The sequence below is a fragment of the Triticum urartu genome, chromosome 7, assembly GCF_003073215.2.
Source record: "Triticum urartu cultivar G1812 chromosome 7, Tu2.1, whole genome shotgun sequence".
Lineage (NCBI taxonomy): Eukaryota > Viridiplantae > Streptophyta > Magnoliopsida > Poales > Poaceae > Triticum > Triticum urartu.
This window is the reverse complement of record NC_053028.1, coordinates 687,979,878-688,051,966: the sequence shown is the minus strand read 5'-3', so window position 1 is coordinate 688,051,966 and position 72,089 is coordinate 687,979,878. Positions and strand designations below refer to the sequence as shown.

At 47.5% G+C, this 72,089-nt stretch overlaps 2 protein-coding genes across 2 annotated transcripts; one reads left to right on the top strand and one right to left on the bottom strand.

The window, feature by feature from the left end:
• The first annotated feature begins 4,082 nt into the window (after positions 1-4,082).
• LOC125520802 lies at positions 4,083-4,567 on the top strand. Its single transcript, XM_048685827.1, has one exon. It carries the CDS (start codon positions 4,094-4,096, stop codon positions 4,262-4,264), a length of 171 nt encoding a protein of 56 aa, XP_048541784.1. The 5' UTR covers positions 4,083-4,093; the 3' UTR covers positions 4,265-4,567.
• Positions 4,568-23,000: 18,433 nt separating this feature from the next.
• On the bottom strand, positions 23,001-53,758 carry LOC125519422 (putative FBD-associated F-box protein At5g56560). Its single transcript, XM_048684233.1, has 3 exons — positions 53,466-53,758; positions 43,544-43,560; positions 23,001-23,389 (listed from the first exon to the last, which is right to left on the bottom strand). Exons 1-3 carry the CDS (start codon positions 53,756-53,758, stop codon positions 23,001-23,003), a joined length of 699 nt encoding a protein of 232 aa, XP_048540190.1.
• Between the last annotated feature and the right edge of the window lie 18,331 nt (positions 53,759-72,089).

Here is a 72,089-nt window from a genome sequence, read left to right as displayed (position 1 = left end):
TTTTTTTTCTCAGTGCAAAATGTACTTTTTTAAGTGCACACGTGAAACATTTTTGATACACTTTGGACATTTATTAAATATGTGGTATACATTTTTTTAAATAGATGTTTTGAACATTTTTTGAATACATAGTAACACTATCCCAATACACAATGTACATTTTTTTACATTCTATAAACATTTCAAAATTTTCATGGACATTTTTTGGAAACACAATATTTCTTTGAAAACATAATATACATATTAATGGAAATAAACATTTATTAGATTAATGAACGTTTTTTTAACATTGTAAAAACATTTTTTAAATGTGCTGAACATTTTTTGAATCACCGGAATTTTTATTTAAATTGTCAGATACATTTTTAATGATACAAAACATCTTTTTAGATCACGCAACCAGTTTTGTACAATATATGCAATTTTACTGAAAATAGCATAATACATTTTTAATACAATGTGCAATTTTTCTAATTATGCAACTATTTTTTTACTTGGATATACATTTTTTAATTTTCACGTACATTTTTTTAAAAACATGATATTTTTAAATGTCACAAATAATCCCTACACATTATTAAAAAAAATTATATATATTTATATATTTTTAAAAATTTTAAATTAATATTTTTTAAAATATATAATTTTCAAATATATATTTATATTGAATATTTCAAAATATAAACAATACAAAAATAAAGCAAATACAAAAACAAAAATGTGAAGAAAAAAATGAAAAAACAAGGGTGACGTCAGCATGTGCGGGGTTACTGGGTTGGCCAAGCAGCAGCTCCCTACAGGCGACCGTGTGATAGGAGTGCCTCTGGGTGGTACATATCTGCATCTGGGAAGCAACATCTTTCGGGTTTGTGTGTGTGGGGTGGGGGGGGGGGGTGGCCGGGAGAGGGAGAATAGCTCTAAGATACATGCCCGTGTTTTCTTTTTCTTTCAAATAAGGCCCAAGGTCATATATTCAATAAAACTAATCCTTACAAAAAAAACTTCTATATAAGAATATGAAACTTCTTAAACAATCCATCACTGTCTCACCATGAGTAAAGTTCCTTCTTGCCTTTGGCATCGTCTTACCGGAGCAACATTGTTGAAACCTAGAATTTTGTAGGAGCAATGACCATCGATGTAAACCAGATGACACCGCGACGGTGATCTGGATAGATCGTCGTTCCAAGGAAGCTGGCACCAAGAAGGGCCAGAAGACAATCCCAGCTCTGGCCACACAGAGGAGGGGCAGAAAAACCTCATGCGTTCCCCGACTGAGCTTCTGGATGGTGATGAAACCGGAGAACAAACACATCACACACCGCCATCTCTCCTACACAGGACATCGTCACAGGGGATACATGCTAATCACGCCAAACCAAATGCCAGACTATTGACACTATCCACCGACTCGTGGACGCAACTTTGATGAAGCACATTAGTGTGGGGAAAGCCGATGAACTATTATTCCCGTTGTTGCCACTAACCCAACCTTACCGGCGACGAAGAACTCGAAGACCCTACGGGAGACGGCCCAAGCAGATTGATCCGAGGTTCCCCAATCTCCCCTTGTAGCAGCCGGCGGAGGGCATGAGAATAGGTGGCACCACCGATAGGTGGAGAGAAAGTGCATGCCGACAAATTCTATGAAACCCAATTCCCCTCCGTGTGTTCTGTTCCCTTTGCAATTTTTATTTTATTTTAGCAACTCCAAACCACCATGATGGTGCTTGAATCTGAGGATTTCCTAGCTTGCTGAGCCCCAAGAAACGATTTACTAAGGGGAATGGGTTCTGGGGTAGCCGAATCCGCCGCAGGTGAATCCAGGCAGCGAGGTTGACTTTCCAAAAAAAATGAAGGTTAGTGACTTTGTAGGTTTTGATGTTGCATAAGTTATTTCAAAACCCAGGCAACATGCTATGACGATCATGGGTGCATGTGTGCCAGAAATGTTGTGTTCATGATGCAATTTTTGTCCTGTATGTTGCAACACATGATGTTTTCTTCTACGCAATTTTACTGCATCCATTTGGGATCTGTTGTATGCACACACAAAAGTACTGCACAGGGTGTTTCAAATACTGCGATATTTTTTGTTTCCGTATGTGCACACCCATGTAAAATATTGTGTCGATGTTGCGAAAGCATAAGCCCTCCATTGCACACGGGGAGATTTTTACTACAATGGTTGATAACCTGTATTTTAGTTTTGACTTAGAATCTAAAGGCCCGCAGTACTGCAGATCCAGCGATTCCATCGCCTCGGGCCAACTATTTTTCTTCGCAGCTTTCATAAAACAACATAAGATGCCATAAATCATGAACATTCATCCTTCCTATCTGGTGGATGCACTGAAACATTAGGGCCAAACTGGTATTTCTCTTCTTTCTTTCTTTCTTTCTTTCTTTCTTTCTTTCTTTTTCGAGGCAATCATCAAGAGGAGAGAATTCCTGCCTGAATAATAATTACTCAAAAACATAGAAATACAAAGGCATGCAAACATAATTAGAAATGTAACTGTGTCAAGACATAGCAATTTCCTCTTTTTTGTGTATTAATTTCTCCTTCATTGAATCAGAAGCATGCGGTTGATGGTAGGCATGCATGTCTAAATCATGAAAAATTCAAGGAAATCACATAACCAAGCATCACTCATTTTCCTGATAAATAAGAAAGCTGCAATTCACCTTTGTATGAACTAAAGTTGAGATGATGAGCAAACAAACCACTTACAGTCCACCAAGTCTTATCACCTGGCCATGATCTGTTCTTTACTAGTACGTAGCATACAATAGCATATCCCTCATGAGGAAAAAGGCAGACAAAAGATGCAAGTTGAAAGCGGTTAGTGGTGATAGGATCATTGCAACCAGACAAAACTATCGATTAGTGGAAAGCCTCGCTTTCAGATTCAGATTAACAGATAGAGTTCGGTTTAAGCTCAGAATGGCAGGTATGTGGAATGTGATTGAATCTTCATAACGTCTGAAAACGCCACCTCCGCGGTTTTTTAGCACGCGCCACGCCCCGCATTGGACGATGGTGGATACCCCAATCAGAGGTTCAAAGATCCATAAATAAACAATCAGATCCCGGCTGATTTCCTGTTTCCTTTTCCAGCTTGGGGCTTCCTAGCAGGGACGTGCTCAACTGACTGATCACAAACGGACCATGGTGCTTTCCAAAAGCGTGCCACTCTTTCTAACTTTGCTTTGCTTTATGTTGCTGTACTGCACTTGATGAATCATGCAGAGACCATATAAGGAGCCGTCTGCTTTCTTCCTTCTTCCATACATAAAATAATATCTGGATCTTCTGGGGCCGTGATATGACCATTGTTCTCAGTTTCAGGTGGATTATTTGCCATGCTCATGTGAAATCCTCTCATGGCCGAGAAAACTTGTTAGCAGACAAGATGTTAGGTGAATTTATCTGCAAGGGAAAAGATAACAAATTATTTCTCTCTACTACTTTCAATTTTGACAAACTGACAAGCCATAATATTACTGTGAGACTGCAGCTGGAGACAGAAAATCACTTGCAGCCTACAACTGAAGGTGATTCATTGACATTCGTCTCAAAAGAAGTACGAATGTGCTGTTATTGATGGACAAGTGTCCACTGATTGTACCTGAGAGGATATGCAATAGCCAGACAAGGCCACCACTCACATAATGCCTAATTGGAGTCTACCTAGCTCCCCTACGCTTAAGAAAGTGATAAGGCCATAATGACCACCCATAAAAAGTAACCAAAGCACGAGAATCCAATGGCTTAAAGATAAGTGGGTGCAGATATGCTAGAATCCTCAGCATGGCCAAAGAAGAGAATTCCCCACTAGAAATTAACAATTCCCTAACAGACCAATCACTAACAGAGACCTGGGTGATGTAGTTGATACGAAAACGCCTATATAAGTGGGCGGCAGGGCAAGGGAAAATCAATATTGCTCTGGCTTCCTACTAACTAAACAGTAAACAGAGAGCTCGCTCTCCGTGAATGATGTCGAGGAAGAAGAGGAAGAAGAAGAAGCAGTGTGGAGCACGCTGCTGCTACCTGGTCATGCTCTCAGCAGTGTGAATCTCCAGAAGCATGCTTGCCGTGCCTTCTTCCGGGTGCACCGGAGGCTGGCATGTGAGCAGGGGTGCTTCAGTGATGCAGAAGAAAAAAGGCAAGTCTTATCGGCAAGGGAAGGCTACGCCTTTCTTCCAGGTCTCCCTCTCTCCATCTAAATCTGTGTTTGGAGGAGGGGGCTACGGTTAGTTCACCCACCGGTTTACTGTGTCCTTGTGAGTTGTGATCATTATCATGCACTCATCAGTTGCTTGACATGTATGGTGTCGTTCTTGAATTTTCAGCTACATATAATGGTCGGTTGTGTGAGTGAATGGGAGTGTGTTCATGTGTCGGTCTGTGTGTCGACTGTCACTGTGAGTCAATTAGCTAAAAGAAGTATGATGTGTGGGTTCAGCGAGGGAGTAACAGTCACTGAATAAGAATGTAAGTGTCCTATCATATATGTATGTCTAAAATAGTAACATGTAACATGTGTTGCTCTTTCTTTCACCTTGGGCTTTGGTACAAATCAGTATTTCAAGTTAAACTCTATCCAGCTAACTTACAAAATCTTACATATGCGAAAAGAAGGGTGTCAATATTAAATAAGATAGCAAAACGCAAAAGTAAGCCCGCGTAAAAATATTGAAACTTTCTTATCACCCATTCTACCATTTAGCATCTATTTCTATAAAAATATGAGGATGTTGGATCATAATTTTGGCAGAAATATAGCATTTTGACTTAGCTAATAATTGGGATACAGGCACAAACTCTATAATTGGCATGCCAATGCCACATATTCAACAAATCTTTCAAGGATTAACAATTATAACTCTGTTCCAAGTATGAGCACGCTAATCATACATGCCAAACATATACTCACCAGAGCTATGATAAACACGACATTCCACCGAAGAATACGCCCCGAACATGTTGTATATCTTTGCGCACACATCATTATTTGTGGAGGCCTCGCGTGACAACTTCACAATCATTCTATTAAGCAATGGGGCACATCTGACTATCAGTTTCAAAAAAATCAAAGTCATGATCCTCTCCTTCGAAGCCATTGATCTCCACTTCTTCGAGAGCAGTCAAGGAGATAGTTTGGGATCTCCAATCTGTGGCCTGGCAAGGACAATAATCTGGTAGGCATCCTTCCTCGATCTAAAACCAAAAATAAATGTCAATTACTACACAATGTATTGTTGAGATAAGTAATCAGAGATGAGAATTACCTTTCTTGATAGGACAACCTTAAGCCTCCACACATCAGTACGAATTCGATCTATCCCAAAGAGCTCAAATACCAATGACCCAAAAACATGCCCCTCTGTCGTGAGATTTAGTTCCAAAACAGAGAAGGCAGCAACCAAATGCTTCTCTATCTCCTGCTTAAAGTTATCTGCCTCATCCTGATAAACAGAAAAGTCCTGAAAAACAATTTGGCAGGAGATATATATCACTCACGAAATTTTGTTTACTCAAAGCTTGCGATAAATTGAGCAGGAGAGGGGACGCACGCAGTGGGCACGAACATGCAGCGAGGGGAGCTGTCCTTGTCTCTCTGCCGTCTGTAGCGTCACCTGCTCAAGTAGCCAAAGACCATATGTAAGGGCATCTTCAGCCGTTGGTCCCTCAGGAGGGGCAAAAAATCGCCCTCTGGGGGCGCACCGGCGCTAAACCGCGCACTGGGGGCGTAATGCCTCCCAGTCGCGGCCCCCCACGGGTTTTTAAAATGTTCAAATTCGGCGCAAACACAACGCAAACACGGGCGAGTTTGTTCAAATTTAAACATATTTTACAAAAAAAAGAAAAAAAAACTACCGCGGGCTACCCCGCCGTCTCCCTCGCCGCCCGCCCACGCGGTTCTACATGCCGAGGAGGCTGTAGAACCGCGTGTAGTCACCGCCATCGTCGTCGTCATCGTCGTCGTCGTCACCGCCTACGCCTCCGCCGTCCCTGCTGCATCTCTCCCCCGGTTGGCTCGGCGGGTTGGACAGTCCGGGGGCGTCGTCGTCGTCGCTATCGAGGACGACGACACCGTCCTCGTCCTCGTGCCCACGTTTGCGGGCGGCGATCTCCTCCAGGGCCCGGCGCTGCCGGATCATCTCCTCGCGCAGGTAGTCGTCGCGCGACCACCGCATGGCGTCCTCGTCGGAGAAGCCGCGCCGGGCTATCTCTTCGTACTCCGGGGGGAGGCTGGACTCCACCTTGGGCTCGACGAGGGCGCCGGAGCGGCGGGTACGCGCGCTGACAGGCGTGTCCTGGGGCTCCGGCTTGACGGGGCGGAGGTGGAGGCAGGGAGAGCCGCCGGACGAGGAGGAGGACACCCCAGTCTCCATGCGCCTCGGCGTCCAGGAGCTTCCCCGGCGGCGTGAGAAGGACGGGGGAGCGGGGTACTCAAGGCGCGGCGTGTTGCCGCCCTCGATGTACTCGAGGATGGACTCCAACGTGCGCCCGGGCACGCCCCACCACCGACGCCGGCCGGCGGCGTTGAACTTGCCGGAGGGCACGACGTCGTTGGTGTCCTCGAGCTGCTCGTCGTGCCGGCGGCGGAAGTACGGCTTCCAGATTGGGATGTCGGGGACGTACCGGGACCCCTCCCTCGCCGCACGCGGCAGGGACGAGCGGATGCGTGCGATCTCCGCACGCCGCGCCGCGCCGGTGGGTACTGGGGGCACCGGCACGCCGCCGGCGCTGATCCTCCACGCCCCGGGCACCCACATGTCCGGCGGGACCGGGTACTCGGCCTCGAAAAGGAGGCGAGCCTCGTCCTCGTGCAGATGACGGCACCCGAATCCGTTCGCCGCCGCGCCGTTGCCTGGGAAACACTCGGCCATGCTTTCTCAACTGGTGACGGCGAGAGGAGGAAAGGGGGAGAAATGAGCGCGTTGTCGGTGGATGATCGGGGTAAGTCTCTCCGGCGCGCTTGCAGTCAGCTTTTATAGGCGGAGACGCCGCGCGGTAGGCTTGGCCAACGCGTTACGCGTGACGGCCGAGGGACGCATCGCCCAGCCTTCACTGCACCGCCCGTGAGGCATCAATGAAGACTGATCGGCGCGGCAGCGCGCGGCAGCTTTGGCATTGATTTGCCGCGGGAAACGAGGCGATGAGGACGACGAAGGAGCAAGAAGAGAGTAGAGTCGCTGACACGGCGGGCCCGCGGCTCTTCGCGCCAAAAACGATTCGCCCGGCGCCCCCGAGCGACCCCCAGCGTGCGGGTTTCGGGTTGGGTCTGCCGGCGCCAATTTCGGCCCGAGCCGGCGAAAACTGGACTCTTGGGAACGCGACTGGGCCGATATTTTGACGCCGACGGACGAAAAAACGCTTGGGGGGCCTTCTTGAGGGCGCGGCTGAAGATGCCCTAATAGACCCATTCATATAGCAGCATTTCCAAGAGACCTTCTCCATCATTGATGCCAAGATGGAGATGCTGCTGAGCTTCGAGGCGTTGAAGGACATGGTCAACTGCTTAAGCAGGGGGGCAATAATGTTGACATTGCGTGTCAATCTGCTGTCCACGACAAGCTCTAGTAATGACGCCGAGTTGACCCTCAGGTAGTCTCCCTTCAACTCAGTGCTGCTGAGATAGAGCGTGCGCAGGCGCGGGCAGCTGGAGAGCATGGGGTCGAGGGCGTCAATGCGGCACGCCAGGTACAGCGTCTCCAGCGCCGGAAACTCGACGCCGGCCGGCACGCGTATGGCGGACAAAAGGCAGAGCTGGATGGAAGTGGCCCGGTTGAAGCAGGGCAGATCGACGACTGGGGAATCGCAGATGAAGGCCGACGAGAGACTGAAGATGAGCTCCTCCGGCTCCACCCTTGCGGCGGCGCGCAGCAGTGAGTTCACGCGGGTAGTGTCGACCCGGTCAGTCGACCAGCGGCGAGTTGACGCGCGGGCGTGGATTTCCAGGAGGGAAACCACGGGAGAAACGCGGTCGAACGCCGGTTCGATCGAGTCGAATGGGATACCACGGAAGATGATCCGGCGAAGATGGGGCCAGAGGTCGCGCCACCGGCGGGAGAGGACCCCGGTGTGCGCGGCGGCGCCGGTGCAGGGGAGGCGGGCGAGGACGAGGAGGAGCAGGTCGTCGGGGAGGGCGCTGATGAGGTCCGGGCCGCCGCCGCCGTCGCCGCCTGGTTGACCTAGCCGCTGCCGCGAGGAATGGAGGCGACGCCCCGATCTCAACTCCATGGGAACTTTGCAAAGCGAGACGGTGCGGTGGCTGATGGGCTCGAGCCAGGCGACTATTCATTCCCCTTCTCGTCCTATTAATTTCTTTCTTTTTATTCAGCATTTTTCAAATAATCTCACATTTAACATTTTTTCTAGAACGCATTACAATCACATGTGCTCATATATACGTGAGTACACTCATGTCCCGCAGTTGATGAAAACGTCTCCTCTTAGTGAACGCGCATCGCCGAAAATCCTAAAATAAATCAATGAAAATGCGAGCACCAGGATTTGAACTACTGTCCTCCCAACCATCCAACAATATATGTGCTTCGCCTCACATTTAACGTTTTGAGGCGTAAAACATCGCCATTATTAATCCTCTCCAAACAAAATAATCTAGTGTAAAAGAGTAATGCTACACCTACGTAACAAAACTTACGTGTTTTACGTAATGTGCTAGGTGGACTAATAAAATTAGAGGTAGGAGGATGAAGCGCCCCACCCTCCTGAAAATCAAGGGGGGGGGGGGGGGGCGAAGTTAGTTAGTTAGGAAAGTTACGTTAGTCTTGGTAGACCTTACGTAGGTGTAGGATTATCAAGTGTAAAAAGGGAGAAAAACATGACCAACAAACTTAAAATCAAGCCAGCAAAATTAACCCTTCACAGGATTGTCGCGGGATCTAGAGGGTGAAACAAGCTGAGAAACATCAAAACCGGACTTTGTGCTCTAAGTTTTTGGTGTTCTTATAACATTTTCATGTTGTTGTTGACTGTTTCGAGATGACCCTGACCAAACTTACACGAGTTTCCGTAAGACCCCTCTTTCCTATGGGTGATCTGAGTTTATCAATTTTCGGATGTCGTCCCTCGTTTTCAAAGATTTAAACTAGCAACGGTTGTATAGTACACTAGCAAAACAACACACATAACGGAATTGGTCAGCATGAAAAGGATCTTGTCGATGCACACCAATAATCCACCGTCTCCAGGAATTCGGGGGCCCGGTGTAGAATGCAAAAAATTAGGCCTAAATTTTTTACAAGTCATATACTAAATAACCAATATAACTAAAACATTCTCCTAGTTAATTATATATACAGTATATAACTGAAGTATGCATTATTGCGTATAGTATTCAGAAGTATATATCAAATATTAATACCAGAAGAATAAATGGTACTACTAAACTGCATCGATAGTGACTCACTTACCAGATCGTCTAGGGTCAAATTCATGGAAGAACTCGGTCTGTAGGAGATGGAGGCAACGTGATTGCTTATTTTTCAAGTACCCATGCCCTTCAGAAACAAGAGGTAAATAAAAAATTGGACACATTAGACGCACATCAAATTTAACTCGCAAGTTCGTCCATCTCTCGCATTACCTTCGTCTCCTTCCCTTCAACCTGCAGCAGGACAAAAAGCTCCACCCATAAATACCAATCGACACATTGGAACGAGAGAAGCGAGCGGAATCAAGAATCCCCAAACCTTTTTGTTGTTTTCTTGCACTCCTCGATCAGGCCTGCCCTCAATCAATCAGAGCTAGAAGTAGCAGTGACCAAGGGGATCCAATCAAGATGAAAGAGGTCGAAGAGGTTTCCTATCAACGCGGAAGCAGCACATCCCCTGATCCCCTCGCAAACATGATCGATCGAACCGGTCTCGGGGTTCTGGATAATGACCAAGCGTACAGGCCCAGTTCGGGAGAGCGACGGAGCCCAGTTAACTGTTGGCTCCAACCATTGACGAATAATGAAAACGGCCCAAACTCAAAATATATACATTAACCATATGGCCCAAATCGGAGCCCCTGAAATTTGGGGGCCGTGTGCGGTCGCACCGCCCGCACAGGCCCCTCAACGGTTATCCTATGATGCATGGATGATAATCATGTCGATGGTCAACTTTGACCGGTGTGCATCAATCCTACAGCAGAGGCAAATTGAAAAGCTTCAGTCAATATTGCAAGTTTGATTGCAACGAAAATGTAGTTATCATATGTGTCACAACAGAGAATTAGTTCCCGTTGATGTCCATATATAGGATGTTCTTAAACCTCTGCATAGCACTAGGAATTCTGTTGAGATATTATTCACAACAAGCTCCTCTAGTGACGGTGAGTTCACGCTTAGGTCGCAAGTCTCGAATAAAATGTCATTGAGGCGGAGCGCGCAAGCGCGGGTAACATGAAAGAAAAAGGGTCGAGGTCGGGTATTATAGTGCTAAAGGGAGAACGTCTCGAGCGCATGGAACTCAACGCTAATTGGCATAAAGCGGATGACGTAAAGAATAGTCCAAAAATAACCGACGTGGGGGCGGCAACCAACGACCCTCCCACCCCCGCGTCACCTCCTCTGGCGACTCGGGGGCAACCCTAATCCCGCCGCCGTCGGGCCACCTCACATCCCCTCCCTCCCGCTTCGCCGCCGCCGGAGAGGACGTCGGCGAAGCTGTGCGCGCCCCAGGGATGGCGGCGGCGGGGCTCTTTGCGACGGTGCTCGTGAGCTGGTGGAGGTTCCCTCGCGGAGGCGCTACGAACTGGCGCAGCAGGGGCCTACGGCGGCGTCGGCGAGTGGATCCGGGTTTGGCCATCCCGGATCTGATGCATGGTGTGGCGGCGGTTGCGGGCACACGGGGGCCTCCCTGCTGGCCGCGTCATGGGCGGGCGGCGTTCCTGCGTGGCCGTCTCGAGGCCTCGGTGGTCGGCGCGTTGGGGCTCTGCAGTGCACGATGCGTGGAGGCGGGGAGGGGCGATGCTGACCGCTGGTGGTGGTGTGTCGCAGCGGAGTGCGTAGGCCGGTGGCGGTTTGGTACTCTTCACTGTGGTGGCTCAAGCCAGTTCGTCCGTGTTGTCCGGAGATGAGGGCTGAGGGCCGGCGCATGGTAGGTGGGTTGGTGGTGCGACGGCTTGCCGGATCTGGCAGCGGAGATGTGGCACATTCTGGTGGCGGCGGCACCGGCTGGAGGCAGCGGCGGGTTCCCACGGCAGGTCGGTGACGGCACTGCGATGGCTCGACCAAGTTGGAGTCTTGCAAGCAGCTAGTGGTCGTCATCTCTGTGTAGCGTGGCGAGCGGCGGTGCTCTCCTGGTGGTGCTGGCCTGGGTTTCTCGCGTGGAGAGGCAGGTCCGGTTGTCACAAGGCCGTCCCTTGGAATGGGCAACAAGCGTTGCAGGCAGTCTTGGACCTGGCCGGAGGTGCTGGTTGGCTGCAGTTCCTCATGTAGGTGGGAGTGGATGGTGTGGTTTCCCTACCTGGCGTTCGGTCCTTGGTGCTCGTCTTTGCAGCTACATCGGGAAGTGTTGTGGTGGTGGCGGTGTGAGGCTTCTTGGACGTGCTATCAATTCCTTGGAGGCGGGGTGATGGGCGACGCGTGGATGAAAATCTTGCACGGCTTCTACCGGGTCGGCGGCGATGGCACCTGTGGATGTCATTCCCCTTCTTGGAGGCGACGCCGGGCGTGTTCGCCTTGTTCTTCGTGCTCCTGGAGTTGGTGGATGTCTCCGGGCGAAAGCCACGATTCGATGGATCGGCATGATGGCGGCATCCTTGACATCGTTCCTTTGTTGGGAGCATGGTGTTTGGAGACAAGGCTGACTCCTCGTTGCTCTCCTCCGGTGTTCGCTGTGGTCCTTTTTTTGATCCTCAGCGGCGCTATGCACGTCCGCTGTCGGTGTGTCCAAGATGATGTCTTCCCGGGGCGGATCGAGTCCCGCCATTCGTCTGCCACTTCCTCTCAGGCGCGAAGGATGGATGGTGCATCGATAAGAGAATCTCTGCGGAAGTTGTTGGTCTTCGGGCGTGTCGGGCGTCGGTCAAGATGCGGTGCTTTGTGTCACTTTAGGATAGGCTCTTTTGCGTTGTAGCTTGTTCGGCGGTGTTGTTTGTCTTTGTTTTGGTTGGTTGTGGTGTTCGTGCTACGCTCGCTGTTCGCATTGAGTGGTAGCTTTCTTGTAACTGAAATTCTACCAACAACTTACTCCCACAAGGTGCAACCTTCGCATACCCCGACAAAGTTGCTAGTCGTCGAGAAGTCCGAGCCAAGCAGGAATCCATGCATGCTATACCAGCACCAACTACAACAACGCCACCAAGATCGACGAGGCACGACGGCGAGGGTGGGCGTGGCTAATGAAAAAGCCACATTTACAGTGGTGCATGTACCGACATGGACATAGGTTCTGCAACTGCCCACACACACCACCATTATCATGCATGGAGAACGCAAAATGAAGACGACAAAAGCGACAAGGATGACCCTAAGGCTCAATCGAAGTTATCCAATGAAGCAACCTGCGAGAGTAATTAATCTGGAACCTTCCAAGGCCCCGAGAACCAGCAGATCACACAAACCCACAGTCAGGCTGGGCGCTAGTAGGCCACAGAGCACAATTATTTTGGGATCTTGTAACCGTATTCCAATGATATTAATTAAATACATTTCCCTACCATATTCCTTTGTGCACTACGATACACTACACTCACGCATGAAAAAAATACACTCCCCTATTCTCTTCTCCATGGAGTTAGATTTTTCTCATGTCAAACAGATGTTTCAACATTTTGTAATAAAATCATGCTTGCTTGCATATGCTAAAAGGCTTCAAATTCCTTTTCAAAAAAAAATCCTAACCATACCAGGCTTTACCTAGTCACCACCTAGTAATAGAATGAACACTAATGCATCATCAAAAAATTACTTTCGGATGTTCGTAGGATAAGTAGCTTAGAAAACATGCCCAAAAGCACACAATTTGAAGAATCAAATGGCTCGTACCCAAAGTCAAGCAGCATCAATCACATATGCATTAGTATACATAAATCAATTTGTTGTTTGACAATGAAGCGAACAAAATTAATACAAGTGCTATTTTGCAAAGGCCACAATGTCGTGGCTTGTGGCAAAGACCGCCATGAGGGAACTGCAAAACAATACTGTATGGAGTGGCATGACGACAAGGCAAATGCCATACCAACAAATTTCTATCGTTTTCTTTTTCAGATGAATTTCCAAAATTTTCTATATACGTTCTTCAGTTAATTAGCTTTATATCTTAATTGTTTTAATTATCCTTTGTCTAATTAGCAAAGAATAGATATGTACTCAAGATCTAATAATGTAATACTCCTGTTGTAAATTGAGATGTGTACATAAAATCAAGATCAAAAGATGAAGGTTAAAGAGTTGTCTTTAGTGTGCCGAGTCATTAGTGTGTTTGATGATAATATATACATATATCCAAACCAAATAATAGCAAATTAAGTACAATTGGATGCATGTGTTTGTTCAGTGCAGGCATGGCAGAAACTTGTGAGGACAATCATTCCAATGGCTTTACAAAGTGATAAGCAAGATGCATCTTTTGTTCATGCCTTAGTTAGAAAAGAGAGGAAATGGAAGATAATTTGCACTTTAAGACGCTGAGCTAACACACAACTCATTTGGTTAATCTAACTAGAGATATAAGCATAAAGAGCCACAAGGCGAAAATTCATTGCTTCTCAATCCAAACATGCGTCGCGTCATCAAAATGAAACACCACAAACAACAACTGAGACTACAGTCTTAGCAAAATCACTAGCTTTGAAAATTTACTGGTATAAGTTGAGTGCATTAACTTCTTTAATTTAGCGAAAGATATACCATTCAAAATTTAACTGAGTATCATATATATGTAGTAACAATAGTACACACTGGCAAAACAATGCAGATGTGATCAGTTGAAAGCAACCAAGTGAAGTCTTGAGACCAGGTACTAGAGTTGGATATCAAGCAAAATGATGATCTTGTCGGTGGACACCAAGAATCCACGTAGAAAAGGATGAAATTCATGTTTACGGGCAGTCTTGGCTATGATGCACTAACCCTGCAACAGAGGCAATTGAAACTCTATGGTCAGTATCACAAGTGTGCAAATGTAATCATCGTATGTGTATGGATTGTTCTCAGTTGCAAATAAAATACAACACCTGCTAAGAGCAGAAGTTAAGAAATAAGTACATGCCCATTTTTTTAACTGGCATTAATAATTAGTGCCAACCCCCCCAAGGCCATTGAATTTCGGTAAGATAGCTTTGGCTAACCAAGAAAGTAAAACACTACCAATCAAGACCAACACTTGGAGCCTTGGCGCGGGTCGGCGGGTATTGCAAACATTTTATCATACTCTAGCTAGCCAACTGGTTGACGCCTACTTCTTGCTAACCTATAAACTAGAATACAAATGCAAAGCACAAGGGTGTGATCAGCATAGAAGATTGCAAAATGCAAAAGAGCGACAAATGTAAGAAAACCCGCATAAAGATAATGAACTTTTGGTTCTGAACCATTCCAACATAGAATTTCTATTTACACAAACATATGAGGGTGTGGGCACACAAATTCCAAAGGAACGTAACATGATTAATTAGCCAATTATTGGGATACATGCACAACTAAACTATATAATCAGGATGTCAACACCACATTTTAAGAACCGTAAACATATATAAAGCGATGAAAGCTTGACAGTCCAAACTTACAAGAAGTAACACTGATATCTCTATTTAGTGTAGGAGCATTCTAATCATGCATGACAGACGGAATACTCACCAGAGCTAAGATAAAGATAGCATTTCACTGAAGAGTTGACCCTGGAGATGTCGTATATTGTGGTGCATCCATTTTCACTTGGTAAGACCTCATGTGACAATCTCAGAATAATTCTTTTAAGCATTGGTGCACATATGAGTATTAGTTCCAATAAATCAAACTCATGATCCTCTCCGTTGAAGCCATTAATTTCGACTTCTTCTAGAGCGGTTAAGGAGATAGTTTGGGTTCTCCAATTCATGGGCACACAAGGACAATCCATTGGACATTCTTCTTTCACCTACAACAAAACACTAAATGAAAACTACTACACCATATATTTTGGTAATATAGTCAAAGTGGAGAATTAATTACCACCGATCTCAACAGAACGATCTTCAGCCTCTTCATAGAACTAGCAATTCGATTAATCGTAAGGAGATAAAACACGAGTGCTCCAAAAATATGTCCTCCTGTTTGTAGATATAGCTTCAAATGAGAGAAGTTAACAATGATATGCTTCTCTATCTCCTTTGCAAAGGTGGGTTCATGGGGAAGAAGTGACAACTTCTGGAAAAAAATAGGCAAAAAATATGTCATTCACTAAATTTCTTTAGTCAGGTAATCTAATAAATTTAGCAGGACAAGAGGCTCACCGCGCAGGCATGAATACATAGTGAACGCAATTTTCCTTGCCTCCTTGTCGTGGGCAACCTTAGAAGCTCGAGTTTCCAAAGGCCAAACACAATAGAGTCATCGCTGTAGGTGCAGTGCCATTCGACCATCTCCAGCATTGGGGCCAAGACAGAAACATTCTTGAGCTCCGACAATGGAATAAAGATCATCGTCAATTTCTTAAGAATGGGGGCAACAATGTTGACACGTTGTGCCCATATAGTGTCCACAATAAGCTCCTGCAGCGACGAAGAATTCACCCTCAAGTTCCATGTCTCAAACAAAAGGCCGCTAAGGTGGAGCGTGTGCAAGTGTGGGCAGTAGGAGAGTAAGGCATCAAGATCGGCTTTGCAGCGCGAAAGGGAAAGCGCTTCGAGGGCATTGAATTTGATGTCAGCTAGCACACAATGAATGATGTCAAAATTCTCCAACACGATGGAAGTGGCACGGTGGAAGCAAGGCAAATCGACGATGATGGATTGGTCTGATATAGAACGCGAGGGGAGGGTGATGACAAGCTTTTCTGGGTCGAGCGGCACAGCAAGGCGCAACATTGAGTTTACGCTAGGACTGTCGACCCTATCCTGCTCGGAGACATGGATTTCCAGGAGGGAAACAACAGGGGAAGGATGAGCGTAGCGGCTGAGCACTAGTTCGATCGAGTCGAACATGATGTCGCGAAAGATAATCTGGCGGAGGCTGGCCCAGAGGCCACGCCACCGGCATGATAGGACGCCGGTGCGCACCGCGGCACCGATGCAGGTTAGCCGTGCAAGGATGAGGAGGAGCAGGTCGTCTTGGAGCATGCTGATGCGATCCGGTTCAGCGCTTGGACCTAGTTCTTGCGAGAAACGCATATGTCCAGATCTCAGATCCATCCAAAGCGTTGCAAAACACAACCTTTCCCCCTCTGGCAAAGATAGTGGGGTGGTGGTGGAAGAAATCAGAGGGGGAGGCTGGGGAGAGGGAACGAAGGGGAGTAGAGTGCAATGGTGGCGGCGGCGGCGGTGTTCGGTAGTGTCGAGAGGGTGGAGGCAGCGGTGATTTGGTGGTGATGGTTGGTGGGTGGGTGTGTGTGTGGGGGGGGGGGGGGGGGGGGGGGGCGGGGGGTTGCCCGAGACAAAAATTCTTATTTGACAACACCGAATAGATATTTGACCTTCCTTATTTGACCCTAAAAATTTCAAAATTTCTTGTTTGGTGTTGGGTCTTCATTTCTTTCTTAATATGTTTTACACGGTATACCATATAAGTCCTAAATTAAATGAATATTTCACCTTCCTTATATGGCTCTGAATATTTCAAATTTTCTTGTTTGAGGTTGAGTCTTCATTTTTTTCCTAATATGTTTTACATGGTATTACTTTCGAAGTCATCAATTGAATGAATATTTGACCTTCCAGTTTAAACCTGAAATTTCATATTTCCATGTTTGATGTTGGGTCTTCATTTCGCTCCTAATATATTTTAGGCAGTATCTCTACTATTAAATTAGAGTTTGTACATCGGCTGTATCCCTCCCCCACCCAGGGCACTAATGATCGAAGGATCTTCCCATGATTCTCTTTTTTTGTAAGTGCTGATTCGATCATGTCTCCTGCCTCTCTGAGAATGCACTCACGTGTCTCCCCAGTAGAGGCATGGCCATAAAAATCAAATCAATCATCAATCAGAAACATGTCTCCAGCAGCCCCAGCCGATCCACTATCATACAAGGCCGATCAATCTCCGTCCGCCTCTGCCCTATGCTTAGCACGCCAGGAAAATTAGAGGATAACTGGCCAGCTACAGCCTACACGCATATCCGCCCTCCCCTCTACTCCCTCTATACACTGGATTGCTTGTTCTTATGAAAACCAAATTAGAGGAAGCTAAGAGTCTGCTAACCCAACAATATCAACTGCAGGCGATTTACAAAGAAGCACACTATGTTATTGTTGATGCCTGGGAACTTTTGTGCCATTTTTTTGGAATCATTTTGCTATACATTTATTTACCTTAGTTCCCCTTGCAAAAGCAGTGTTGGGTGAACTCTGTACTAATCGAGTACTCCCAGCACAAAGCAAACTGCTCATGCAAATCTGACTACAAAATAAAATACCCCCTCCTTTCCAAAATACTTGCCATGGTTAAAAAAAGGTATTTTGGACCGGCGGGAGTACAAAAGATGATGAACATCTAGGTGCACTTGAGTACTCGGTTGTTAGCTAGCATATACAGACTATTCACAGGAGGTCACAAATCGGTGGTTAAAAATGTATATAGAGATGGGGGAGAAACGAGTGTGCATGATTTTAAAAGGCACATAAGATATCTCACTGATGTCACAAAAATGACAGAAGTTGGGTGTTATATTGATCAGAGGCAGATCAGTGTATTCCTTGCATAACTGACTTAGTCCTCATTTTCAGTTGTCCAATGAAAACTCAGATTATGCTTTCCGCCATTTGCATCCTCTTAAAATCTGACCAGAATTGTGAGTTCACACACCACATGAATCCGACATCTGTATCATAAAATCAATCAAGAATATCATAGATGAGGAGAAAACGAATGATTCTGGCGGCGGTCTCTTACCATGGTGGTTCTCCCTCGGAATCGTGCGCCACCTGTGTGCTCAAAGGTGGAAGGGAAGAGATAGGTGGAGGAGGAAGGCATGGAGACTTCACCAGCCAACCTGCTAGGGCTAGTAGATTTTCATCTCTTCCCTCTGGAGGGTAGGGAAGGAAGCGCAGGGGATGACGGAGGCGGCGGGGAGATGACACATCACCTAGGGCATTGGGGGTGCGCGGTGCGTACTGAGGGACTCGTGGGTGGAGGTGGTCACGGCAGTTTCCTTTTCCCTTTTTCTGATTTTTGTTCTATATATGCCTTTTGTTTTTTCCAGCGGGGAAAGGAGAATGGGTTGGCTGTTTTTTCAGGTTATATACGTGCTTTGGCTAGGCAAAAAAATACAGAGTGGGAACGAAAATCTCCCTAATAAAAGAAACGAAAACTAGAGGTGAGGTATCGATCTTCTGGATAAAAAAATCGCTGGGTGAGGGGATAAGCACCTAGGATCGTGGCAAAGCCCACGCGCGAGTGCAACCCGGTCCTTCAATTTTTTTAAAACCAATTCTTCTTTTCTGGTTAACCCATTATGTACCTTATATATATATATATTATATAATACTAGATTGTACTGATGAGCCACAGTACTCCCCTGAGACGTAGCTAGAGACAGGAAATCACTTGCAGCCTAAATTTGACGGTGATTTCTTGACATTTGCCTCGAAAAGAAATGTGAAACTGATGTTATTTCTGGACAACTGTCCACTGTTTGCACCTGAGAGGATATGAAAATGCAATAGCCAGATAAGACCACCACTCATATAATGCCTAGTGGAGTCTGTCTCCCTCCCCTACTCTTAAGAAGGTGTTAAGGACGTAATGTCCACCCATAAAAAGTAACCAAAGCACGAGAATCAACTGGCTTAAAGATAAGTGGGTGCACATATTTCCCGCAAAAAAAAAGTGGGTGCACATAGAATCCCCAGCATGGCCAAAGAAGGGAATTCTCCATTACCAATTAACACTTCCCTATCAGCCAATCGCTAGCAGAGACAATATTGCTCCGATTTCCTAACTGACAAACAGTAAACAGAGAGCTCTCCATGAATGATGTCAAGAAAGAGGAGGACGAAGAAGTGTGGAGGAAACTGCTGTTAACCTGGTCACGCTCTCAGCAGTGTGAATTTGTAGAAGCATGCTTGCCGTGCCTTCTTCCGGGTTAGTTTACCCACCAGTTTACTGTGTCCTTGTGTGGTCATTATCATGAGTGTGTCCTTGTGTTGTCATTATCATGAGTTTCTTGTCCTGTATGGTGTTCTTGAATTTTTCATCAGCTACATAATGGTCGGTTGTGTTAGTGAATGGGAGTCTTCATGTGTTAGTCTGTCTGTTGAGTGTGACTCTTGAGTCGGTTAGCTAAAAGAAGTGTGATGTGTGGGTTCAGTGAGGGTGTAACAGTCACTGAATAAGAATGTAAGAGTCCTATCCTATATGTATGTCTAATAGTAACATGTAGCATGTGTTGCTCTTGCTTTTACCTTGGGGTTTGGCTCAAATCAATAATTCGAGTTAAACTCTATCCAGCTAACTTAGAAAATCTTACATATGCAGAACAGAAGGGTAAAGAATATAGCAAAACACAAAAGTAGGTCCACGTAAAAATATTGGTACTTCCTTATGACCCATCTCACCATTTAGCATATATTTCTACAAAAATATGAGGGCATGGCAACATATATTCGGCAGAAATATAGAATTTTGAATTAGCTAATAATTTGGATACATGCACAACCAAACTCTATAATTGGCATGTCAATGCCACATATTCAACAAATCTTACAAGGATTAGCAATTATGACCCTGTTCCATCTACCAGCACGCTAATCATGCATGCCAAACATATACTCACCACGCTAATTATGACTCTACAATTATGACTCTTCAAGAGCAATCAAGGAGATAGTTTGGGACCTCCAGTTTTTTGCAAAGTTTTAAATCGCAGGCTAAACCATTTCGCGGCAAGCTCATTCAAACGCTACAGGCTCTATAGCGGATAGCGGCCGCTAACCCATTTCGCGGCTACAGTGCATGTGCACGCATATCCCACGTCCAAACTAGTACATGTGCACATTTTTCTCAGAAAACAGGGGATTTTCTACATAAAACAGAGGATTTTCAGGGGTAAATTCAAACATAACAAGTATAATAGAGTTCTGCACCAGTTCAACACATACATATCAATATAAATCAAAGTCTGCAGCAGGAATAACATCACCAGTTCAGCAGTTAAGTTTAGTTACAGAATAACATCACAACACGTCCATTACCCGAACCTAGACATCTGCAATGCAATCCCAAGAGCCTGTCATGTGCATCTGTTGAATCAACAAACAAATAAAAGATGGATAGAATCGGAGGGCTCCTGTACCTCCTGGCGATGTCGACAGAGCGAGTTTTGGAGCCGTGTGAGACTGAGATGTCATAGTCGTGGCCGCCGCCTTGCTGTGGTCGCTCCTTTTGCATCCTCCCCGTAACTGAATCCGGCTTGCGGCAAAGAAGAAGACTGCCGGCCGACCGTAGCTAGCAAGAACAGCAGCCGCCACAACCTTTTCAGATGGGAGACAGAGAAGGGAATGGGGACTGGGACACGCTGCTAGGTTTACTGGAGGAGCTGCTATATGTATCTGGAGAAATTTGGGCCGTTTCTGGTCTGTTTGGGCCCTTTTGGTTCAGACTTTTGGCCCATCCCGCGAAATTGCAGCGACCGCGACCCCAAATCGCGCCGTTTCACGCGCGATCGCCCGGTTAGCGGCAGATTGCGGAAATTGATCGATTGCGTCTCCCTTCCCATGCTTCCATCCGTGCTTCCACATACGTGGCTTGATCCACATACGTGGCTTGATTTGATTGAAAGAAAATAAGGCCCGGCCCCATCCCTGAAAATCAGGGGGGAGATGATTAGATTAGAAAAGAAAAAAGGAAAAGAACAGCCGTAGGATGAAGTAGGAGCACGGATGGAAGCATGGAGAGGGAGCAGGGAAGCCGGATCCGTCGCGGGGAAGCTCCTAGCCCGCGATAGCGGCGCTATCACGCAATTTTCGCCGGCGATCTTAAACTTTGGTTTGTCGGTACCTCACATTTACAATTTGGTGGGCATCCTTCTTCCACCTAAAACCAACAATAAATTTCAATTATTACACGATGTATTGTTGAGATAAGCAGCAGCGAAGCTAGGTGTTAGTCTGTGGGGGCTTTTTACAAAATAAGCCTAAAACACTGTTCATACTGAAGATTTTCTTTTCAAAAAATACCATTGATCTCACAGATATTTTAGGCTGGCCTCGCCGCTGGAGATAAGCAATCAGAGATGAGAATTACCGCTCCGCGTAGGACAAACTTAAGCCTCTGTATACTGGCACGAATTCGATCCATCTCAAGGAGATGAAACACCAATGCTCCAAAAGCATGCCCCTCTGTTGTGAGATGTAGCTCCAAAACAGAGAAAGCAGCAACCATGTGCTTCTCTACATTCTGTGCAACGTTGTCCGCTTCATCTATAGCAATATAAAAAGACCCAAATGGGCAGATTCAAACCATCTCGACCGTCAATTCATGTTATCTAGCGGTTCAAATCGCTCCAATGTTAAGCACCAAACACGTTTAATCCTCTAATTACCCACTACTGCCATTGGTTATAAACACGTTTTGACTCAATACTATCCCTTGCAATCTGCCATGTAATTAATATCTTACCATTCCGACGAAAAAATAATTGATATCTTACCAAATACCAACATGCAACATATATATCTTACCTAATATAACGTGCAACTAATATCCTACTCCCTCCGTCCCATAATACAAGACGTTTTTTGACACTACACCAGTGTCAAAAAATGTCTTATATTATGGGACAGAGGGAGTACCTAATATAAACGTGCATTGCACATACATTATTACTAGTCAATAAAAGCAGGCGAGTTCTGAGAAAACAATTTGGCAGGATATATATATCATTCGCAAAGATTAGTTTAATCACAGCTTGCAGTAAATTGAGTAGGAGAGGAGACGCACGGCAGAGGCATGAATGTGCAGCGAAGGCAGCTGTCCTTGTTTCTCTGCCGTCTGTAGAGTCACCTGCTGGAGGCTCCAAATACCAAAAACAGCATGCATCCCATAGGAATAGCAGCATTTCCACGAGACCTTCTCCACTCAGGGTGGACACGGTCCGGGCCGGTCCGGTCCCGGTCCGAGCAGCCGTTTGGACCGGATGCCGGCGGTCCGGGCCGGACCGGACCGGCTGGCATGAAGCTCGGTGCGGACCGGCGGTCCTCGCGGTCCTGGCTACGTCCAGTCACTGCCATGTGGGCCCAGGACATCAGAGAGGTGGTCGGAGTAGCAGCACGGTGGCCGGAGCCGGAGAAGAAGCACCTGATGCACGGCGGCGCGAGAGAAAGGCACGGGAGAGAGAGGGAGCAGCACAGCGCGAGGCAGAGGCGTGGTGGCGCGAGGGAGAGAGGGGGAGCAGCCGCACGAGGGGACGACGGCGAGAGGTAGAGGCGCGGCGGCGCGAGGTTGTGCCGGGGAGAGGAAGGCGAGGAAGATGGCGGCGCAGGGGAGGAAGAGGGGTGGCGCTTGCGAGGAAGAGGAGGCAGTGGCAGTTCGCTAGGTCACGCACGCACAATATATGTGTTTGGGCTCTTCTGATTAGCTTTAATTGGGCTGGGCCTTCGGTCCTCCGAGCCGGACCGAGCTTTAACCGGACCGGACCGACCGAATTTCGGTCTCGTTTTCACGGACCGGACCGACCATATTATCCAGCGAGCCAGGACCGTACGGTCCGGTCCATAATGGGCCGCGGTCCGGGGCAGAAGCCCGCTCGTCCTGTCCACCCTGATTCTCCACCATTGGTGCCAAGACGGAGATGATGCTGATCTTCGAGGTGGTGAAGGACATGGTCAACTACTTAAGCAGAGGGGCAACAATGTTGATACTGTGTGTCCGTTTGTTGTCCACGACAAGCTCCAGCAGTGTCGCCGAGTTGACCCTCACATATGGCTCATTCAACACAGTGCCGCTGAGATGGAGCGTGCGCAGGCGCGGGCAGCTGGAGAGCAAGGAGTCGAGGGCGTCGATGCAGGATCCCAGGTACAGCGTCTCAAGTGCGGTGAACTCGACGCCAGCCGGCACATGTATGTCGGAGAAAAGGCCCAATGTGATGGAACTGGTGCGGTGGAAGCAAGGCAGAACGATGACTAAGGAATCGCCGATCAAGGCCGATGAGAGGTCGAGGAAGAGCTCCTCCGGCTCAAGCCTTGCGGCCGCGCGCAGCAGCGAGTTGACGCGGGGACGTGGATTTCCAGGAGGGAAACCACGGGAGAGACGCGGGCGAGCGCCGGTTCGATTGAGTCGAAGGCACTGGCGGTCAGAGAACTTGTCATTCGGGTGCACTTAAGTCACACTACTTGCAAAACGGAAAAGCCCGTCACAGAACTTGCATTGCGGGGTCAGGCGAGGCGCACGTGACCTGGGTGGGGGCTTGTTTCTTTGCACAAAAGCCCCTATTCTCTTTGCGAATCATGTCGTGACGACCCTGCCTCATTTGCCCAGAGTTTATTTTTAGTAGCCGATGGGGGAGACGACTGGCGGCGGCGCTGCGGGTACGCCGAGCTCGTCGGCGACAAGGGAACAAGCGGCGTGGGTGGAGCTACCGATGTTGAGGACGGAAGGGCATGGAGGTCCGATGTACGGTGAGTCCTCAGACCCCCCATCCCCCACCGCTCCTCCCCCCAGTTAGCTAGGGTTTTCTGCCGCCACGATTGAGGATGATTGACTCCCTCCAAGTTCTTATCAATATGTTAGTTTGTGAATGATCAATAGTTAGTTTATTCCCTTAATATTCCAGTATCAGGCCCTTAGATCTCTTGGGCTCACTACTAGCTAGGGTTTGTGAATTTTGCTACCGCTCATCGTCTGTTTTGCAATGTAGGGTTTGATTCACCAAAATTCAGTATAGAGCTGCACCATGGTGGTTTCTTCACTGGGAAAGGAAATAACTTGGCATATTTGGATGAGAAATTATCATTGTTTGATAACCTTGACAGGAACACTTTCTGCAATGATATGATTGACCATATGCTACAGCAGTTAAACTATGCACTTGATCAGCTAGAAATTGTGTTGTGGTGCCCACCTGGTAAAACAGTAGCTAATCTGGTCCCAGTTGACTTTGAATTTGACTGTCTCAAGATGGCAAGAGCTTCTGTGCATTCTAAGGTCCTTGTTTTATTTGTGAATCATGTGAAAAGAAGTGAGGAAGATGACATTGCTTATAGGGCTGGACCTGAACTGCCTCCAGTAATACTTAGCCCTATAAGCAAAGATAAATTGAGGCACATGAAATCATAGAGCACAGAAGGTATTGTAGATAATGCTGAAAATTCAGGAAAAATGCCAGATTCAGGTACTGTAGAGGATCCTGAAAATTCAGAAATTTTAGATAACTCAGAAGATTCAGAAGAGGACTGGGAATGTGATTCAGAGACAGATCCAACTTGGTATGACAATGATTATGCAATGGATGAAGATGATGATTTGTATGACAAGAATGTAGATGATGCTGTGCAGGATGCTTTTGTTGGAAATATGCCCTAGAGGCAATAATAAATTAGTTATTATTATATTTCCTTGTTCATGATAATCATTTATTATCCATGCTAGAATTGTATTGATAGGAAACTCAGATACATGTGTGGATACATAGACAACACCATGTCCCTAGTAAGCCTCTAGTTGACTAGCTCGTTGATCAATAGATGGTTACGGTTTCCTGACCATGGACATTGGATGTCATTGATAACGGGATCACATCATTAGGAGAATGATGTGATGGACAAAGACCCAATACTAAGCCTTGTTGGGGAACGTAGCATAAATTCAAAATTTTCCTACGTGTCACCAAGATCTATCTATGGAGTCATCTAGCAACGAGGGAGGAGTGGATCTACATACCCTTGTAGATCGCGCGCGGAAGCGTTCAAGAGAACGGGGTTGATGGAGTCGTACTCGTCGTGATCCAAATCACTGATGATCCTAGCGCCGAACGGACGGCACCTCCGCGTTCAACACACGTACGAAGCAGCGACGTCTCCTCCTTCTTGATCCAGCAAGGGGGGAGGAGAGGTTGATGGAGATCCAGCAGCACAACGGCGTGGTGGTGGAAGTAGCGGGATTCCAACAGGGCTTCGCCAAGCGTTGTGGGAGGAGGGAGATGTGTCATGGGAGGGAGAGGGAGGCGCCAAGGCTTAGCTATGGTTGCCCTCCCTTCCCCCCACTATATATAGGGCCAAGGGAGAGGGGGGGCACAGCCTTGGCCCTACCTCCAAGGAAGGGTGCGGCCAAGGGAGGAGTCCATCCCCCCCAAGGCACCTAGGAGGTGCCTTTCCCCTTTAGGACTCTTCCTTTCTTGCTCTCTTGGCGCATGGGCCTCTTGGGGCTGGTGCCCTTGGCCCATGTAGGCCAAGGCACACACCCCTATAGCCCATGTGCCCCCCCGAGGCAGGTGGCCCCACCCGGTGGACCCCCGGGACCCTTCCGGTGGTCCCGGTACAATACCGGTGACCCCGAAACTTGTCCCGATGGCCGAAATAGCACTTCCTATATATAATTATTTACCTCCGGACCATTCCGGAACTCCTCGTGACGTTCGGGATCTCATCCAGGACTCCGAACAACTTTCGGGTTACCGCATACTAATATCTCTATAACCCTAGCGTCACCGAACCTTAAGTGTGTAGACCCTACGGGTTCGGGAGACATGCAGACATGACCGAGATGACTCTCCGGTCAATAACCAACAGCGGGATCTGGATACCCATGTTGGCTCCCACATGTTCCACGATGATCTCATCGGATGAACCACGATGTCAAGGACTTAATCAATCCCGTATACAATTCCCTTTGTCTATCGGTACGATACTTGCCCGAGATTCGATCGTCGGTATCCCGATACCTTGTTCAATCTCGTTACCGGCAAGTCTCTTTACTCGTTCCGTAACACATCATCCCGTGATCAACTCCTTGATCACATTGTGCACATTATGATGATGTCCTACCGAGTGGGCCCAGAGATACCTCTCCGTTTACATGGAGTGACAAATCCCAGCCTCGATTCGTGCCAACCCAACAGACACTTTCGGAGATACCTGTAGTGTACCTTTATAGCCACCCAGTTACGTTGTGACGTTTGGCACACCCAAAGCACTCCTATGGTATCCGGGAGTTGCACAATCTCATGGTCTAAGGAAATGATACTTGACATTAGAAAAGCTTTAGCATACGAACTACATGATCTTGTGCTAGGCTTAGGATTGGGTCTTTATCCATCACATCATTCTCCTAATGATGTGATCCCGTTATCAATGACATCCAATGTCCATGGTCAGGAAACCGTAACCATCTATTGATCAACGAGCTAGTCAACTAGAGGCTTACTAGGGACATGGTGTTGTCTATGTATCCACACATGTATCTGAGTTTCCTATCAATACAATTCTAGCATGGATAATAAACGATTATCATGAACAAGGAAATATAATAATAACTAATTTATTATTGCCTCTAGGGCATATTTCCAACAGTCTCCCACTTGCACTAGAGTCAATAATCCAGTTCACATCGATATGTGATTAACACTCAAGGTCACATCCCCATGTGACTAACACCCAAAGATTTTACTAGAGTCAATAATCTAGTTCACATTACCATGTGATTAACACTCAATGAGTTATGGGTTTGATCATGTTATGCTTGTGAGAGATGTTATAGTCAACGGGTCTGAATCTTTCAGATCCGTATGTACTTCGCAAATTTCTATGTCATCTTGTAGATGCAACTACTACGCTACATTTGGAGCTATTCCAAATAACTGTTCTACTATACGAATCCAGTTTACTACTCAGAATAATCTGGATTAGTGTCAAAGTTTGCGTCGGCGTAACCCTTTACGGCGAACTCTTTTACCACCTCCATAATCGAGAAAATTCCTTAGTCCACTAGTTACTAAGGATAACTTTGACCGCTGTCTTGTGATCCATTCTTAGATCACTCTTGTACCCCTTGACTGACTCATGGCAAGGCACATTTCAGGTGCGGTACACAGCATAGCATCCTGATATTCCTACTGCAGAGTTCCCTGAAGAATTGTCCCAACTCTGCAACTGCTCTGTATAAGTGAGGGCGGCCCAATCCTCTAAGGATAGCAGGTAAAACCCTTTGAAGTAGGACGTGGCAGTCATGAGTTTTCAACCCTTGTACCTTGTTTAGGGTTTAGGGTTGGAGACGTATCAGGCGCCGCCCCCCTTCCTTGTCCTATTCGGACTAGGGGGGAGGGGGCGCGCGGCCTGCCCTGGCCGGCCCTCCTCTTCTCCTTTAGGGCCCATGTGTTGGGGAACGTAGCATAAATTGAAAATTTTCCTACGTGTCACCAAGATCAATCTATGGAGTCATCTAGCAACGAGGGAGGAGTGGATCTACATACCCTTGTAGATCGCGCGCGGAAGCGTTCAAGAGAACGGGGTTGATGGAGTCGTACTCGTCGTGATCCAAATCACTGATGATCCTAGCGCCGAACGGACGGCACCTCCGCGTTCAACACACGTACGAAGCAGCGACGTCTCCTCCTTCTTGATCCAGCAAGGGGGGAGGAGAGGTTGATGGAGATCCAGCAGCACAACGGCGTGGTGGTGGAAGTAGCGGGATTCCAACAGGGCTTCGCCAAGCGTTGTGGGAGGAGGGAGATGTGTCATGGGAGGGAGAGGGAGGCGCCAAGGCTTAGCTATGGTTGCCCTCCCTTCCCCCCACTATATATAGGGCCAAGGGAGAGGGGGGGCACAGCCTTGGCCCTACCTCCAAGGAAGGGTGCGGCCAGGGAGGAGTCCCACCTCCCCAAGGCACCTAGGAGGTGCCTTCCCCCTTTAGGACTCTTCCTTTCCCTCATCTCTTGGCGCATGGGCCTCTTGGGGCTAGTGCCCTTGGCCCATACAGGCCAAGGCGCACACCCCTACAGCCCATGTGGCCCCCCGGGGTAGGTGGCCCCACCCGGTGGACCCCCGGGACCCTTCCGGTGGTCCCGGTACAATACCGGTGACCCCGAAACTTGTCCCGATAGCCGAAATAGCACTTTCTATATACAATTCTTTACCTCCGGACCATTCCGGAACTCCTCGTGACGTCCGGGATCTCATCCGGGACTCCGAACAACTTTCGGGTTACCGCATACTAATATCTCTATAACCCTAGCGTCACCGAACCTTAAGTGTGTAGACCCTACGGGTTCGGGAGACATGTAGACATGACCGAGATGACTCTCCGGTCAATAACCAACAGCGGGATCTGGATACCCATGTTGGCTCCCACATGTTCCACGATGATCTCATCGGATGAACGACGATGTCAAGGACTTAATCAATCCCGTATACAATTCCCTTTGTCTAGCGGTACGATACTTGCCCGAGATTCGATCGTCGGTATCCCGATACCTTGTTCAATCTCGTTACCGGCAAGTCTCTTTACTCGTTCCGTAACACATCATCCCGTGATCAACTCCTTGATCACATTGTGCACATTATGATGATGTCCTACCGAGTGGGCCCAGAGATACCTCTCCGTCACACGGAGTGACAAATCCCAGTCTCGATTCGTGCCAACCCAACAGACACTTTCGGAGATACCCGTAGTGCACCTTTATAGTCACCCAGTTACGTTGTGATGTTCGGCACACCCAAAGTATTCCTACGGTATCCGGGAGTTGCACAATCTCATGGTCTAAGGAAATGATACTTGACATTAGAAAAGCTTTAGCATACGAACTACATGATCTTGTGCTAGGCTTAGGATTGGGTCTTTGTCCATCACATCATTCTCCTAATGATGTGATCCCATTATCAATGACATCCAATGTCCATGGTCAGGAAACCGTAACCATCTATTGATCAACGAGCTAGTCAACTGGAGGCTTACTAGGGACATGGTGTTGTCTATGTATCCACACATGTATCTGAGTTTCCTATCAATACAATTCTAGCATGGATAATAAACGATTATCATGAACAAGGAAATATAATATTAAATAATTTATTATTGCCTCTAGGGCATATTTCCAACAGTCTCCCACTTGCACTAGAGTCAATAATCCAGTTCACATCGATATGTGATTAACACTCAAGGTCACATCCCCATGTGACTAACACCCAAAGAGTTTACTAGAGTCAATAATCTAGTTCACATTACCATGTGATTAACACTCGATGAGTTCTGGGTTTGATCATGTTATGCTTGTGAGAGATGTTATAGTCAACGGGTCTGAATCTTTCAGATCCGTATGTACTTCACAAATTTCTATGTCATCTTGTAGATGCAGCTACTACGCTACATTTGGAGCTATTCCAAATAACTGTTCTACTATACGAATCCAGTTTACTACTCAGAATAATCTGGATTAGTGTCAAAGTTTGCATCGGCGTAACCCTTTACGACAAACTCTTTTACCACCTCCATAAACGAGAAAATTCCTTAGTCCACTAGTTACTAAGGATAACTTTGACCGCTGTCCTGTGATCCATTCTTGGATCACTCTTGTACCCCTTGACTGACTCATGGCAAGGCACACATCAGGTGCGGTACTTAGCATGGCATACCGTATAGAGCCTATGACAAAAGCATAGGGGACGACATTCGTCCTTTCTCTTTCTTCTGCCATGGTCGAGCTTTAAGTCTTAACTTCATACCTTACAACTCAGGCAAGAACTCCTTCTTTGACTGATCCATCTTGAACACCTTCAAGATCATGTCAAGGTATGTGCTCATTTGAAAGTACCATTAAGCATTTTGATCTATCCTTATAGATCTTGATGCTCAACGTTCAAGTAGCTTAATCCAGGCTTTCCATTGAAAAACACTTTCCAAATAACCCTATATGCTTTCCAGAAATTCTACATCATTTCTGATCAACAATATGTTAACAACATATACTCATCAGAAATTCTATAGTGCTCCCACTCCTTTGGAAATACAAGTTTCTCATAAACTTTGTATAAACCCAAAATCTTTGATCATCTCATCAAAGCGTGTATTCCAACTCCGAGATGCTTACTCCAGTCCTTAGAAGGATTGCTGGAGCTTTGCATACTTATTAGCATCTTTCAGGATTGACAAAACCTTCCAGTTGTATCACATACAACCTTTCCTCAAAAATCGTCGAGGACACAATGTTTTGACATCCTATCTGCAAGATTTCATAAATAATGCAGTAATCGCTAATATAATTCCAACAGACTCTTAGCATCGCTACGAGTGAGAAAGTCTCATCGTAGTCAACTCCTTGAACTTGTCGGAAAACATCTTAATGACAAGTCGAGCTTTCTTAATGGTGATACTTACCATCATTGTCCGTCTTCCTTTTGAAATCCATCTGTACTCAATAGCCTTACGACCATCGAGCCGTTCTGCCAAAGTCTACACTTTGTTTTCATACATGGATCCTCTCTCGGATTTTATGGCCACGAGCCATTTATCGGAATCTGGGCCCACCATCGCTTCTCCATAGCTCGTAGTTTCATTGTTGTCTAGCAACATGACTTCCGAGACAGGATTACATACCACTCTGAAGTAGTACACATCCTTGTCATCCCACGAGGTTTGGTAGTGACTTGATCTGAAGTTTCATGATTAGTGTCCATCACATCATTCTCCTAATGATGTGATCCCGTTATCAATGACGTCCAATGTCCATGGTCAGGAAACCGTAACCATCTATTGATCAATGAGCTAGTCAACTAGAGTCTTACTAGGGACATGGTGTTGTTATGTATCCACACATGTATCTGAGTTTCCTATCAATACAATTCTAGCATGGATAATAAACGATTATCATGAACAAGGAAATATAATAATAACTAATTTATTATTGCCTCTAGGGCATATTTCCAATAGTCTCCCACTTGCACTAGAGTCAATAATCCAGTTCACATCGATATGTGATTAACACTCAAGGTCACATCCCCATGTGACTAACAACATGACTTCCGAGAGAGTCATCTCGGTCATGTCTGCATGTCTCCCGAACCCGTAGGGTCTACACACTTAAGGTTCGGTGACGCTAGGGTTATAGAGATATTAGTATGCGGTAACCCGAAAGTTGTTCGGAGTCCCGGATGAGATCCCGGACGTCACGAGGAGTTCCGGAATGGTCCGGAGGTAAAGATTTATATATAGGAAGTCTTGTTTTGGTCACCGGAAAAGTTTCGCGCATTATCGGTATTGTACCGGGAGTGCCGAAAGGGGTCCGGGGGTCCACCAAGGGGGTCCACCAAGGGGGTCCACTTGCCCCGGGGGGCCTCATGGGCTGTAGGGGTGTGCGCCTTGGCCTATATGGGCCAAGGGCACCAGCCCCAAGAGGCCCATGCGCCAAGAGATAAGGGAAAGGAAGAGTCCTAAAGGGGGAAGGCACCTCCTAGGTGCCTTGGGGAGGATGGACTCCTCCCTGGCCGCACCCTTCCTTGGAGGAAGGGCCAAGGCTGCGCCCCCCCTCTCCCTTGGCCCTATATATAGTGGGGGGAAGGGAGGGCAGCCATACCTAAGCCCTGGCGCCTCCCTCTCCCTCCCATGACACATCTCCCTCCTCCCACAACGCTTGGCGAAGCCCTGTTGGAATCCCGCTACTTCCGCCACCATGCCGTCGTGCTGCTGGATCTCCATCAACCTCTCCTGCCCCCTTGCTGGATCAAGAAGGAAGAGACGTCGCTGCTCCGTACGTGTGTTGAACGCGGAGGTGCCGTCTGTTCGGCGCTAGGATCATCGGTGATTTGGATCATGACGAGTACGACTCCATCAACCCCGTTCTCTTGAACGCTTCCGCGCGCGATCTACAAGGGTATGTAGATCCACTCCTCCCTCGTTGCTAGATTACTCCATAGATTGATCTTGGTGACACGTAGGAAAATTTTGAATTATTGCTACGTTCCCCAACAGTGGCATCATGAGCTAGGTCTATGCGTAGTTTCTATGCACGAGTAGAACACAAAGTAGTTGTGGGCGTTGATTTTGTTCAATATGCTTACCGTTACTAGTCCAATCTTGATTCGGTGGCATTGTGGGATGAAGCGGCCCGGACCGACCTTACACGTACTCTTACGTGAGACTGGTTCCACCGACTGACATGCACTAGTTGCATAAGGTGGCTAGCGGGTGTCTGTCTCTCCCACTTTAGTCGGATCGGATTCGATGAAAAGGGTCCTTATGAAGGGTAAATAGCAATTGGCATATCACGTTGTGGTTTTTGCGTAGGTAAGAAACGTTCTTGCTAGAAACCCATAGCAGCCACGTAAAACATGCAAACAACAATTAGAGGACGTCTAACTTATTTTTGCAGGGTATGCTATGTGATGTGATATGGCCAAGAAGAATGTGATGAATGATATGTGATGTATGAGATTGATCATGTTCTTGTAATAGGAATCACGACTTGCATGTCGATGAGTATGACAACCGGCAGGAGCCATAGGAGTTGTCTTTTTTTATTGTATGACCTGCGTGTCATTGAACAACGCCATGTAATTACTTTACTTTATTGCTAACCGGTAGCCATAGTAGTAGAAGTAATAAGTTGGCGAGACAACTTCATGGAGACACGATGATGGAGATCATGGTGTCATGCCGGTGACAAGATGATCATGGAGCCCCAAGATGGAGATCAAAGGAGCTATATGATATTGGCCATATCATGTCACTATTATTTGATTGCATGTGATGTTTATCATGTTTATACATCTTATTTGCTTAGAACGACGGTAGTAAATAAGATGATCCCTCATTAAAATTTCAAGAAAGTGTTCCCCCTAACTGTGCACCGTTGCGAAAGTTCGTTGTTTCGAAGCACCACGTGATGATCGGGTGTGATAGATTCTTACGTTCGAATACAACGGGTTTTGACGAGCCTAGCATGTACAGACATGGCCTCGGAACACATGCGAAACACTTAGGTTAACTTGACGAGCCTAGCATGTACAGACATGGCCTCGGAACACAAGAGACCGAAAGGTCGAGCATGAGTCGTATGGTAGATACGATCAACATGAAGACGTTCACCGATGATGACTAGTCCGTCTCACGTGATGATCGGACACGGCCTAGTTGACTCGGATCATGTAATCACTTAGATGACTAGAGGGATGTCTATCTGAGTGGGAGTTCATAAGATGAACTTAATTATCCTGAACATAGTCAAAAGGTCTTCGCAAATTATGTCGTGGCTCACGTTTCTGTTCTATTGTTTAGATATGTTCCTAGAGGAAATTTAGTTGAAAGTTGATAGTAGCAATTATGCAGACAGTAAAAGGCTTATGTCCTTAATGCACCGCTCAGTGTGCTGAACCTCGAACGACGTCTGTGGATGTTGTGAACATCTGACATACACATTTTGATAACTACATGATAGTTCAGTTAAACGGTTTAGAATTGAGGCACCAAAGACGTTTTTGAAACATCACAGAACATATGAGATGTTCCAAGGACTGAAATTGGGATTTCAGGCTCGTGCCCACGTCAAGAGGTATAAGACCTCCGACGATTTTCTTAGCCTGCAAACTAAGGGAGAAAAGCTCAATTGTTGAGCTTGTGCTCAGATTGTCTGAGTACAACAATCATTTGAATCGAGTGGGAGTTGATCTTCCAGATGAGATAGTGATGTTTCTCCGAAGTCATTACCACCAAGCTGCTAGAGCTTCGTGATGAACTATAATATATCAGGGACATATATGATGATCCTTGAGATATTCGCGATGTTTGATACCACAAAAGTAGAAATCAAGAAGGAGCATCAATTGTTGATGGTTGGTGAAACCACTAGTTTCAAGAAGGGCAAGGGCAAGAAGGGATACTTCATGAAACGGCAAATCAGCTGCTGCTCTAGTGAAGAAACCCAAGGTTGAACCCAAACCCGAGACTAAGTGCTTCTGTAATAAGGGGAACAGCCACTGGAGCAGAATTACCCTAGATACTTGGTAGATGAGAAGGCTGGCAAGGTCGATAGGAGTATATTGGATATACATTGTGTTAATGTGTACTTTACTAGTACTCCTAGTAGCACCATGGTATTAGATACCGGTTCAGTTGCTAAATGTTAGTGAACTCGAAATAAAAGGCTGCGGAGTAAACGGAGACTAGCTAAAGGTGAGCTGGCAATATGTGTTGGAAGTTTTTTCCAAGCTTGATGTGATCAAACATCGCACGCTCCCTCTACCATCGAGATTGGTGTTTGCGTTGAGCATAGACATGATTGGATTATGTCTATCGCAATATGGTTATTCATTTAAGGAGAATAATGGTTACTCTGTTTATTTGAATAATACCTTCAATGGTCTTGCACCTAAAATGAATGGTTTATTGAATCTCGATCGTAGTGATACACATATTCATGCCAAAAGATAGTAATGATAGTACCACCTACTTGTGGCACTGCCACGTAAGTCATATCGGTATAAAACGCATGAAGAAGCTCCATGTTGATGGATCTTTGGGCTCACTTGTTTTGAAAGGTTTGAGACATGCGAACCATGTCTATTGGTGTATATGCATGAAGAAACTCCATGCAAATGGACCATTTGGACTCACTTGATTTTGAATCACTTGAGACATGCAAATCATACCACATGGGCAAGATGACTGAAAGCCTCGTTTTCAGTAAAATGGAACTAGAAAGCAACTTGTTGGAAGTAATACATTTTGATGTGTGCAGTCCAATGAGTGCTGAGGCATGTAGTGGATATCGTTATGTTCTTACTTCACAGATGATTTGAGTAGATGTTGAGTATATTTACTTGATGAATCACGAGTCTGAATTATTGAAAGGTTCAAGTAATTTCAGGGTGAAGTTGAAAGATCATCGTGACAAGAGGATAAAATATCTATGATATGATCATATAGATGAATATCTGAATTACGAGTTTGGCACAGAATTAAGACATTGTGGAAATTGTTTCACAACTAATACAGCCTGGAACACCATAGTGTGATCGTGTGTCTGAACATCATAACTGCACCCTATTGGATATGATGCATAACATGATGTCTCTTATCGAATTACCACGATAGTTTATGGGTTAGGCATTAAAGACAACCACATTCACTTTAAATAGGGCACCACGTAATTCCGATGAGATGACACCGTATGAACTATGGTTTAGAGAAACCTAAGCTGTCATTTCTTGAAAGTTTGGGGCTGCGACGCTTATGTGAAAAAGTTTCAGGCTGATAAGATCGAACCCAAAGCGGATAAATGCATCTTCATAGGACACCCAAAACAGTTGGGTATACCTTCTGTCTCAGATCCGAAAGCAATAAGGGATTGTTTCTAGAATCGGGTCCTTTCTCGAGAAAAGTTTCTCTCGAAGGAATTGAGTGGGAGGATGGTGGAGACTTGATGAGGTTATTGAACCGTCACTTCAACTAGTGTATAGCAGGGCACAAAGAGTTGTTCCTGTGGCACCTACACCAATTTAAGTGGAAGCTTATGATATTGATCATGAGACTTCGGATCAAGTCACTCCCAAACCTCGTAGGATGACAAGGATGCGTACTACTTCAGAGTGGTACGTAATCCTGTCTTGGAAGTCATGTTGCTAGAGAACAATGAACCTACGAGCTATGGAGAAGCGATGGTGGGCCTGGATTCCAAAAATGGCTCGAGGCCATATAATCCGAGAGAGGATCCATATATGAAAACAAAGTGTAGACTTTGGCAGAATAGCTCGATGGTCGTAAGGCTGTTGAGTGCAGATGGATTTTAAAAGGAAGACGGACAATGATGGTAAATGTCACCATTAAGAAAGCTCGACTTGTCGTTAAGATGTTTTCCGACAAGTTCAAGGAGTTGACTACAATGAGACTTTCTCACTCGTAGCGATGCTAAGAGTCTGTTGGAATTATATTAGCGATTACTGCATTATTTATGAAATCTTGCAGATAGGATGTCAAAACATTGTTTCCTCGACGTTTTTCTTGAGGAAAGGTTGTATGTGATACAAACCGAAAGGTTTTGTCAATCCTGAAAGATGCTAATAAGTATGCAAAGCTCCAGCAATCCTTCTAGGGACTGGAGTAAGCATCTCGGAGTTGGAATGTATGCTTTGATGATGATCAAAGATTTTGGGTTTATACTAAGTTTATGAGAAACTTGTATTTCCAAAGAAGTGAGTGGGAGCACTATAGAATTTCTGATGAATATATGTTGTTGACATATTGTTGATCAGAAATGATGTAGAATTTCTGGAAAGCATATAGGGTTATTTGGAAAGTGTTTTTCAATGGAAAGCCTGGATTAAGCTACTTGAACATTGAGCATCAAGATCTATAAGGATAGATCAAAACGCTTAATGGTACTTTCAAATGAGCACATACCTTGACATGATCTTGAAGGTGTTCAAGATGGACCAGTCAAAGAAGGAGTTCTTGCCTGAGTTGTAAGGTATGAAGTTAAGACTTAAAGCTCGACCACGACAGAAGAAAGAGGAAGGACGAAGGTCGTCCCCTATGCTTTTGTCATAGGCTCTATACGGTATGCCATGCTGAGTACCGCACCTGATGTGTGCCTTGCCACATATCTGGCAAGAGGGTACAAAGGTAATCTAGGAGTAGATCACCAGATAGCGGTCTAAATTATCCTTAGAGGAATAAGGATATGTTTCTCGGTTATGGAGGTGATAAAGAGTTCGACGTAAAGAGTTACGTCGATGCAAGCTTAACACCTATCCGGATAGCTCTGAGTAGAGATACCGGATACGTATAATGGAGCAACAATTTAGAATAGCTCCAAGTAGAGCAGTTATTTGAAATGGCTCCAAATATAGCGTAGTAGCTGCATCTACAAGATGACATAGAGATTTGCGAAGTACATACGGATCTGAAAGATTCAGACCCGTTGACTATAACATCTCTCACAAGCATAACATGATCAAACCCAGCACTCATCGAGTGTTAATCACATGGTTATGTGAACTAGATTATTGACTCTAGTAAACTCTTTGGGTGTTAGTCACATGGGGATGTGACCTTGAGTGTTAATCACATATCGATGTGAACTGGATTATTGACTCTAGTGCAAGTGGGAGACTGTTGGAAATATGCCCTAGAGGCAATAATAAATTAGTTATTATTATATTTCCTTGTTCATGATAATCGTTTATTATCCATGCTAGAATTGTATTGATAGGAAACTCAGATACATGTGTGGATACATAGACAACACCATGTCCCTAGTAAGCCTCTAGTTGACTAGCTCGTTGATCAATAGATGGTTACGGTTTCCTGACCATGGACATTGGATGTCATTGATAACGGGATCACATCATTAGGAGAATGATGTGATGGACAAAGACCCAATCCTAAGCCTAGCACAAGATCATGTAGTTCGTATGCTAAAGCTTTTCTAATGTCAAGTATCATTTCCTTAGACCATGAGATTGTGCAACTCCCGGATACCGTAGCAGTGCTTTGGGTGTGCCAAACGTCACAACGTAACTGGGTGGCTATAAAGGTACACTACAGGTATCTCCGAAAGTGTCTGTTGGGTTGGCACGAATCGAGACTGGGATTTGTCACTCCGTGTAAACGGAGAGGTATATCTGGGCCCACTCGGTAGGACATCATCGTAATGTGCACAATGTGATCAAGGAGTTGATCACGGGATGATGTGTTACGGAACGAGTAAAAGAGACTTGCCGGTAACAAGATTGAACAAGGTATCGGGATACCGACGATCGAATCTCGGGCAAGTATCGTACCGCTAGACAAAGGGAATTGTATACGGGATTGATTAAGTCCTTGACATCGTGGTTCATCTGATGAGATCATCGTGGAACATGTGGGAGCCAACATGGGTATCCAGATCCCGCAGTTGGTTATTAACCAGAGAGTCATCTCGGTCATGTCTGCATGTCTCCCGAACCCGTAGGGTCTACACACTTAAGGTTCGGTGACGCTAGGGTTATCGAGATATTAGTATGCGGTAACCCGAAAGTTGTTCGGAGTCCCGGATGAGATCCCGGACATCACGAGGAGTTCCAGAATGGTCCGGAGGTAAAGACTTATATATGGGAAGTCTTGTTTTGGTCGCCGGAAAAGTTTCGCGCATTATCGGTATTGTACCGGGAGTCCCGAAAGGGGTCCGGGGGTCCACCAAGGGGGTCCACCTGCCCCGGGGGGCCTCATGGGCTGTAGGGGTGTGCGCCTTGGCCTATATGGGACAAGGGCACCAGCCCCAAGAGGCCCATGCGCCAAGAGATAAGGGAAAGGAAGAGTCCTAAAGGAGGAAGGCACCTCCTAGGTGCCTTGGGGAGGATGGACTCCTCCCTGGCCGCACCCTTCCTTGGAGGAAGGGCCAAGGCTGTGCCCCCCTCTCCCTTGGCCCTATATATAGTGGGGGGAAGGGAGGGCAGCCATACCTAAGCCCTGGCGCCTCCCTCTCCCTCCCATGACACATCTCCCTCCTCCCGCAGCGCTTGGCGAAGCCCTGTTGGAATCCCGCTACTTCCACCACCACGCCGTCGTGCTGCTGGATCTCCATCAACCTCTCCTTCCCCCTTGCTGGATCAAGAAGGAAGAGACGTCGCTGCTCCGTACGTGTGTTGAACGCGGAGGTGCCGTCCGTTCGGCGCTAGGATCATCGGTGATTTGGATCACGACGAGTACGACTCCATCAACCCCGTTCTCTTGAATGCTTCCGCGCGCGATCTACAAGGGTATGTAGATCCACTCCTCCCTCGTTGCTAGATGACTCCATAGATTGATCTTGGTGACACGTAGGAAAATTTTGAATTATTGCTACGTTCCCCAACAACTTTGTTTGAGAAGGGGAAGCAAATAGGAGCGGAGTACAGACATGTTCCAGGCACAGACGATGTCACTGAAGATGATTTACAGCTCCCAGAAGAGGAAGATTTGGAGAAAATGCACAAGAGTGACTCTGATGATGAGGAGTACAAGAAGAAGAAAAAGAAAGAGAAACCCATATACAAGTTCAAAACATTTAACCCATTTGTTGACATGGAAAATCCTTAATTCAAACTAGGGATGGTCTTTGATTCAGTTGAGCTAGTGAGGAAAGCAGTAGCACATTATGTAGTGAAGAATAGAGTGCAAATCAAGAAAAGGAGAAACAACAAACAGAGGTTTGAGGCAATATGTATAGAGGGATGCCCTTGGAAACTGGTGGCTGTGGCAGATAACCGAACACAATCCTTTCTTGTGAAGACATTCGTTGGAGAGCACAACTGTGAGAAGTTCTGGGATGTGAAAGAACTGACAGCCCCCTATTTGGCAAAGAATTAGAGAAGTTCAGAGACAATGACAAGATGTCATTGTCTACATTTGGAAGGAAAGTGAGGAAGAAATATAACATGGAAGTAAGCAGGCTCAAACTTGGGAGATCTAGGAAAGCAGCATTGGAAGTGGTGCATGGGGATGAGGTGAAGCAATATACACTTCTCTGGAAATATGCACAGGAATCGAGAACTAGCAACCCAGGATCTTCTTTCTATCTGAACTTAGAGCATGGATTGTTTAGCACATGTTACTTTAGTCTCGCAGCTTGCAAGATAGGGTGGCTCAAGGGTTGCAGGCCCATTATATGCCTTGATGGAACATTTATAAAGACAAAATATGGTGGTCAATTACTAACTGCAGTAGGTATAGATGGGAATGATTCTATCTATCCAATTGCAATGGCACTGGTAGAGACAGAGTGCCATGCATCATGGTCTTGGTTCCTAGATACACTAAAGCAAGATCTTAATATTCTAAACACAAGAAATTTCAGCATTATGAGTGATAAACAGAAGGTAGCAATCTGTAGCCATTTCTTTTAATTAACTAAACTACACTGTTGTTGTAGCTATTTCTATAACTGTACTTTTCTGCAATTTCTATTACTGAACTTTTCTGCACTTTTCTATAACTGAACATTTCTGCAATTAGGGGCTCATCAAAGTTGTACAGGAGCATTCCCATGACTCTGAGCACAGGTTTTGTGTTAGACACCTATACCAAAACCTACATGCAGTACACAAGGGAGAGACTATAAGGCAGCAACTCTGGGCTTGTGCGAAATCTACCACACCAACTATTTTTGAGCAGAATATGGAGAAGCTAAGCCAAGACAATCCTGAGGCATATAAATGGTTGGAGGAGAAGCCACCAAATCAATGGTCAATGGCATATTTTGATGTATTTCCAAAATGTGATATTTTTCTTAACAATACATGTGAAGTCTTCAACAGGTAACTAATTTTAATGCAATTTATTTTACTGAATTTTAATGCAATTTCTTTTACTGAATTTTAATGCAATTTCTTTTACTGAATTTTAATGCAATTTCTTTTACTGCATACAGGTACATCTTAGAGGCCAGAGAACTACCAGTCATGTCTATGTTTGAGAGAATAAAATCTCAGATCATGCATAGGCACATGACAAAGAAAAAAGAAGCTCTACAGAAATGGTCAGGGAATATAACTCCCAAAATCATAGACAAGCTTAGGAAGAATGTGGAGTTGTCAGCCCACTGCCACCCAGAAGAATCAGGCATGGGTGTCTTTGGAGTTTTGTCAAATGAGAAAACCTACATAGTGGAGCTGAACATGCACACCTGTACTTGCAGAAGATGGCAGCTGACTGGAATTCCATGTAGCCATGCATGTGCTTGCCGCAGACACGAAAGAATAAGGCCTGAGACTATGGTGTCTTCCTGTTACTTCATGGCACTAAACTCAGCAGTCATGGTGCTATTATGCACTGTGGGTATTGCAAAGCAGCTGGGCATAACAGGAGTGGATGCTCACAACTGAAAGCCACTGTACTAAGAGAAGTTGTAGAGGAGGAGGAGGAACAGGTACAAAATGAGCAATCAGCTGCAGAGCAACCTATAGTGAGATGACAGAGCAACCTAATGAGAGGAGCACAATTACAAATCAACCTACTGACCCACAACCTAGAGCTCAGAGTTCCAGGGGTAGGAAGAGAAAGCCAACTGATAAAATGACAGAACATGTAGAAGAAATGATGGAAAAGGCAAAAAAGAAGAAGTCCAAAATGGTTGTTGATGCCAATGGAGATGTTGACTATGAAGGAAATATGCCCTAGAGGCAATAATAAAGTTATTATTTATTTCTTTATATCATGATAAATGTTTATTATTCATGCTAGAATTGTATTAACCGGAAACATAATACATGTGTAAATACATAGACAAACAGTATGTCACTAGTATGCCTCTACTTGACTAGCTCGTTGAATCAAAGATTGTTAAGTTTCCTAGCCATATACATGAGTTGTCATTTGATTAACGGGATCACATCATTAGAGAATGATGTGATTGACTTGACCCATTCCATTAGCATAGCACTTGATCGTTTAGTTTGTTGCTATTGCTTTCTTCATGACTTATACATGTTCCTATGACTATGAGATTATGCAACTCCCGTTTACCGGAGGAACACTTTGTGTGCTACCAAACGTCACAACGTAATTGGGTGATTATAAAGGAGCTCTACAGGTGTCTTCGAAGGTACTTGTTGGGTTGGCGTATTTCGAGATTAGGATTTGTCACTCCGATTGTTGGAGAGGTATCTCTGGGCCCACTCGGTAATGCGCATCACTATAAGCCTTGCAAGCATTGCAACGAATGAGTTAGTTGCGGGATGATGTGTTATGGAACGAGTAAAGAGACTTGCCGGTAACGAGATTGAACTAGGTATTGAGATACCGACGATCGAATCTCGGGCAAGTAACATACCAATGACAAAGGGAACAACGTATGTTGTTATGCGGTCTGACCGATAAAGATCTTCGTAGAATATGTAGGAGCCAATATGAGCATCCAGGTTGCGCTATTGATTATTGACCGGAGATGTGTCTCGGTCATGTCTACATAGTTCTCGAACCCGTAGGGTCCGCACGCTTAACGCTATGATGACAGTCATATTATGAGTTTATATGTTTTGATGTACCGAAGGAGTTCGGAGTCCCGGATGAGATCGGGGACATGAAGAGGAGTCTCGAAATGGTCGAGACGTAAAGATCGATATATTGGACGACTATATTCGGACTTCGGAAAGGTTCCGAGTGATTCGGGTATTTTTCGGAGTACCGGAGAGTTACGGGAATTCGGCGGGGACTATATGGGCCTTATTGGGCCATACGGGAATAGAGGAGATAGGCCAAAAGGAAGGATGCCTGCGCCCCCCTCTGGTCCGAATTGGACAAGGGGTGCAGCCCCCTTTTCCTTCTCCCTCTCCTCCTCTTTCCTTCACTCCTACTCCAACAAGGAAAGGAGGAGTCCTACTCCCGGTGGGAGTAGGAGTCCCCCGTTGGCGCGCCCTCCTCCTGGGCCGGCCGCCTCCCCCCTTGCTCCTTTATATACAGGGGCAGGGGGCACCTCTAGACACACAAGTTGATCAAGTTGATCGTCTCTTAGCCGTGTGCGGTGCCCCCCTCCACACTCGGCTGGATCGGAGTTAGAGGGACGTCATCGGGCTGAACGTGTGCTGAACTCAGAGGTGCCGTGCGTTCGGTACTTGATCGGTCGGATCGTGAAGACGTACGACTACATCAACCGCGTTGTGCTAACGCTTCCGCTTTCGGTCTACGAGGGTACGTGGACAACACTCTCCCCTCTCATTGCTATGCATCACCATGATCTTGCGTGTGCGTAGGAATTTTTTTGAAATTACTACGTTCATACTGCTTACCAGCATGTCACACTTTGGTTCGGCGGTATTGTTGGATGAAGCAGCCCGGACCGACATTACGCGTACGCTTACGCGAGACTGGTTTTACCGCCGTGCTATGCACACAGGTGACTAGCGGGTGTCAGTTTCTCCAACTTTAGTTGAACCGAGTGTGGTTATTCCTGGTCCTTGAGAAGGTTAAAACAACACAAACTTGACAAACTATCATTGTGGTTTTGATGCGTAGGTAAGAATGGTTCTTGCTAAGCCCGTAGCAGCCACGTAAAACTTGCAACAACAAAGTAGAGGACGTCTAACTTGTTTTTGCAGGGCATGTTGTGATGTGATATGGTCAAGACGTGATGATATAGAAGTTGTTGTATAAGATGATCATGTTTTGTTGAAGTTATCGGCAACTGGCAGAAGCCTTATGGTTGTCTCTTTATTCAATAAGATGCAAGCGCCAAATAATTGCTTTACAATTATCGCTATGCGATAGCAATAGTTGCAAGAGGAATAGTTGGCGAGATGACCATGTGACGACACATTGATATAGATCAAGATGATGGAGATCATGGTGTCATGCCGGTGACGATGGAAATCATGACGATGTTTTGGAGATGGAGATCAAAGGCACAAGATGATGATGGCCATATCATGTCACATATTTTGATTGCATGTGATGTTTATCTTTTATGCATCTTATCTTGCTTTAATTGACGATAGCATTATAAGATGATCTCTCACTAAATTTCAAGATAAAAGTGTTCTCCCTGAGTATGCACCGTCGCCAAAGTTCGTCGTGCCCAGACACCACGTGATGATCGGGTGTGATAAGCTCTACGTCCATCTACAATGGATGAAAGCCAGTTTTGCACACGCAGAATACTCAGGTTAAACTTGACGAGCCTAGCATATGCAGATATGGCCTCGGAACACCGAGACCAAAAGGTCGAGCGTGAATCATATAGTAGATATGATCAACATAGTGATGTTCACCATTGAAAACTACTCCATTTCACGTGATGATCAGTTATGGTTTATTTGATTTGGATCATGTGATCACTTAGAAGATTAGAGGGATGTCTTTCTAAGTGGGAGTTCTTAAGTAATATGATTAATTGAACTTAAATTTATCATGAACTTAGTCCTGGTAGTATTAGCATATCTATGTTGTAGATCAATAGCTCGCGTTTAGCTCCCCTGTTTTATTTTTGATATGTTCCTAGAGAAAACTAAGTTGAAAGATGTTAGTAGCAATGATGCGGATTGGATCCGTGATCTGAGGTTTATCCTCATTGCTGCACAGAAGAATTATGTCCTTAATGCACCGCTAGGTGACAGACCTATTGCAGGAGCAGATGCAGACGTCATGAACGTTTGGCTAGCTCAATATGATGACTAGTTGATAGTTTAGTGCACCATGCTTAACAGCTTAGAATCGGGACTTCAAAGACGTTTTGAACGTCATGGATCATATGGATGTTCGAGGAGTTGAAGTTAAGCAAATACCCGAGTGGAGAGATATGAAGTCTCCAACAAGTTCTATAGCTAAAAGATGGAGGAGAATAGCTCAAGCAGTGAGCATGTGTTCAGATTGTCTGGGTACTACAATCGCTTGAATCAAGTGGGAGTTAATCTTCCAGATAAAATAGTGATTGACAGAATTCTCTAGTCACCATCACCAAGTTAGTAGAACTTCGTGATGAACTATAGTATGCAAGGGATGATGAAAACGATTCCCGAGCTTTTCATGATGATGAAATTGATGAAGGTAGAAATCAAGAAAGAGCATCAAGTGTTGATGATTAACAAGACCACTAGTTTCAAGAAAAGGGCAAAGGGAAAGAAAGGGAACTTCAAGAAGAACGGCAAGCAAGTTGCTGCTCAAGTGAAGAAGCCCAAGTCTGTTCCTAAGCCTGAGACTAAGTGCTTCTACTGCAAAGGGACTGGTCACTAGAAGCGGAACTGCCCCAAGTATTTGGCGGATAAGAAGGATGGCAAAGTGAACAAAGGTATATTTGATATACAGATTATTGATGTGTATTTTACTAGTGTTCATAGCAACCCCTCGGTATTTGATACTGGTTCAGTTGCTAAGAGTAGTAACTCGAAACGGGAGTTGCAGAATGAACATAGACTAGTTAAGGGTGAAGTGACGATGTGTGTTGGAAGTGGTTCCAAGATTGATATGATCATCATCGCACACTCCTTATACTTTCGGGATTAGTGTTGAACCTAAATAAGTGTTATTTGGTGTTTGTGTTGAGCATGAATATGATTTGATCATGTTTATTGCAATACGGTTATTCATTTAAGTAAGAGAATAAATTGTTGTTCTGTTTACATGAATAAAACCTTCTATGGTCATACACCCAATGAAAATGGTTTGTTGGATCTCGATCGTGGTGATACACATTCTCATAATATTGAAGCCAAAAGATGCAAAGTTAATAATGATAGTGCAACTTATTTGTGGCACTGCCGTTTAGGTCATATTGGTGTAAAGCACATGAAGAAAATCCATGCTGATGGGCTTTTGGAATCACTTGATTATGAATCAGTTGATGCTTGCGAACCGTGCCTCATGGGCAAGATGACTAAGACTCCGTTCTTTGGAACAATGGAGCAAGCAACTGACTTATTGGAAATAATACATACTGATGTATGCAGTCCGATGAATGTTGAGGCTCGCGGCGGGTATCGTTATTTTCTGAGCTTCACAGATGATTTGAGCAGATATGGGTATATCTACTTGATGAAACATAAGTCTGAAACATTTGAAAAGTTCAAAAAACTTCAGAGTGAAGTGGAAAATCATCGTGACAAGAAAATAAAGTTTCTACGATATGATCGCAGAGACAAATATTTGAGTTACGAGTTTGGTCTTCAATTAAAACAATGTGGAATAGTTTCACAAAATCGTGCCACCTGGAACACCACGGCATAATGGTGTGTCCGAACGTCATAACCGTACTATTATTGGATATAGTGCAATCTATGATGTTTCTTACCGATTAACCACTATAGTTTTGAGGTTATGCATTAGAGACAACTACATTCACGTTAAATAGGGCACCATCTAAATCCGTTGAGATGACACCGTATGAACTATGGTTTGGCAAGAAACCTAAGCTGTCATTTCTTAAAGTTTGAGGTTGCAATGCTTATGTGAAAAAGTTTCAACCTGATAAGCTCAAATTCAAATCAGAGAAGTGCGTCTTCATAGGATACCCAAAAGAAAATGTCGGGTACACCTTCTATCACAGATCCGAAGGCAAGATATTCATTGCTGAGAATGGATCCTTTCTAGAGAAGGAGTTTCTCTCGAAAGAAGTGAGTGGGAGGAAAGTAGAACTTGATGAGGTAACTATACCTGCTCCCTTATTGGAAAGTAGTTCATCACAGAAATATGTTCGTGTGACTACTACACCAATTAGTGAGGAAGCTAACGATGATGATCATGTAACTCCAGATCAAGTTGCTACCGAACCTCGTAGGTAAACCAGAGTGACATCCACACCAGAGTGGTACGGTAATCCTGTTCTGGAGGTCATGTTACTTGACCATGACGAGCCTACGAACTATGAGGAAGCGATGATGAGCCCATATTCCACGAAATGGCTTGAGAGCATAAAATCTGAGATGAGATCCATGTATGAAAACAAAGTATGGATTTTGATTGACTTGCCCATTGATCGGCGAGCCATTGAGATTAAATCGATCTTCAAGAGGAAGACGGACGCTGATAGTAGTGTTACTATCTACAAAGCTAGAATTGTCGCCAAAAGGTTTTCGACAAGTTCAAGGTGTTGACTACGATGAGAGTTTCTCACTTGTATCTATGCTTAAGTATGTCCGAATCATGTTAGCAATTGCCGCATTTTATGAAATCTGGCAAATGGATAAACAAAATTGCATTCCTTAATGGATTTATTAAAGAAGAGTTGTATATGATGCAACCAGAAGGTTTTGTCAATCCTAAAGGTACTAACAAAATATGCAAGCTCCAGCGATCCATCTATGGACTGGTGCAAGCATCTCGGAGTTGGAATATACGCTTTGATAAGTTGATCAAAGCATATAGTTTTATACAGACTTGCGGTGAAGCCTGTATTTACAAGAAAGTGAGTGGGAGCACTACAACATTTCTGATAAGTATATGTGAATGACATATTGTTGATCGGAGATAATGTAGAATTATTCTGCAAAGCATAAAGGAATGTTTGAAAGGAGTTTTTCAAAGAAATACCTCGGTGAAGCTGCTTACATATTGAGCATCAAGATCTATAGAGATAGATCAAGATTCTTGATAAGTTTTTCAATGAGTACATACCTTGACAAGATTTTGAAGTAGTTCAAAATGGAACAGTCAAAGAAGGAGTTCTTTCCTGTGTTACAAGGTGTGAAGTTGAGTAAGACTCAAAACCCGACCACGGCAGAAGATAGAGAGAGAATGAAAGTCATTCCCTATGCCTTAGGCATAGGTTCTATAAAGTATGCCATGCTGTGTACCAGACCTATTGTATACCCTGCCCTGAGTTTGGCAAGGGAGTACAATAGTGATCTAGGAGTAGATCACTGGACATTGGTCAAAATTATCCTTAGTGGAATAAGGATATGTTTCTCGATTATGGAGGTGACAAAAGGTTAGTCGTAAAGGGTTACGTCGATGCAAGTTTTGACACTGATCCAGATGACTCAAAGTCTCAATCTGGATACATATTTAAAATGGGAGCAATTAGCTAGAGTAGCTCAGTGCAGAGCATTGTTGACATAGAAATTTGCAAAATACATATGGATCTGAATGTAGCAGACCCGTTGACTAAACTTCCCTCACAAGCAAAACATGATCACACCTTAGTACTCTTTGGGTATTAATCACATAGCGATGTGAACTAGATTATTGACTCTAGTAAACCTTTGGGTGTTGGTCACATGACGATGTGAAGTATGGGCGTTAATCACATGGTGATGTGAACTATTGATGTTAAATCACATGGCGATGTGAACTAGATTATTGACTCTAGTGCAAGTGGGAGACTGAAGGAAATATGCCCTAGAGGCAATAATAAAGTTATTATTTATTTCCTTATATCATGATAAATGTTTATTATTCATGCTAGAATTGTATTAACCGGAAACATAATACATGTGTGAATACATAGACAAACAATATGTCACTAGTATGCCTCTACTTGACTAGCTCGTTGAATCAAAGATGGTTAAGTTTCCTAGCCATAGACATGAGTTGTCATTTGATTAACGGGATCATATCATTAGAGAATGATGTGATTGACTTGACCCATTTCGTTAGCATAGCACTTGATCGTTTAGTTTGTTGCTATTGCTTTCTTCATGACTTATACATGTTCCTATGACTATGAGATTATGCAACTCCCGTTTACCGGAGGAACACTTTGGGTGCTACCAAACGTCACAACGTAACTGGGTGATTATAAAGGTGCTCTACAGGTGTCTCCAAAGGTACTTGTTGGGTTGGCGTATTTCGAGATTAGGATTTGTCACTCCGATTGTCGGAGAGGTATCTCTGGGCCCACTCGGTAATGCACATCACTATAAGCCTTGCAAGCATTGCAACTAATGAGTTAGTTGCGGGATGATGTGTTACGGAACGAGTAAAGAGACTTGCCGGTAACGAGATTGAACTAGGTATTGAGATACCGACGATCGAATCTCGGGCAAGTAACATACCGATGACAAAGGGAACAACGTATGTTGTTATGCGGTCTGACCGATAAAGATCTTCATAGAATATGTAGGAGCCAATATGAGCATCCAGGTTCCGCTATTGGTTACTGACCAGAGACGTGTCTCGGTCATGTCTACATAGTTCTCGAACCTGTAGGGTCCGCACGCTTAACGCTACGATGACAGTTATATTATGAATTTATATGTTTTGATGTACCTAAGGAGTTCGGAGTCCCGGATTAGTTCGGGGACATGACGAGGAGTCTCGAAATGGTCAAGACGTAAAGATCGATATATTGGACGACTATATTCGGACTTCGGAAAGGTTCCGAGTGATTCGGGTATTTTTCGGAGTACCGGAGAGTTACGGGAATTCGCCGGGGAGTATATGGGCCTCATTGGGCCATACGGGAATATAGGAGATAGGCCAAAAGGATGGAGGCCTGCGCCCCCCCCCTCTGGTCCGAATTGGACAAGGGGTGCAGCCCCCTTTTCCTTCTCCCTCTCCTCCTCTTTCCTTCACTCCTACTCCAACAAGGAAAGGAGGAGTCCTACTCCCGGTGGGAGTAGGACTCCCCCCTTGGCGCGCCCTCCTCCTAGGTCGGCCGCCTCCCCCCTTGCTCCTTTATATACAGGGGCAGGGGGCACCTATAGACACACAAGTTGATCAAGTTGATCGTCTCTTAGCCGTGTGCGGTGCCCCCCTCCACCATAGTCCACCTCGATAGTACTGTAGCAGTGCTTAGGCGAAGCCCTGCGTCGGTAGAACATCAACATCATCACCACGCCGTCGTGCTGACGGAACTCTCCCTCAACACTCGGCTGGATCGGAGTTTGAGGGACGTCATCGGGCTGAACGTGTGCTGAACTCGGAGGTGTCGTGCATTCGGTACTTGATCGGTCGGATTGTGAAGATGTACGACTACACCAACCGCGTTGTGCTAACGCTTCCGCTTTCGGTCTACGAGGGTACGTGGACAACACTCTCCCCTCTCGTTGCTATGCATCACCATGATATTGCGTGTGCGTAGGAATTTTTTTGAAGTTACTACGTTCGCCAACAGACTACCCAGTGATCCTAACTGTAAGTACATTATTCTTTACTTGAAACATGTAAAGGAAAACAAATTACAATATCTGACATTATATATTTGTTTCTTAGCACATCCAGCAGAGAAATCTGAATCCATAATTGGACCCAACACAACAAAAAGATAGCATGGTGCACATTTTGTCACATGAGGTATTTAAAATATATTATTTTTTTCTTCTAGTTTTACTGCAATTTCATTACCTGATGACTGTATGCAGGGACCTGCAAAAGGAGTTCCTATTTCTAGGGTGCACCAAATACCAGATGAAGCTGCCTTTGTAGCACAGCACATAGCCAACTTACCTGCTGCCACATTTGTTGCGCAACCAGCACAAGGCACACATCAAGGCAGAGGAAGAGGAGCAAGAGGTTCTGGAACAGCAGGCACATGTAGAGGTGCTGCACCAGCAGGTAGAGGCAGAGGAGCAAGAGGTGTTGTACCAGCAGCCAGAGGAGGAAGAGGTGTTGCACCAGCAGCCAGAGGAAGAAGAGGTGCTTCTGCACGAGCATCAAAGAGAACTTCAACAAGAGCAAGGGGTCTGGGAAGAACAAAGAAAACCACTAAAACAAGGGGAATGGAGTGGCTCCTGTTTGGTGAAGGATCAAGCAGAAATGCTCCAGCAGATGAACAAGAGCAAACATAATTCCAATCTACACAAGGAGCTCCAGCAGATGAAGAGTGAAATGCTTCTATTTTGTTATATGTTGTAGAACTATGGTACTTAAGACTGCAACATCTTTTGTGATGGCCTTTTGGTACAAAACTTAAACTTGTTAGCCCTATGTAATGGTATGTTGGTATGTTGCTACAAAACTGAATCTTCCCACACTCCTTTCTTGCCATGAATTTGCTACAGTTTAGTTATGAACGTATATAGACAAAGTTTAGCCCATTCTCATAACACATCATGCAATAGAACACCGATTCTTAACATATAAGATCTCTTACAATAACACAAATGACAGGTCAACTCCAACTCCAACTCCAGCTTCGACACATAGTTCAGAACATAACACACACTTTCACTGACAAATCAACTAAAAACATACTCAAATCCAACTCCAGCTTCGACACATAGTTCAGAACATAACACACACTTTCACTGACAAATCAGCTAAAAACATACTCAACTCCAACTCCAGCTTCGACGGCTTAAGCGTTACCATATGGTCCAGGTTCAGTACCATCTATCTTGCCGCGCCAGGTTGTGAAAGTGTGCTTGCGGCTGAGATCGGCGTCTTCATCGGGGAGTAACTCATCAGGCAACCCTTTAGTTAGCAATGGGCCACGGTCGATGACCTCCTTGACATGTATGGTCACTGGAAAATCAGTGGTGCCACGATCAATTGGAGAGTTCGGGCACGGCGGTGAATGAGCATTCTCGTCATCGGAGTCTGGCGTCCACGGTTGTAGAGGAGGAGCCGGAACAGAGATAGTGAGCACCTTTAGAATGGCACTAGGATTGCGTAGCCACGCCGTGCAAGGCAGCACCCACTTGTCAGTAGCCGGGAGCATGTCGATGAGCTCACCGTCGACACCGGCGAGCACCAGGTTGACGGTATCCGGGTCCCAGGCCTCTTCCGGGAGCCCCTCCAAACTCAGCGTCGTCTTGTACTCCAGCTTCGACGGCCTACCACGCGACAAACTTGACCAACGTTGAAAACTAATTCTGCTGCCGCCGCAACGCACCTGCTCCGACGCGAGCACCACACGAGTGCAATCCTCCAGCGAGTCAAACCGCACGAAAAAGTGGAATGGTGGGCTGGTCACCTCCACCTTCATGGATGCCGGCCTGATGGCACAATGAGACGCCATCGCCGCGGCGAGTGCCTCCGGCGTCACCAAGCTTCGCAGCTGTCCAATGATGGTGGCATACATCGCTCTCCCGTGGAATGCCTGCTCTAGCGCCGCCATGCCAGCAGGGCGAGCGATGAGAACGCGGCCTTGCGCGGGGCGCAAATCTGGCTCACCGTGCTGCCACACCTCCTTAGGGAAGACACGCGAGTCCGGGATGCGGGACCATCCCATGACCGACGCGGCGACCTCGCTGGAGCGAGAGCGCCGCCACTACCTCCGACGACGACGGCGCGGCTACATAGTGCCACGCTCTCCTTGCTGATGCCGACGCTTGCCACACTGCCTGCCACAGCAACGGCGGCGCGGCTACTTCCGACGGGGGAGCTACCTCTGCTCCACACAGAAGGGACGCCGCCACAACTCTCGGTCTCGCTGCCATCAACGCCGCCACCCATGTCGCCGGCTAGGGATTTGGTTTTCGATTTGGGAACTAGGGTTCCTATTCTGGATCGAGAAGGGGAACGGGGAAAGGGCATGTTTTAAAAAATATCATTTTTGCATTATGACCCTCGTAATAAACCACTAGGGGCTTTTGTGCAAAGAAATAGAGAAAACCGGGCGGCTGGCCGGTGCAGATGGCCAATGTGACCTAGATGCACCCGCAATGCAAGTTCTGTGACGGGTTTTTCCGTTTTGCAAGTAGTGTGACTTAAGTGCACCCGAATGACAAGTTCTCTGACGCACGGCAAAGGCATGAATATGCAGCGAAGGAAGCTGTCCTTGTTTCTCTGCCGTCTGTAGAGTCACCTGCTGGAGGCTCCAAATATCAAAAACAACATGCATCCCATAGGAATAGCAGCATTTCCACGAGACCTTCTCCACTCAGGGTGGACACGGTCCGGGCCGGTCCGGTCCCTGTCCGAGCGGCAGTTTGGAACGGATGCCGGCGCTCCGGGCGGACCAGACCGAGCTGTGCAGCGGTCCTGATTTTAGGGACCGGACTGGCTGGCATGAAGCTCGGTGCGGACCGGCGGTCCTCGCGGTCCTGGCTACGTCCAGTCACTGCCTTGTGGGCCCAGGACATCAGAGAGGTGGTCGGAGTAGCAGCACGGTGGCCGGAGCCGGAGAAGAAGCACCTGATGCACAGCGGCGCGAGAGAAAGGCACGGGAGAGAGAGGGAGCAGCACGGCGTGAGGCAGAGGCGTGGTGGCGCGAGGGAGAGAGGGGGAGCAGCCGCGCGAGGGGACGACGGCGAGAGGTAGAGGCACGGCGGCGCGAGGCTATGCCGGGGAGAGGAAGGCAAGGAAGATGGCGGAGCAGGGGAGGAAGAGGGGTGGCGCGTGCGAGGAAGAGGAGGCAGTGGCAGTTCGCTAGGTCATGCACGCACAATATATGTGTTTGGGCTCTTCTAATTGGCTTTAATTGGGCCAGGCCTTCGGTCCTCCGAGCCAGACCGAGCTTTAACCGGACCGGACCGACCGAATTTCGGTCTCGTTTTCACGGACCGGACCGACCATATTATCCGGCGAGCCAGGACCGTACGATCCGGTCCATAACGGGCCGCGGTCCGGGCTAGAAGCCCGCTCGTCCCGTCCACCCTGATTCTCCACCATTGGTGCCAAGACGGAGATGATGCTGATCTTTGAGGTGGTGAAGGACATGGTCAACTGCTTAAGCAGAGGGGCAACAATGTTGATACTATGTGTCTGTTTGCTGTCCACGACAAGCTCCAGCAGTGTCGCCGAGTTAACTCTCACATATGGCTCATTCAACACAGTGCCGCTGAGATGGAGCGTGCGCAGGCGCGGACAGCTAGAGAGCAAGGAGTCGAGGGCATCGATGCAGGACCCCAGATACAGCTTCTCAAGCGCGGGGAACTCAACGCCAGCCGACACATGTATGTCGGAGAAAAGGTCCAATGTGATGGAACTGGCGCGGTGGAAGCAAGGCAGAACGACGACTGAGGAATCGCCGATCAAGGCCGATGAGAGGTCGAGGAAGAGCTCCTCCGGCTCAAGCCTTGCGGCCACGCGCAGCAGCGAGTTGACGCGGGGACGTGGATTTCCAGGAGGGAGACCGCGGGAGAGACGCGGCCGAGCGCCGGTTCGATTGAGTCGAAAGCGACATCGCGGAGAACGATCTGGTGGAGGCGGGCCCAAAGGCCGCGCCACCTACGGCAGAGGACGCCAGTGCGGGCGGCTGCGCGCGTGCAGTGGAGGCCGGCGAGGACGAGGAGTAGCAGGTCGTCAGGTAGGGCGCTGATGCGGTCCGCTCCGCCGCTGCCTGCACGACCAAACTGCTGCCGCGGGAAGCGGAGGCGAGGCCCCGATCTCGACTCCATGGGGACTTCGGCAAAATGAAACGATGCGGTGGCTCGTGGATAAAATTCAATCCAGGCCACCAGCCCCCGCGGGGTACACGGACGTACCGAGCGGGCTTTTCGGCCCACTCGTAGCCCGTTCTGGACCGGACCGAAGGGTCCCGGCCCGCGACATACAAAGGCCGGTCCGGCCCTGTTCTTGACCGGGCCGGTTCGGTCGGTCAGAAATCCCGAACTCCCCGTACAGCTTCGCTAGGTCAGCCTTGCCTTAAAAAAAAAGCTTCGCTAGGTCAGCCGGTCCGGTCCTGTTTTTGATTTTCAGGTTAGGGCACCTGCCACCTCCTCTCGTCGTAGTATTAAGGGGGTGTTTGTTTCTAGGGACTTTTTGTGTAGGGATTAGAAAAAGTCTCTCTTAGAGACTTTTTTACCAAACGGGAGGGACTTTTTAGGGACTAAACTAGGCATTTGGGACTAAATGAAAAAGACTCTCTTTGGAATTTTTTGGGACTTTTTCAACAATGCCCCTCCATGCACCCATTGGCCTGCCATCCCATGGTGTTGTTTGATTGTTATTTTTCTATATACTAGGGGCAACATGGTTTTTTAATAACCTCTAGGAAGGGACTAGGGACTTTTTAATCTCTGGAAACAAACAGGGAGGGACTTTTTAGGGACTAGGTACTTTTTAGTTGGGACTAGAAAAAGTCCTAGGACTAGAGAACCAAACACCACCTTATTTTCCATAACAGATATGCAAAGAGTAGTACTTGGGTAAGAACTCCCGACATCACAATTCTGACAAAAAACAACAAATCAGTAGGATTTTTTTTTAGAAAAGGAGGATGACCCCCGGCCTCTGCATCTGGACGATGCATACGGCCATTTTATTAATTATTGACACAAGACCTTACAAAGTCATACAACAGTCAAACTAAAGCCACCAACTAATCAACATCTGTCGCTATTCCTATCCAGTTGATGAAGGGGCGCTGAAAGTCTGGGCCTAATACCAAACATACCTCGCGGCCAAACCTAACATCTAAGACTTGAGGTCCCAATCAGGACGCCTGCCGGGTATGTGCACCCACCAGTCCGACGTGCTCCTCAACCAGGACGCCTGCCGGGTATGAGGCCGCCACAGCCACCTGCCACTAAACCATCTCCAGAGTTGTACTGCTACATCAACCTTGCACAGTCTAGCTACCGCCGACGCTAGACAGCATCACCCTCCTGCGCGAGTCCATCTCCGCTCATCAGGCGCCGAGTGTCCACTACGCCACACCGCCGAGATCCGTCGTCATCAATGGACAAGATGAAACACCGCTCCTCCTCTTGTCCCCTCCAACCAACACTTGGTCCAAAACGATGCCCCCCAGGAGGGAGAACGACATCAAAACATCATCATTGTACGATCCGGTAGACCCAGATCTAGGGTTTCCCTCGGAACCTCCCGATCAGGTTGACGTGACCTGGAACAACGATGCCTCGAGAAGGAAACAACGTCAGAGACCCCGCCATTGTCCGCCAAGACCGCAGTCAGGCACGATTTTCACTGGAAGCCGTGTCGTCCTGATCTCGTGGCTGGCTAGAACCGCGCGGAGTCTCGCCATGAAGACGTATGCTGCTACTGATACTCTGGTAGAGATCCTCCATACCCTCACCGGTCCCTCCACGCACCGCCGGCCGGCCAAGACCAAGCCGCGGTGGATCTGGACGGGACGCCAGATCCACGGCCGCCGCGACTCATCTTCAAGCAGAGCCCTCCACTGGTTCATCCATGGAGTGCTGCCACCATCCATGCACGAAGGGAAGCCCATCGCCGTCCTAGACCGCTGCCCGCCGCCGCACAGGCTAGGGGCGCCGCCCTGCCTGCTGCCCACGGGCGCACCACAAGAGACGCCCCTGCCGTCTCAAGGGGATCCCGCTGCAGATCCGCTCGCCCTAGCGCCTTGGCATCGGGCCTGCCGCCACCGCGGACCTTGCCGACGGCAGCGGCGGCAGGAGGATGGCCGAGGGAGGCTGGCGGCGCTAGATTTTTTGGTCCCCTGGCATCGCCCAGGGAGGCGACGCAAGGGGGTACGAGGGGGTAGGGAGTTGGATGATGATAACTAAAGGACCTTACCAATGTACCATTGCAGTAGGTTCCTCCAAACCATGCTCGTCCCAAATTTCATCCCAATCAGAAGATCTCTAACGACCAATACATCTCGTGGGTTTGTTGTTGGCGCCAATTTTGCTTGGTTCTATAATCTCATGTGCCAGCATTTACCCTTGTTTTCATTGTCCTCAGATAGCCCTCAATATTGTCGACCAAGAGGGGGCGGTAACACCCCCCGTGTCAAAGAGACCAGAGAGACTTGGGAGTCGGGGCTTTGGTATGGCGGTCTCCACGTCTTAATATTTTTTTCTATAAACTTAGTCAAAATTAACAAAGTTTGACTTTGACCAAATCTTATATGTAGAGTAAAAAGAAATGGAGGGAGTACATCACAAGTAGGTATAGGAGTACCACATTATTTGAGCTTCAGTGCATAGTAATTCATACCATAGGCTTAAAATAATAACTAGCTTAGAGTACTTGACTGACATAGGTAGAGTACATTGACTTAAATAATTGAATGGCAGATAAACCATTCAAGATTTAACTAAGAATGCCACAGTATAGTGCCAAAAGAACACATCAGATGATCAGTTGACGCAACCAAGCATAGTATTGAGATCAGGTAATGGGGTTGGTCAGCATGGAAAGGATGATCTTGTCGATGCCCACTACCATTCCACACGTATGGATCAGAATCATGTTGATGGGCAATTTTCGTTGGCGTACATTAACCCTGCAGAGGAAACAATTTGAAACCCAGATGCGGTCAATTTCGCAGCAAGCAAATGTTGAGTTGTTATTTGTGTAAGGAATGTTCTCAGTGGCAAAAAAAACACAATATGCCGAGACGAGAGAGAGACCTGAAGGCTAACAAAATGCAGATGAGACAAATAACTTCAGGTAATAATGTAATATAGAAACTGCCTTTTTGCTACTAAATACATATGCCAAAATTTATGTTGTTATTGGCAAATAAAACTGAATACAGGCTGACAGCAGAAAGAAATAGAAAATTACTTGCTGAATAGAGTTTAACTGGGACTAATAGTTTGTGCCAAACCCCACAGCCAGTGAATTGAGATGAGACAACTTCAGCTAAACCTAGAATTAGAAACTCGAATAAAGATGCAAAACGGAAGGGCATGATCAATAGAGAAGACTGCAAAAAGCAAAAGTGCAATATATGTAAGGAAGCCAATCATCCAGTCTAACATTCAATTTATGTTTCTATAAAAGAAAAATACTACCTCCGTCCGGTTTTATTACGCCCCCTTGTATTTTGGGTCTAAATTTGACCATGCATTTAACTAAAACTATATAAAGTATATGCTACACAAAGTATATTGTTGGATTTGTATTTGAAAGAGGTTTTCTATGATATAGTTTTCTTGACATATAGTTTATATTACAATAGTCATCACCCAGCATACCCCTTCGCTTCTCACGCAAGCACTCACCCAGTGCTAGGGTTTCGCTACCTCCCGACATGCAGCCGGCAGCCTGACTCGTCTTTTATGGCCTTAGGGCCATGGAGGCACGGCGGATCCCGGTCTTTGCCGATAGGAGGGCTTCATTTTTAGGTATTATTTTGAGTTTGGTAGGGTTCGCGTCCTTCTCAAAAATGGCGAGGCGGTGGCGGTTTCCTAAAGATTGAAGAAGGTTATCCCCGTCCAACACCCGTCCCAGTAGTGCTTCTAGCATCCTCGGAGGACATGTCAAGGAATCGAAGGCAAGTCTGGACCCATCATGGATAAACTTCAGCATGCGCACGCGGAAGCATGGGCACCAGGCGAGCAAGACGCGGAGGTCGTTGAGGCTCTCAGTACCCCAGATGGACACCGTGTCGAACAGAGTAAACTCGCCACCGGAGCAATGGACGGGTACCCCAGGAATGAACTACTTGAAGGTGACACAGTAACAGCTTCGATATACATCGTAGGAGTATTATATAGAGATAAAAATGGCATCTGAATAAAAACGAGAGCATAAAGAAATAGCACGGTACATGCTGAATCGAATCTAACGGGAACCAAAGAACTTGTGCCAAACCCGAAGTACAATAAAATTCAGACGGGACAACGAATTTAAGGTAATCTAGAAACCATCTTTTTGCTACTGAAGACAGATGCAAAACAGAATGTTTTTCGTTGGCAAATAAAACCAAATACATGCTTCACCAAAATATATTCTCTCCGGCCGGTCAGCTGCTCTCTCGTTCTGGCCCTCGTTTGACGCAGCTGACGGATGGACGGACGGCTTAATCTGAAATATCGTCTCCTCCTCACAACTTCTGCTGCTAGGGCCTCGGCCGTCTCCTCTTCCCTCTCCGGCCGGTCAGGGGTAACTCCAACTGCTACTACTTGGCCGGCCTCAGTCCACCTCTCTCTCTCCTCATCCCTTCGGCCGCCATCGTGCCCTTATTCATTAATCACTTGTGCCCTCCTCCGCCTCCACCCTCCCGCAACGCATGGCTCCTCTCCTCTCCTGCTGCGTTGTCGTCGCCCAAGTCCTATGTCACACACGCATCTCGCACGCGGATGAATCGCTACTGCAAGTATATATAGAGAATACGGTCATGGTGAAAAGGGCGACGGAGGGCATAGTCCAGGCTAGAAGGAAAGATGTACTGTGTCGTGGATCAGTGAGGTGGCATAATCTAGATCCTTGATGGATGGATGATGGATTTCTCACACGAATTAACTAAGGGCGGATCCATTTCCATGAAAGGGAATTAAGTGGCACGGATTCCTCACTAGCACGTCGTTCAATGACACAACTTGGGAGCTATACTAAGATTTCCCTGATTTAACTTTTCTTTGACTCAGCTTCTACTAGATGTTCAAACGGTTTGGAACAACTGCTTTGAGCAATTTGTTTGCAATTCATTCATCTTTAGTAACTATTGTTTTAGAAACATCCCATCTTTTTTCCTTCTCTCATGTCCATGGGCACGGACAACCTCTTTTCTCTTATTTCATCATCTCAATGACAAGTCCCCCGTATATGATAGCTAGCTAGCGTTTAGAAGAAAGCAAAGCTATTTATTTGTTTCACCAGAATGATAACAGTCAACAGGTCCTGGTTCATCATGTTGGGTCTAACCCTAGATAGCACGAACTGGTTTTCGGGGACAAAGGTAGAAGAAGAAGTAAACGCATAGGTGTTTTGCGGCGACAAACGCCTCGCTGACGAACAGCGTTTTTCTCCAGCTCAAACTGTGGCACGTACCATGTACGTTCAACCAACTCAGATCGGCCTCTATTTATAGGCTGGCACACACGCCACCTCCCCTATTGTGATGCATGCTAACTAACCATGAAGTCTATCCGGCCAGCTAACAACTTATCCAGCTAACTAACTACATGCATGACTATCCTATCATGCCATGAAGCTAGCTAACCAACTAACCACCTGGACTAAACACTACGCGCTGGACTAACCAACTCGCCATGGCCACGACTGCACGCACACGCACGTACACCATCGTGACACACACGCACACACGTACTCTGGGTGCATACCCATCACGGTTTATTTCTAACATTCTCCCCCTAAACCGTGACCTACAGGAGGCCAGGTTCTTCGTCGACGTCGGCGAGGAGCGCCTTCTCCTTCTTCGGCTGCCGGCAGTCACGGGAGAAGTGGCCACGAACGCCACAGTTGTAGCACTTCCCGCGCCGCCGTCTCGTGCCCGAGGCCACGCTGCTCGCACCGTCATCGTGGTCGAGGCCGCCGCCGCGCTGACGTTGCCGTGCCTCCCACTGGGCCGCTGTGAACATTAGCTGATCGCTGCCTCGTCCGCCGTTGTCCTGTGTGCGCCGACGTAAGCGTTCGTCGAACGCCTTGAGCCTACTCAACGCCTCCTCGAACGCCATCGTCTCCATGTCGCAGAACTGCTCGATCCCGGCCACCGCGGCATACAACCGATCAGGCACCGTGTCGAGCAGTTTTTTCACCATGGCGGCGTCACCGAGCGTCGAGCCGAGGCCAGCATACCTTGCTGCCATGCCGCCGATTTTTCCGGCGTACGTGTCCAGCGCCTCCCCCTCCTCCATGCGCAGGTTGTCAAACTCGCCACGGAGAGTGGAGAGCCGCGCCGCCTGGACCCGATCAGCGCCGACGAACCTCGTCTTCAAGCTGGCCCACACCTCAGCCGCTGTCTTCTTCGTCGATACCTGCATCAACAAGTCTTCTGAGAGTGCACCGAACAGCACCGCCCTCGCCGTCTTGTTTTTCCCCGCGTCGACCGCCGCGTCGCCGGCCGGCGACACCGCTTCCCAGAGGTTCTGGGCGTCGAGGATGGCTTCGGCCTTGATCGCCCATACCGTGTAGTTGTCCGGTGTGAGCATCGGCATCGCCATGGACACTGTGCTCCCCCCGGCGCCGTGCGGGACGATCGCCATGGCCACGAGCAGAGGAACAAACGAGGCTCTGATACCAATTGTTGGGTCTAACCCTAGATAGCACGAACTGGTTTTCGGGGACAGAGGTAGAAGAAGAAGTAAACGCATAGGTGTTTTGCGGCGACAAACGCCTCGCTGACGAACAGCGTTTTTCTCCAGCTCAAACTGTGGCACGTACCACGTACGTTCAACCAACTCAGATCGGCCTCTATTTATAGGCTGGCACACACGCCACCTCCCCTATTGTGATGCATGCTAACTAACCATGAAGTCTATCCGGCCAGCTAACAACTTATCCAGCTAACTAACTACATGCATGACTATCCTATCATGCCATGAAGCTAGCTAACCAACTAACCACCTGGACTAAACACTACGCGCTGGACTAACCAACTCGCCATGGCCACGACTGCACGCACACGCACGTACACCATCGTGACACACACGCACACACGTACTCTGGGTGCATACCCATCACGGTTTATTTCTAACACATCATACATGCACCTCCAAGCAGGTCCTGGTCCTGGTTCATTCATACATGCAAGCGCGGGCAGAAGGAGAGCAAGTCATCGTGATCGGCGGCCCAGGATGACAGGGACAACGTCTCCAGCAGCCGATGATGTTTAAATCGTGTAGCACGATGGAGGTGGCGTGGTGGAAGCAAGGCAGGTCAAGGCCGAGGCTACCGTCAAAGAATTCCAAGGGGATGGCGATGACGAGCTCCTCCGGCTCGAGCTGAGCGACGGCGTGCAGCAGCGAGTTGACGCGGGCGTCGTAGTTGTAGGCCTCGCGCTCATAGTACCAGACCTGCTTGGGGATGCGGATTTCCAGGAGGGAAACTGCGGGAGGAGGAGAGGACACGCCGCAAAGCCCCGCTTCGCCCGAGGTGTGGGTGACTTCGCGGAATACGATCTGGCGGAGGCGCGCCCAGAGCCCGGGCCACCGGCGGGAGAGTGTTGCTTCCGATCGAACGAGTCAGAGAGAGACAGGTAGATGGAGAGGTTGAACTCGCGAGGTTTGTGCTGCCACCACTGCACAGCGTTTTCTGTTTCTGTTATTGCTTATACTTCCATCGATTACAAAGCTGAGCTAACCACCTGCCTTGATCCGTTTCTGTCGCTCCATCCAGCGACTGGATCACAAGCAGAAGCCAACGGACCAGGAGGAAAATTCGCTAAGGAGAGGTGCGTGCAAGTGCAGTCCTCCTCCACTACGTGCGTGCATGCACATTATTTTAAACAGAAAAGAAACTCTATGTTACTCCCTCCATTCCACAATGTAGTGCTTCCTCTATCCATGTGCTTCAACTTTGACCGTAAATTTAACTATCAAGACCGATTGCGGCGGGAGCAAAAGTTATATCAGTGAATTCGTATTTGAAAGAAGTTTTTAATTATGTAACTTTTTCTCCCGCCGCAGTCGGTCTCGTTCGTTAAATTTATGGTCAAAGTTTAACCTCGGGATGCGCGGGCGCACTATATTTTGGAATGGAGGGAGTACATGCATGAGATTAGCTAGGACTAGGAGCATCTCCAGCCCGTTGCGCCACCAAGACGCGTCGAAAATCGCCGCTTGGGGGCGAGCCGGCGTTTTTTTCCGGCATGGGGGCGAGCACGTCCCCAGCCGTCGCCCCCAGGTCGGGCCCCAGACGTCCCCACAGTTCGGCCAAATTTCAGCAAACACGGCCAAATTTCAACAAACACGACATATTTCGGCAAAATTTAGACGTTTTTTATACAAATAAAATGGACGGAAAAAACCCTAAACTACGGGCCGAAGTAGGCGCTGAGCAGGGCGTGGTCGTCGCCGGCGTCGTCCTCCTGCTTCTCCTCCTTGACACGGCCGGCGCCGTTGCTCGACCCCTCGCCCCGGCGTGCTGCTTCACGGCGGCGGCGTTCGGCGATCTCCTCCAGGGCGCCGCGCTGGCGGTCCAGCTCCATGCGCGCGTAGTCCTCGCGCGTCCACTTCAAGGCGGCCTCTTCTTCGTCGGCCTCCTCGGCGAGAGCAGGCTCCGGCTTCACAGCGGCGAGCCCCGGCTCCGGCTTCACCGTCGCCAGCCCTGGCTCCCTCTTCGGCTTGACCAGACGAGGAGGGACCGAGGAGGAGGAGCCACGGCCGCCGTCGTTGATGACGAGGCCGGCGCCGCAGGTGCGCCTACCGAGCGGCATCTCGGACGGCTCTGGCTTGACGCTGACCAACGTCGGCGCGCCGGAGGAGTGAGAGGAGGATCGGGAGGAGGAGGAGGAAGAGGAGGATGACCATCCCATCATCCTCCTCGGCAGCCACGCGCCACCGCTCCGAGCGGTCGGGTACTCGAATGGCGGGTAGTTGCCGCCCTCAAGGTGCGCGAGGACGCCGCTGAGCGTGCGGCCCGGGACGCCCCACCACAGGCGGCGGCCCTCGCTGTTGTTGCGGCCGCGCAGCATCGGCGCGTTGCTGGTGGAGGCGAGCCGCTCCACCTGCCGGCGTTTGAAGTACGCCGCCCACGCCGCGTGGTTGCCGGTGGCGTACTCTGGGAGCGCCCGCTCCGCGACTGTCAGGGACGCCCGCGCACGCTTGATCTCGGCGTGGAAATAGGCGGGCGTCTCGGGGACGGGCAGAGGGTGGACAGGGACCCCGCCGGCGCCGAGCCTCCACTGCGACGGAGCGCATACGTCGGGCGGCGCGGGGTAGTTGGCCTCGTGGAGGAGGTAGGCCTCCCACTCATGCAGCGAGCGGCGGCCAAAACCGTTGGCCGCCGCCGCATCGCCGGGATACCTCGCGCTCATGATTGCCGGGGGGGGGGGGGAGAGGGGCTCGAACGGCGGAGAGAGGGAAGGAAGTGCGGTGGCGAGGAGGGGGAGGACTGCCGATGCCGATGGATGGGTGCCTCACCGGCGCGGCCAGGGGCGCCTTTTATAGCGGCTCAGGGGCGGCGTCGCCGCACTTCGCCGCCCGTGAATCAATGGCAGGCTGACCGACAGCAGCCTTGGCATTGATTCCCCGCGGGAAAACCGAGACGATGAGGACGACCAGCCTTCGTCTCGCTGACGCGTCGGTCCCGCCACTCTTTCGCGCCAAAACGTTCGCGCCAGCGCCCCCGGGCGCCCCCAGCGCGCTGGGTTCGGGTTGGGTGCGCCGGCGCTAATTTCGGCCCAATCCGGCGAAAAACAGGCTCTTGGGGTGCAACTGGGCCGATTTTTCGGCGCCGGCGCTAAAAAACGGCCTTGGGGGGGGCCTGTTGGGGGCGCGGCTGGAGATGCTCTAACACTTCACCAATCTCACTGCACCACGCCGACGACCCCAAGCCTTTGGCGCATCTCGATGAAATGAACTCGTCCGAGCGCGTTGGTCAGAGCATCAGCAAGCTGATCCTGCATCCCCACATGATCGATCTCCACCTCTTCTGTCTCTATGCAATCTCTGACAAAGTGGAACTTGACATCTATGTGTTTGCTTCGGTCATGATGGACTGGATTTTTGCTCAGAGCTATGGCTGATTTGTTGTCAACTAGCAGTCTGAACCTTGCTGGTGAGGCTCCTGTTATGTCTCCCAACAGTCTGCTCAGCCACAACCCTTGACATGTTGCAGCAGCTATGGCCACGTACTCCGCCTCGCATGAAGAGAGAGCGACTATCTTCTGCTTCTGAGAGCTCCAGGTGATCAGATTCTTGCCAAGATAAAAGACGTGCCCAGAAGTGCTTTTGCGGTCGCCGACACCGCCGGCGTGATCACTATTGCTGAAACCAAGTAGTCCGTCAGTGCCCTGGCCTCTCTTGTAGCTACACCCATAGTTTATGGTTCCCTTCACACACTACTAGAATTTTTCTCTTTGCCGAGTGGTAGGCTCTTTGCCGAGTGCATTATGTCGGGCACTCGGCAATAGTATCTTTGCCGAGTCCCAAGCAGAAAGTACTCGGAAAATAGCAAAACTTGGCAAACAGGTACTTTGCCGAGTGTCATGGACAAAACACTCGGTAAAACAATAAAACACGGCAAACAGGGTCTTTACCGAGTGCTACACTCGGCAAAAGGGGGTCTTTACCGAGTGCTACACTCGGCAAAAGTGGGTCTTCACTACGCTGCATGGTTTTAACTGTACATGTTGCATACGACCTCGGATGAAGATGTTCCAAAAATCAAAGTTGTTCATTTTGACGAGACGGGAATTTTTCATTTTGAGAACTTTTTCATTTGAGGTCATATTAATTACACTTTTTCCATGTAAATGTTTGGTCTCAAATGACCAATGTGATGGCCATATTTATTGCATAGTTTATGATAATGTGGTGAAGTTGGCCATATAGGTGCATCTTGCCATTACAAACAGTGTTGCTAAATAAAGTTTCCAACTTTTTTTTACAAAAAAACCATTTTCGATTTTCGAAGAATGAGAAATGAGTATTTTTTGTCAAGTAAGCACAAAAATAGTGTGCAAAATGGCACTAGTCCAATTATCACAGTAAGTAGACCATATTTTATGCACAATTCGTTCACAAAACGGGCTATCGTGTATGAACAGTTATGGTTTCAAGTCAAATGACCAAGGTAATGGCCATATTCATTGCATAATCTTTTATAATATGCCCAAATTAGACACATAGGTGACTATTGACATTACAAACAATGTTGCCAAATAGAGTTTCCAACTTTTTTGTACAAAAAAAATCCTTTTTCATTTTCTAAGTGTCAAAATTGGGTATTTTTTGTAAAGTAAGTACAAAAAATAGGGTCCAAAATGGCACCACTCAAATTATTGCAATAAGTAGACCATATTTTATGCACAATTCACAAGTTTCATGGATTTTCTAGTTTTCTAGCTACTTTCGCACATTTAAATGACTTTATGTCAATTTCTCGAAAGTAAGTCAAAATTGAACTGCAAGTGTGTGATAGCTCAGTCATAAAAATTGGCAAAAAATATTTTTAAGTACACAAGTAGTCATTATATGGGAGAACCACTTAGAGTTTGAGAGTTTCGACCCCTTGTGATGAATAGCCATGTCGACTATTTTGACCCCGTTTGGGAAAAAATGAAAGAAAAAGAATACAAGTTTAAAAAATGCAATCCTTTCGCATGGAGTCTTTTTATGTGTACTAGTTACGAGGAAAAATGCCAAACTTTCAACATAACAAATTTGAAAAAAAATCCTTCACAAAACGGACTACCGTGTATGAACATTCTTGGTTTTCAAGTCAAAGGACCAAGGTGATGCCCATATTCATTGCATAGTCTATTCTAATCTTCCCAAATTAGACACATAGGTGCATCTGACATTACAATCAATGTTGCCAAATAGATTTTTCAACTTTTTTTTTACAAAAGAATAATTTTTCATTTTCTAAGTGTAAAAAATGGGTGTTTTTTGTGAAGCAAGTACCAAAAACAGGGTGCAAAATTGCACCACGCCAATTATCACAGTAAGTAGACCATACTTTATGCACAATTCCCAAGTTTCATGGATTTTCTAGTTTTCTAGCTACTTTCACACATTTAAACGACTTTATGTTGATTTCCCGAAAGTAATTCAAATTTGAACCACAAGTGTGTGATAGCTATGTCCTAAAAATTTTAAAAAATATTTTTAGGTACACAAGTAGTCATTATATGTAAGAACCACTTAGAGTTTTGAGAGATTCGACCCCTTTCCATGAATAGCCATGCCGACCATTTTGACTCCATTTTGGATAAAATAAAAGAAAAAGAATACAAGTTCAAAAAATGCAATAATTTCCCATGGAGTCATTTTATGTGTACTAGTAGCGAGGAAAAATTTCAAACTTGCAATATGACAATGTTGAAAAAAAAATCTTCACAAATCGGCATAGCAAGTATAAACATTTATGACTTTCAAGCCAAGTGAGAGCATCTCCAGCCGTTGGCCTCCCCAGGAGGCATTTTTTTTGCTTCCTGGGGTCTGCCGGCGAAAACTTCGGCCTGGGGGTGGAATTTTTTCCACTCGTTGCGCCCCAGAGCTCCATCGACAGGCTCCTCCGACAGGACAGGGATCATCCATTCTCCCATCCCTCCTCTCCTCCATTCCTTCAAGCAAGAAACAAACAAACAGAGCTCCATCGCCAAGAAACCACCACCGAGTTGCTTGCCGGAACCAACGGCGACCACCGAGAAGAGGGAGATGGTGTTCTTCAACGTGGAGGCTGCGCAGTCCCCGTCGCTGCCCGACGAGTGCAGCCTGCTGGAGTTGGCCGCCATCCTCGTCTGCCCGTGCCGCCTCGTCGAGGTCTCCAGCTACTCCACCCTCAACCGCCCGGACGACGCCGGCGCCGACGGTGGCGTCCTCTCCGCCTCCTCCGGCGCACCCTCGTTCAAGGACGTCTTCCCGGACATCTTCGAGATGCTGGATGGCCGCGTGTGGAGATGCTCTGACTATGGCGAAGGCCATATTCATTGCAAATTTTGTGATAATGTGTTGAAAATTGGCACATAGGCACATCTCGCCAGTAAAAACAATGTTGCCAAATAGATTTTAGAATTTGTTGTATAAAAAAATCATTTTTTTCATTTTCTATGTGTCAAAAACTAGATTTTTTATTTGCAAAAAGGCAAATGAAGTAAGAAAATTGTTTTATTCTAAGTTTCAAATTTTTCGTTGCAACTATTACATGTGAAAGGACTCGGTGTCAAAGGATTTGATTTTTTGAAATTTTATTCATTTTCTTTTTTAATTTTTAGAATGGACAAAGAAGCACACGTTCAGTTGCTTGCTTCTGATTGGCCAATGCTTGAAGTCATGGACCGATGACATGGCATGTCCTGATTGGTGCTCCTGGTTCATCTCTCTCTCTCCCTTATCTCCTCAAGTGCACAGCCGCAGCCAGCACTTCACGCCCCATCTCTTCGCTGCCTCGCCGGAGTCGCCGCTCCTCGCCGGAGACGCCGCTCCTCGCGCCGCCACAGGTCAGCAGCAGCAGGCTACACTCACTGCTCCTCGCCGGACAGCAGCGGCGCAGCCGCAAGCATCGGCCGAAGCACCAAGCGGCAGCAAGCACGCGCAAGCAACAACAGCCCCGGCCGCCGCTGCTGCTCCTCTTCCTCGGCCACGACAGCAACAGGTGGTCAAGCACGTGTGCAAGCAGCATCAGTCCGGTGGCTTTGACGCAAGGCGTGGGGAGGCGGCTGCTCCGTGCAACACTGCATCTCGCCGTCCTCCTCTCGATCTGTGCCTTCCCTGAACGTCGGAGGCCTGTGCGCAGCTCACCAACGCGGGCAGTGCGGCACTACGGCGACCACCACGGGTGCATGGGCGGGGCACACGCGATGGGAGCAGCGCCGGCGACTGGATTTGGCCACGATTAAATCTGGGACGGGATCGGGCGGTGCATTTTTTTTGTTTTATTCACTACTTTTACCGAGTGGCGCTCTCGGCAAACCTCCTGCGCCATGTGGCTATAGAGCCATTTGCTCTGTTTCTTCTGATCACTTTTCTTTGCCGAGTGCCTCTATTTGAAACTCGGCAAAGTCTTTGCCGAGTGTCCGACAAATGGCTCTCGGTAAAAATCTGTTTGCCAAAGAGGTGTACACCGGGTGGGCTTTGCCGAGTGCTACTCTCGGCGAAGACTTTGCCGAAGGTTTTGGCCCTTTGCTGAGTGTTCTTGGCACTCGGCGTATGTGACTATTACAGTAATGACACATCTTAGGATCTGCTTCACCGCGTCCCAATGATGAGTGCTGGGTTTCTCCATGAACCGGCTGACAATGCCAATGGAATGTGCTATGTCCGGCCGGGTGTTTACCAGGTATCGCAGACTCCCGATCACCCTACGATACAGAGTGGCGTCAAAGGGCTCACCATCATCTTCTTTCTTCAGTTTGAGGCGGTATTCCATAGGAGTGTGACAACTGTTGCAGCTCCCCATGTTAGCTATTCCTAGAACCTTTTCCGCATAGCTCTTCTGACTAAGAGTGATGCCATTGCTGCTTTGCTCCACTTTTATGCCCAAGTAGTAGCTCAGCTTGCAAAGGTCGCTCATTTTGAAGAGCTGTTGCATCTGTTGCTTGAAGGAGGCTATGTCCGCTGCATTTGTGCCAGTGATGATTAGACCATCCACATAAACCCCCACTAGCAAATAAGAGTGTGCATCGGCGCTTCGGTAGACGGCGTGCTCCAGCGGACTGCGAGTGAAGCCGAGAGCAGCCAGCGACTCGTCCAGCTTCGCATACCAAGCGCGCGGGGCCTGATGCAGCCCATACATCGCCTTGCGAAGGCGCAACACGCTTTCCTCCTTGCCGGCGACCTCGTACCCCGGCGGCTGAGTGACGTATACCTCCTCAGTGAGATCACCATTCAGAAAAGCCGATTTCATGTCCATGTGATGAACTTCCCATCCAGAGTGTGCAGCAAGGGCCAGCAGCAGCCACATTGTCTCCATGCGAGCTACGGGAGCGAAAACCTCTTCAAAATCCACCCCCTGACGCTGGACATACCCCTTTGCGACGAGGCGAGCCTTATACTTGACGATGTTGCCCGTTGGATCACGCTTGACACGATATACCCACTTCAGACCAATAGCTTTGTGTCGAACTGGGAGCTGAGCGAGTTCCCATGTCTTGTTGTCGATGATGGACTGCATCTCGACGTCCATGGCACCCTTCCACGCCTTGCTTGCGAGCGCCTCGTCCACACCATGCAGCTCCTCGGCGCTGAACATATAGCGCACGAGCAGGCAGCGCTCGAACTGCTCACGCACCGCCTGATCCTCGGTCTCCTCCAGCATGCTTGTGAAATTTCGGTAGCGAACCGGCTGCCTAGTTGGCACATCGTGCCTGGAGTCGTGTGACGGAGGCGTGTCCCCGCTAGCTCTTGGTGAGTCCGTGGGTGTCACCGGCTCGGACTGCGACGACTCGGGCATGTCCACCACCGGCGTGGCGACTGCAGGCAATCGTGGCGTCCCTAGGGCTGCTGTAGAGGGTGTTGCCGTGCTCCGAGGGGTGACCAGCGGGGTGGTCGACCCGCTATCAATCTCCTGGATGCCGTTCTCCATGGTGTAGACCGAATGTTGTTGGCACCATGGTGACCGGGCTCGTGTCCGGGGTGCCCCAACTCCATGGCCTGTTTTCCTCAAAGATAATGTCACGTGTTACCTGGACTCTCTTGGTTGCTGGATTGTACGCTCGGTACGCCTTGGAGCCCTCCTCAGAGCCAACAAACACCATAGACGTCGACCGATCGCTTAGCTTGGTGATGCCAGTGCCAATTCGCTTCACGTGAACCGTGCACCCGAAAGTCTGCAGATGCTGCACATTGGATTTACGGCCGTGCCACGCCTCATAGGGCGTGACACCGTCCAAGCTCCTGGTCGGTGCGCGGTTCAGGAGGTAGACGGCGGTCCTCATTGCCTCGGCCCAGAAGTACGCTGGCACGCTCATGCTCTTCATCATACATTGAGCCATCTCCACAATAGTTTGATTCCGTCTTTCAACGACACCATTTTGCTGCGGTGATTAGGGTGTTGTGGTGAAGTGCTTGATGCCATTCTTGTCACAGTACTCCTTGAACTCTGTGGAATTGAACTTGCCGCCGCGATCTGATCTGAACGCGCGCACCTTGCACTGCCCGTCTGCCTCGGCCATGGCTTGGATCTTCTGGAAGCGTGGGTATGCCTCATCTTTAGTCTTTAGCAGCTCTAGCCACATGTAGCGACTATGGTCATCAACCACGAGCAGAAAGTACTTTTTACCTCCTGGAGTCATCGGAGAGATTGGCCTGCACAAATCTGTGTGCACGAGCTCCAGGCCGCGTTCGGCTCGGTACGCCGTGGCCTGCGGGAACGACGCTCGTTGTTGCTTCCCCAAGGCGCAACCGTCGCAATACTCTCCCACACGAACGATCACGGGCATCCCACGCACGAGCTGTTTGGTGGACATGGCTCAGAGCGCGCGGAAGTGAAGATGTCCCATGCGAGCATGCCATCGCCAGGTTGCGTATTCTCCTTGCGCCATCAGACACGCCAGCGCGTCGATCGTTAGGATGCCGGTGTACAGGCGGTTCCCCGACCTCTTGATGCGCGCTAGAACATGCCGTGCTGGGTCCTGGACAGTCATGACTCCGTTCGCAATGCCGATGATGCAACCTGCCTCATCCAGCTGCCCTAGAGAGACGATGTTTGTACGCAGGCTGGGGATGAAGAAGACGCTGGTGAGCGCGCACTGGTCACCGTCCTGGTGACGGAATACCACCGAGCCGCGGCAGCAGATGGCCACGACCGAGCCATCCCCGAACTTCACCTTGCCACACACGGACTCATCTAGTGACGAGAAGACGCGCTTGTCGCCTATCATGTGGTTGCTTGCCCTAGTGTCAAAGAACCACACTCCGTCCGGTGTAGGTACGGGCATGCCTTTTTCTTCGTTGAGATACACCTTTTGCGGTGCCACGATCTGCGACGAGTTGACGCCGGTGACCACGGCCATGTACAGACCCTGATCGTGCTGGCGCCAGCTTGCTGAAAGTGCAACTATCCCTGGGTGGTTTTTGTAATTCCTAACAACATATAGCCCATTGAGCTAATGCTATTTCAAGATAAATATTTCAGGAAAGCTCAATGTTTGGCATGGCATCGATTAGAGAGTGGACCCCTCAAAATACTAAGAAGACATGTTGGCTCAAGCTCAAGACTCTACATTTTACTTTTAATGATCCAAGATCACATTTAGTCCATAGGAAAAGCCAATACTATTAAAAGGGGATGAGGTGTTGCTTAATGAGTTACTTGCTCAAAATGCTTAGTGATATGCTCCAAAGCCCTCAACTATTTTCTCATATCCACATATGTCCCAAACCAAAAGTCAAACTCGGCCCCACTGAAATTTCCTATCCGGCGCCACCGAGTTCACTTGACATAGCCACTGCCACAAACCCTAGTCATTTCAGTCTCACCGATAGGGATCTCGGTCTCACCGAGATGGGATTGCAACCTCTCTGTTTCCCTTCGTAACATTTAGGTCTAACCGAGATAAGCGATCGGTCCCACCGAGATTGCAATGCAAACTCTCTGTTTCCCCTTCGTAACGTTTCGGTCTAACCGAGATGAGCGAATCGGTCCCACCGAGTTTGCTTGACCAACTCTCTGTTTGCCTATTACCAAAATCGGTCCCACCGAGTTTGTGTAATCGGTCTCACCAAGATTAGTATGCCCTAACCCTAATGGAATCAGTCCCACCGAGTTGACATGTCGGTCCCACCGAAAATCCTAACGTTCACATTTTAAACTAAATCGGTTTGACCGAGTTTCATGATTCGGTCCCACCGAGTTTGGTGATTTGTGTGTAACGGTTAGATTTTGTGTGGAGGCTATATATACCCCTCCACCCACTCTTCATTCATGTAGAGAGCCATCAGAACATGCCTACACTTCGAACATACATTTTTTGAGAGAGAACCACCTACACTTGTGTTGAGGTCAAGATATTCCATTCCAACCACATAAATCTTGATCTCTAGCCTTCCCCAAGTTGCTTTCCACTCAAACCCTCTTTCCACCAAATCCAATCCTATGAGAGAGAGAGATCTGAGTGTTGGGGAGACTATCATTTGAAGCACACGAGCAAGGAGTTCATCATCAACACACCATCTATTACCTTTTGGAGAATGGTGTCTCTTAGATTGGTTAGGTGTCACTTGGGAGCCTCCGTCAAGATTGAGGAGTTGAACCAAGGAGTTTTTAAGGGCAAGGAGATCGCCTACTTTGTGAAGATCTACCCTAGTGAGGCAAGTCCTTCGTGGGCGATGGCCATGGTGGGACAGACAAGGTTGCTTCTTTGTGGGCCCTTCGTGGGTGGAGCCCTCCGTGGACTCGTGCAACCGTTACCCTTCGTGGGTTGAAGTCTCCATCAACGTGGATGTA

Coding starts and splice junctions, on each gene's coding strand:
- LOC125520802 (XM_048685827.1), top strand. CDS start 4,094: ATGCTTGCCGTGCCTTCTTCCGGGTGCACCGGAGGCTGGCATGTGAGC.
- LOC125519422 (XM_048684233.1), bottom strand. CDS start 53,758: ATGGAGTCGAGATCGGGGCCTCGCCTCCGCTTCCCGCGGCAGCAGTTT.